Source organism: Camelina sativa, chromosome 10 (assembly GCF_030686135.1).
Source record: "Camelina sativa cultivar CO46 ecotype springtype chromosome 10, ASM3068613v1".
NCBI classification, from domain to species: domain Eukaryota; kingdom Viridiplantae; phylum Streptophyta; class Magnoliopsida; order Brassicales; family Brassicaceae; genus Camelina; species Camelina sativa.
Window position 1 is genome coordinate 14,792,321 of NC_141889.1, and position 70,905 is coordinate 14,863,225.

Sequence of the window (70,905 nt, forward strand, 5' to 3'; positions counted from 1 at the left end):
AGTTTCAAATGTAAGCTTTTGTCAACCTGAACTCAACTAAGTCCAATAGTGTCAAACTTAAGCTCTTATTCCCTATATACTGTTTGCTGTCAATTAAGTAGTACTATATTTTGTAGATTTTGTACCATCGAGACACTTTCGGCTTATTTCTTGAACATCTAGAGCTATGTACATACTCAAAGACGCTCCAAGACTTCGAGTTCTCAAGCTTAAGTCGGTATGTAATTAAATTACTCAGTTTCCTTATATTTAATTATGTGCTTTTTTTGAAGAAAGAAATCCAACGCTAACACGTACGTTGTGCATCTCAGATACCTTAAGGATTGATTTCACTAGTTCATCAGTGTCTGCGTGATTTGGATTGATTTTCTTACACGCGTTACGTGGAGTATCTGCCTAATAGCGTGGCTCTAAAATTTAAGAATGGAGTTGGTATTTGCAACATGGTTATGGTATTGACACTAATTTTGGTAGTAACTGCTACTTAACTACTTATTTGAAGTTACATAATTTGGTTCTGTTCATATCAGGATGTGCATGATAGATTTATTTCCGATACAAATGGGAGTCAGTTCTTCATCACTTAAGCACCACAACCGTCCTTGGATGGTAAACACATTCATCTCTGAAATTATATTTTAAGGTTCTGATTTTTCAAACGTTGTAGGTTCTCTTGTGTAAAAACTGCAGGTTTTGGTTATTAAGTTTTCAAGTTATGTTATATTTCAGGTTCTGTTTTTTTTTTAAAACACTGCAGGTTCTGGCTTGAAAAGCAGGTTTAACCAAACAATTTTCAAAATTTAATATTAAAATATTTCTAACCCCACTTAACAATCTTTTTTTTTTTTTAGCTTTCCCCATTGGAGATGCTTTAATGAACTAATGTTTCTTCGCTCTTCGTTTATCTTCCTTCATGGTGTTCCTCTTAAGCTCAAGACCAGACATGTCCTTCGTGTAATGTTTTCTTCCTTTTTTTTATTTTTTTTTATCTCTAAACCTTCCAAATTTGTTAACTCCATTGCTTTAATTTTTGTAATTCTGCTCTTCTTTTTTGTAGAAGACTCTTTGTGAGGTCAGGAGAGCTAGTTATGCTGCTATATCTGTTTCTCTCTCATCTGAGGATGAGTCCTCGTTCCAAGCAAAGGGAATTGATTTCGTGGAGAATCGTGGGATTAGACCTAATCATCAAACTTTGATATGGCTTCTTGAGGGATGTTTGAAGACGAATGGGTCTTTGGATGAAGGGAGAAAGCTTCATTCCCAAATTCTGAAGCTGGGTTTTGATAAAAATGCTTGTCTCTCTCAAAAGCTTCTTGATTTTTATCTATTCAAAGGAGATTTAGATGGTGCTTTGAAAGTGTTTGATGAAATGCCTGAGAGAACGGTTTTTACTTGGAATAAGATGATAAAGGAGTTTTCGATTAGAAATTTGAGTGGGAAAGTGTTTGGTCTTTTTGGAAGGAGAATGGTTGATGAGAATGTTACTCCGAATGAAGGTACCTTCACTGGTGTTCTGGAAGCATGTCGTGGTGGTGGTAGTGTTGCTTTTGATGTTGTTGAGCAGATTCATGCGAGGGTTATATCTCAGGGTTTGGGTGGTAGTACAATTTTGTGTAATCCTTTGATTGATTTGTACTCCAGAAACGGGTTTGTGGATTTAGCTAGAAAGGTTTTTGATGGGTTACATCTGAAAGATCACAGTTCTTGGGTTGCAATGATATCTGGGCTGTCTAAAAATGAACGTGAAGCAAAAGCCATTAGATTGTTCTGCGGTATGTATGTTTTTGGTATCATGCCAACACCTTACGCGTTTTCAAGTGTTTTAAGCGCGTGTAAGAAGATAGAAAATCTTGAGATTGGCGAGCAACTTCATGGGCTCGTATTGAAGTTAGGGTTTTCCTCTGACACTTATGTTTGCAATGCGCTTGTATCCTTGTACTTTCATTTGGGTAGTTTGATATCAGCTGAACTCATCTTCAGCAACATGTCACAACGAGATGCGGTTACTTATAACACTCTTATCAACGGGCTGTCTCAGTGTGGTTACTGTGAGAAAGCTATGGTATTGTTCAAAAGAATGCAGCTTGATGGACTTGAACCAGGCAGCAATACTCTTGCGAGCCTTGTGGTTGCAAGTTCAGCTGATGGAACTCTGTTTAGAGGACAACAGCTACATGCATACACAACTAAACTTGGTTTTGCTTCAAACAACAAGATTGAAGGTGCACTACTTAACCTATATGCAAAATGCTCTGATATTGAAACCGCCGTTGATTATTTTCTTGAGACTGAGGTTGAAAATGTGGTTCTGTGGAATGTTATGCTAGTTGCTTATGGTTTATTAGACGATTTAAGAAATTCTTTTAGGATTTTCAGACAGATGCAAATAGAAGAAATTGTCCCAAATCAATATACCTACCCGAGTATTTTGAAAACTTGCATACGACTTGGGGATCTTGAGCTTGGAGAACAAATCCATAGTCAAATAATAAAAACTAGCTTTCAGCTCAATGCCTATGTCTGTAGTGTGCTCATCGATATGTATGCGAAATTAGGAAAGTTAGATACTGCTTGGGATATCCTCGTAAGGTTTGCTGGGAAAGATGTTGTGTCTTGGACAACAATGACTGCAGGTTACACGCAATACAATTTCAACGACAAAGCTTTAGCAACTTTCAGGCAGATGTTGGATCAAGGGATTCGGTCTGATGAGGTTGGATTGACAAATGCAGTGAGTGCATGTGCTGGTCTTCAAGCCCTAAAGGAAGGACAGCAAATTCATGCTCAAGCTTGTGTATATGGTTTCTCATCTGACCTGCCATTTCAAAATGCACTGGTTACACTTTATTCTAGATGCGGAAAGATAGAGGAAGCATATTTAGCATTTGAACAAACTGAAGCTGGAGATAATATAGCATGGAATGCCTTGGTATCGGGATTTCAGCAGAGCGGAAACAATGAAGAAGCACTTCGTGTCTTTGCTCGAATGAATAGAAAAGCAATTGACAGTAATAATTTCACGTTTGGGTCTGCTGTAAAAGCTGCTTCTGAGACAGCAAACATGAAACAAGGGAAGCAGGTTCATGCAGTTATCACCAAAACCGGATATGATTCAGAAACAGAAGTTTGCAATGCTTTAATCTCTATGTATGCCAAATGTGGGAGCATTTCTGATGCAAAGAAGCAGTTCCTTGAAGTCTCCACAAAAAATGAAGTTTCTTGGAATGCGATAATTAATGCTTTTTCGAAACATGGATTTGGTTCTGAAGCACTAGATTATTTTCACCAGATGATACAGTCTAATATAAGGCCTAATCATGTGACGCTTGTGGGAGTTCTATCAGCATGTAGTCACATAGGACTAGTGGACAAGGGAGTTGAATACTTTGAATCCATGAACACAAAGTATGGTTTAGTTCCTAAACCGGAACACTATGTGTGTGTAGTGGATATGCTAACCCGAGCTGGTCTTTTGAGCCGGGCGAAAGATTTTATCCTGGAGATGCCTATAGAGCCAGATGCCTTGGTCTGGAGAACAGTTTTGAGTGCTTGTGTGGTGCACAAGAACATAGAAATAGGAGAGTTTGCTGCACGTCATCTCCTAGAGTTAGAACCTGAAGACTCGGCAACATATGTACTTCTGTCAAATCTGTATGCGGTGTGCAAGAAATGGGATTCTAGGGATCTTACAAGACAAAAGATGAAAGAGAAGGGTGTGAAGAAAGAACCGGGACAGAGTTGGATTGAAGTTAAAAACTCAATTCACTCTTTCTATGTCGGTGACCAGAATCACCAGTTGGCAGATGAAATACATGAATATTTCCAAGATCTTACCAAACGAGCATCTGAGATCGGGTATGTGCAAGACTGTTTCAGCCTATTGAGTGAACTACAGCAAGAGCAAAAAGATCCAATGATTTTCATTCACAGCGAGAAACTAGCAATTTCATTTGGACTCCTTAGCTTGCCTACAACAATGCCTATAAATGTAATGAAGAACTTACGCGTTTGCAACGATTGCCACGCTTGGATAAAGTTTGTATCCAAGGTATCAAATCGAGAAATCATAGTGAGGGATGCGTATAGGTTTCATCATTTTGAAGGAGGTGCTTGTTCATGTAAAGATTACTGGTAAGAAGACCTAGAGCCTGGCAGCTCACTCGCCTCTTTCGGGAAGGTCAAGTCCCTGTTCCAAATTTTGAGCTCCAAAGTTATTCACATGCTCTAGTGTTCGCCCGAACAAGTAGGTCATGGACCAAAGCTTACGGGTAAGCTGAGTCCATAATGATGATGCGATACATACTTGAGCAATGTTCTCTTACTAAAACTTGCTTATTCAGTACTCATGTTCTCTTTCTGTGTGTTATACAGGAGTCGACCGTAAGCAATGGAGACCATAGATAACTGGAGAAGACGAATGACACCTTTCTTTTTGGTAAAGTAATTCTCACTATTCTTCAAAGCCCATCTCTTTATTTTTTTGGCTTATATAAATGTATATATACGTGCATCTACGGGCTATATATTAATGAATTTTAGATTGAGCGAAAGTGTTTGAAATGATTGTAAAGCTCCTATGTTGTCCAGAAACAGAGTCTCTTCATTCAGATGATTGAATGATGTGCTTCTGAATTATAAATGAGTTATATGGGCTGATATTTGGTAATTCCAGGGGTTTTCAGCTACTATTACACCAATAACTGGCTTATAAAAACAATATTATGTTATGTGAAATGATATTATGATTATCTAAGCAAGATAGAGCTTTGAGCTAATTATTTGACGAACGAATTTGCTTTTTTTGGTTCAGTTTTTATTAACATGACTAGCCGATCATGTGTTCCTCTTTGTAAGATGATTTGTGTTCTCTAGTAAACCTGATCAGTTCCATAAAAGTTTTCGTTATTGCAAACTTACATACATAAAACACAAGAAGAATTGTACAAGTTAGACAAAATTGAACATGGAAGAATTTTATAATTTAAACATGGACGTGTCATTGACTGGTACGAAAGGAACAGTATAAATGGAGAACAAATGAATGAATTGAATAAAAAAAAAAAAAAACAATTCTTGGGTTCACCCCTCTTATTCACCCATCTTTATTAAGGAAATAAATTTTGTAGATCAATAAATTTAAAAATTGTTAATTTTAATATTATATTACAGTTTTCAATAATCACATCTAAACCCTAACCATTTTTTATAAATCCAAACCGACATATAATTTTGTTTAATTGTAAAATCTAAACCCTAAACAACTCTTTTATAAACTTAAACCGATAGGCGACATATAATTTTGTTTAATTGTAAAATTTAAACTCTAACCACTCTTTTGTAAACCCAAACCGACATATAATTTAGTTTAATTGTAAAATCTAAACACTAACCACTCTTTTGTAAACCCAAACCGACATATAATTTGTTTAATTATAAAATCTAAATCATAACCATTCTTTTATAAACCCAAACCGAAATATAATTTTTAAAAATTATATATTTGAACCCTAATATATACTATTAAAGCAAAAGTACCCACTAGACTCAAATTGGACCATGACTTTGTTTTGATACGCTTTTCATCAAAAATGATTAGAGAATCACTTAATTTAGTTAAATTACCCTAGTTTTGATTTCAATAAATGACCATTATACCCCTTAATCGCCCACTTAATTACGACCAGGTCGAGACGCGGATCTTCTTTAACCTGGTAATAGAAGAATTAAAACTCGCGGATCCGTTTGTAATCCAAGATTAAATATTCGGATCCTGTATGTTTTTTGGTTCAAGAATAATTATTCATGTCGCCAAACAGAGGTATAATCCCTATAAATGAGGAAACTGGTATCCGAGTATTTAATGACTTTAGTAATATCAAATATTAACTACTACCATACTTAATCCCTATAATTATTACGAATATTAATAATAATGAGAAATCTTTAATACTTATGGATTGTGATTTTGTTGCTTCCAAAATAATCAATAGATTAAATACGAAATTGTATATATATGTAAACTTAATTGATTTGCTTTTATATTGTGAGATATTTACAGAAACAAAAAATCAACTTAATACAATTAAATAAAAACAAATCATCATTTAGTTTAGATTTTTCAATATTTCTTTAACGAAATTATAGTAATTAATTATGATTAGTATATATGGAAATAATAAAAACGCAGAAATTATATATATGTAAAGTTGTAAACTAATTTACAGAAAATGTGAACTGTATATCCCACATCGACTAAATATTTTGGAATATGATTCATAATCACTATAAATATATGACTAATATATTTTGAGTACAAATGAGAAGGAAGCTTGATTAATCAGATATCCAAATTTAACAGTTTAATTTGGTTCTATTTATGAGCATATTTAAACTTTTAAAAAGTAAACATATTATAATATATTTATGTTTTTTAAAAAAGTTTAAGAGATTATAAATATTTAAATTTTTAAAGAATGTTTAAATTATTATAAATATTTGAAATTCAACGAAAATTTAAAATATTATAATATATTTAAGTCTATAAAATATTTAAGTAATATTAATATTTTTATTCTTAAAATTTTTAAAATCTAAAAACAAGTTTGAGTTAAACCCGTTAAAACATGTATTTTTATCAAACTATAAATTAAATTGGTTTTTTACAATTTTGTTAATAACTTCTAAATGATAACTTAAGTATACATAATCTCACTATAAATACAATGGTTTTCTAACCATTGAAATATCTCACGCTAAAATTTAACAATCAACTTCTCCTCTTTTGACAACAAACCAAAATAAAGAAAAACTCATCCTCTTACAATACTACTATCCGATATTGCGGTGTGTCTATCCTCTTACAAAACTACTATCTGATATTGTGGAGTGTCTATTCTCTTACAAAACTACTATCCAATATTGCGGTGTGTCTGTTTCCAAGAAAAGCTACATTTTACAAACTACTTACTACTCTATTAGAATTTCTAATTTACTGTATAACCCCAAATATACAAATAAACATAAACAAAGAAAATAAGTCAAAATAAAAAACTATATTACAAAAATACAAATTACAAAAAAAAGTAACTAACAAAATATATAATCCGGTGTTGTAGCACGGGGTATCACCTAGTCCTCTTTTATAAACCAAAACCGATATAATTTCCTTAATAGAAGATCTACATAATTTGTTTCCTTAATTTATTTTGTTTTTTTATTTTAATTTTGATTTATTTTTTTATATATGATATGACATGACATATTTTTGTATTTCGATTGGTTAATTAAGAGGGCGTGAATGATGAACCCAAGAATTTTTCATAAAAAAGACGAACTGAAATGAATATGGAGGAACTCAACGAACAATTAAGAAGACAAAAATGCATAGAAAGGATATATAATTAATCTATGTTAAATGAAAAGTTGAAAACTAAAACGGATGCTAACGAAAGGTTTCGAAAACGGGAAATGAACACTTTGGAAGCGTATATACTAGAATACTAAACATCAAAACCATTTTTGATATTTTAACTAAAAGATAAAGATTTCTGTTTTATACAGTAATTGTATTCTTCAGATAATATTTTCATAAAATTGTAAACTATTTTTACTAAACTTTTGAAATTCAAAAAAAAAAATAGCAAAAAACAAATATCTAACAAATCTTAATTTGTTTAAAATAGCAAAAAAACAAATATCTAACAAATCTTAATTTTCCTCAAAGCTCAAAAGTAAACGAGTTAATTAGACAAAAGTAAAATAACAAGAAAGCTATATTTGAGAACTATTGAAAAATGAAAAAGCTTGAGAAGTTCAAATACAAACCAAAGCTAAGAAACATGATTGAGAAACAAAGAGAACACACACATTCTGACTCTAAAAGAACCACAATGACAATTAAAAAAAAAAAGATAGATAAACAAAGAAAACGAGAAGATATTTCCACTATTTTAAAGTATATATCTTTATTTAAAATTAATGTTGGTTTACTCTGGATAAGAAAACAATTTCATTCCATAATCCTAATATAACATTTGATAAGAAAACATTGGGATTCTCTTTTAATTAATGTTTGGTTGACAAAAAAAAAAAAAAAACATCTCAAAAATTTTAAACAAAAAAAAATTAAGAGTCAAAATGTTTGTAAAAATATGGTAAAATATTTAATTTGATTGAAAAATTATTATTAAAATGTTATAATAATGCTTAAATAGAAGGAAATCTATAGTCAACATTTAATTTGTAGAATAATTTTCAAACACCACTAATTAATATGATGCACAATACTGGAAATAATGTGGTCAATAAAATTATTAGTATTAAATAATAGTTAAATCATTAATTCAGTATATGGACAAAAACCACAAATTTTGAAAGAAATATAATTTTTGATGTGCAGATAGTTCAATTCCATGTAATAACACAACTACATAGAGATTTTAACATGTGGTGGTTTAATCTGGGTTTTAGTTTTGCTTTACTAATTTGGTTTTAAAAGAATAATAAAAATTTGGTAAACCAAAACCAAATCTAGTAGAGTTTGGTAGAATTTTAATTTTTGCTTTGAATTAAATCTTAATCAAATTAAGAAGTTATATTTACTACACAGATTTTTTTTTTTAATTCATTTTCATTCAAAATCAGTTATGGTATTATTATATTTGAAAAGTAACTATTTATTCAAATCAAAGGAACATTTCAGCTTTTGGGTTGATATTTTCAATTTAGTTTAGATTAAAAAGATTGGTTTACCTTAGTCAACCCAAGAAACATTCAACACTTTTTTTTAGTAAATAGTAATTAATTTTACATCTTACTAAAAAATCTTATCATCCACCTTTGACTAGTATCAATTTCTAAAATCTTATCTCTTTCATTTCAAGTCTATTTAAATCAATTCGCGCGTTTTTTCATCACATATCAAATAACAATTATACTTCTAAAAGAGAGAGATTGAAATCAAATAGTGACCATGTCAAAGCTAAAACTTGCATGGGTAGAGAATGACAAGGCAAGAGCATTAACTTTGAAGAGAAGGAGAGAAGGATTACTAAGAAAGGTGAAAGAGCTATCCATATTGTGTGATATATGGGTTTGTCTAATCATTTTCAGCCCTAACGAAGTCGAGCCAGTGGTGTGGCCATCTGCTGAGAGGGCTCGTGACCTCTTAAACGATTTCTTTGCCTTACCAAAGTTCGAGCAAAAGAATAAAGAGACGAGTGTCGAATCATTTCTGAAGAAGAAGACAGAGGCCGTTCATAAACAATTGATGAAGAGTAATAAAAAGACGAAGGAGTACGTCACTGATGAGTTAATGTTACATTTACAACACGGTCGTGGAATTGAAGATCTTAACTTGACTGAGATCTATGCATTACTATCTTACTCAAAAGAGAAAATCCTACTTTGTAGGAAGAAGTCAAATTTCATGAAGTTTTCTCCTCTTCGTGATCCACTGGTGCTTCCATCTGAGGTGAAAGTAAAGCAGCTGACGATCACCACAAATGATTCTTTTGTAGGAGGTGTTCAAGATGATGATAAAACTGAGTTCGATCCCAAACCACTTGAACATGTAAGTCATTGTCCATACCAAGGAAGTAGCAGCAATGGAAACGCTAGTTTGGAGATGGAGCCCATTTATCCCTTTGTGACGTGTTTTCATGGTTTGGTTGGGTCTGCCTCTCAACAATTACAACATCGTAATATGACCAATAATCCAATATTGGCTATGAATCAACCAAAACAATACCTTTTCGATTTCATGAGTCGCGAGCAGGAAATTGAAGAGGAAAAAAACAACATTAACACACAAATTTACAGGGGCAACAACACTATGACGACCAATAATAATGCTTGCCAAGAGCCACCTCTTAGTGAAACAACCGTTAGAGAAGATAATGTTAATCTGATGTCGCTCGATATCGATAGGGATTGGCTGAGCTTATAATCATCATTTCTTGAATCATAGTTGATATTATATTCGGTGAAAAAACAAAAACACAAGTTGGTATTTGGTTCTAAGTTTGGTATGAATTTATTTTTAAAGTGTATTTTTTTTTCCATTTATTTTTAGCAATTATGAATTTGTGATATTTTTTCTTTGTTATTTTGAAATTGTGTTCGTGTATTTGTTTTTTTCAGTTTAAATTATACAAATACTAGTATTGGGCTTGTACTACAAAAGAAGGTTTTGTTTCGTTCATACTTTGTTTTTTGATAAGTTTTATTCTTATTTATAATTTTTGTATAAAAAATATATATAAACAAAATGAAAAGTAATATGGATTTCATCAAGTCGGTTGAAATTATAAATGTTATTACTTCACATAACAACTAAATCCTCGGACATTACTTGAGTTAAAGCAATTAAAATATTTAGGAATTGTTAGACCATCATTATCGGTGATAAAATATTTACTTATAGAAGTTAGGAATTGTTAAAACAATTTAGGAATTGTTAAAACAATTAAAATATTTAGGAATTGTTAAAACAATTTACTTATAGAAGTTAGTTTTAGTATTAACGGTTATATTTATAAATAAAATATTACATAGAAAACTTTGATTTCTCACAAATCACAAAACAGTACCATCTTCTTTCCTCTTCACTGATTTTTTTTGCCAACAAACCTAACAACAACATGAAGTAAGTCTTAAGCAAATTGAATCATTGATAATGTGGAATAAGATGATAATGAAATTGAGTACTGTTTAAAGAGTTACGGATAATCTACCCATTGTCAATTAGTTCAAAGTTAAGCATCCATGATAAACCCAAATGTAACATAGTTACATAGCCGAACACATTCTGACATATTAATCCGGTCTGGAAAGTGAATTGATCACCTCCCCTAATTGATGGCCCAAATAAAAACTCAATTCCGTCTATATAAGTAAAAATGATTATCTCTAAAAAAAACATGATAGATTATGTTAAGAAAGACAAAATTAAGATGTTTGACTAGGATTTATCACTATGTTATCATTCACTAAGATATTTTTCATTATAAAATTTATCATTTATTATGATAACGAGATTAATTTTTTATTGTAACAAACGTGTAATAATTTAATAATATATTTTAAACAGTTTTTATAAGTATATTTTTTTTTATATAACAAAGTTAATAACTTAAATTTATTTTTAAATTATTTTTTGATTTTGGAAAAAAACTTTAAATAGTATCGAATGAGTGTTGTCCCAATCAACTGATATCATCAACTCGTCTCTTCGCTGTCTTTGGATATCCAAAAATCTGCATATTCCTCTCTTTGTGTCCCCTTACATTTCTCCTTTACTTTCCCGGGAAAACAGCCGAGAAAATTAAATAATAAAGATTTAGTGGTAGAAGAGAATGTACTCGGCGATTCATTCTTCGCTTCCTCTAGATGGCAGCTTGGGAGACTACTCTGACGGAACTAATCTCCCCATCGATGCCTGTTTGGTCCTCACCACTGACCCCAAGCCCCGCCTTCGTTGGACCTCTGAGCTCCATGAAAGATTCGTTGACGCCGTCACTCAGCTCGGCGGACCCGACAGTGAGTGTCCTCTTCTTTGAATTTTATGGATCTTGGAAATTGAAATGTGGGTTTAGGTCTGTATTGACATGGAGTCTTGGTCGGTTTAGGTTTAGTTCCTCCTTACAGATTTGGAAATATTGAATCCCGAAATAGGAAGTTTTTTCTTGGGTTAATATCAACTCTGAACAATTTTAGGAATTACTTGACTTATTGTTTGCTGCATAGGTCTCTCGTTATACCTTTTGATGTCTGTTGCCTTGTTTGGTTTATGAGTGCCTCTGTGTGTTTTGATTACAGAAGCAACGCCCAAAACTATAATGAGGACAATGGGAGTGAAGGGTCTCACTCTCTACCATCTCAAATCTCATCTTCAGGTCTGATGATGATACTACCAACAACACTACAGTATCAATGATGCCTAATTTATTACTCAGATTACATAAATAGAAACATTTTTCGGTGCTTTTGACTATATATTGTTTCCATGTTTTGCGGTAGAAATTTCGTCTAGGGAGGCAATCCTGCAAAGAATCAATTGACAACTCCAAAGATGGTATTTTTTTCATCGAATCCACCATTTTTTGTTGTTTGCATCATCGGTATTATCAGTTGTTACAAAAGGGGCATCTTATTGTTGTGCTTGTGCATTGATATCTCTATGAACTTATTATATCTCTGCAGTTTCTTGTGTTGGGGAGAGTCAGGACACAGGTTCATCGTCAACATCATCGTTAAGAATAGCTGCTCAGGAACAGAACGAGTACGGTTTACAAGTGGTCTCTTTGTCCCCCAAATTTCTGACTAGTGGTTGTGAATGTGTTTACTGTATGAGCAGTCCTTGTTTTTGGTTTTGTGTGAGCCAGGAGTTACCAGGTCACTGAAGCTTTGCGTGCCCAGATGGAAGTCCAAAGAAGACTACACGAGCAATTAGAGGTTTGTTTTCTTATTCAGATCTACCAAAAAAAACCAGAGAGATTTTGATTAATGAGAGACTCTCCACTCTACCAAATGCCCAACCAAACTTACGAGACATCCTAAACCCTCACTAACTGCTCTTTAACCCAACTCATAAAAGCTCTAATATGTTACATTCAGTAATAGCTAAGATTTGTGCAATTGAAGATAAGCTTATCAGAACAATCCTACTTACGAAATCTGTCAATGAAACATAGAACCATAGAAACTGTCCATTTTTAATGTTAGATTGATATACAGTTCAACAACATTGAGCCATGGTTCCACATTTTTTAACGAGGTCCATCAGTATGCGCAGGTGCAAAGGCGACTCCAGCAAAGGATCGAGACGCAAGGAAAGTACTTGCAATCAATTCTAGAAAAAGCATGCAAGGCTATAGAGGAACAAGCTGTTGCGTTCGCTGGGCTAGAGGCGGCAAGAGAAGAGCTATCAGAGCTAGCCATAAAGGTCTCCATCTCCAATGGATGCCAAGGAGGAACAACAACAAACACCTTCGAGACAACCAAAATAACAATCCCATCTTTATCCGAGCTTGCAGTAGCAATAGAGAACAAGAACAACTGTTCAGCAGAGAGCTCTCTGACTTCCAGCACTGTAGGAAGTCCAGTTTCAGCTGCGTTGATGAAGAAAAGACAACGAGGAGTGTTTGGAAACGGGGATAGTTTGGTTGTGGGTCATGATGAAGCTGGATGGGTTATACCGAGTAGTAGCATTGGATAGAGAGAGAGCGAGAGAAGATTTTAGCCTAATTGTTTGCTTTGTTGTTGTATTTAACTTTAAAACTTCGTAATGAAACCTCTGTGTCTTAGCCTCTTATGTATATAATGTACCTTGTCCTAAAAATTCTTGCCTAGCTTCGATCACTCTCTCATTACTCACTAGTCACTATGTCCCATTCTTGTCCGATTATTTTAAGATTGTAAGTAGAAAACAATTTTTAAAAATCTTAAACATATTTAGATTGAGATTTTTTGATGTTTTATGATAACTTATATTCAAAATTTTAACCAAAATCATAAAATTTTGTTTTAAAAATACGTTTTCATGGCTTCACTACAATTATAAAAACAGCAATACTACAATTTTATATTTCAAATGGTACTTTTTTAATTAACAGAAGTAAAATTTTATATTAATTATCATATATTTTTATTTAACTATTTTACTGAATATTAATACTATAATTATTATAATTTAACTCTAAATATCATATATCAGAAATTAATCTAAATTATAATTTTTACATAAAAACAACAAAACTGTAATTTTATAATTTAACTCTAAATATCATATATAAGAGACTAATCTACATTATACCTTTTTACTATAACTTAAATCAGATATTTTTATTAATGAAATAAATTTAATATTAATCTGATAAGTGATTTGTGAAAAATCTACAAATCATATCTTATTCAATTATAGATTTAAAAAAATCTAATGAAATCCAATGTTATTGAAGTAATGATTTAAAAATATACCTTAAAATCCATTGTTAATTAAAAAAGATTGTGGATTTAATTTTTAATAATTTGAAGCATTTAAGAAAATTTGAAAAAATTTCTTAGTTAAACATAAAATCTAAATCTCATAGTTTTAGCTGATTTGAAAAGATTTTACCATAAATCTTATTAACTTTTCTAAAATCATCAAAATCATATAAAACTACATAAAAACTAAAATAATTTAAAATATTAATTTGAATACAAACCTAGTTTCATATTTTTCATATTTAACACATAAATCTATCAATAATCAATTTACAAATACTACGTGTGTACAAAATAAAAAATATATATTAAAAGGAAAAAACAAAACACAAATCTCTCTCTCTCTCTCTCTCGAGAGAGATAGAGTTATGGGGTCGGTGAGGAAACGGCGGCGTATCGGTTCACTCGATTCGGGTGATTTGCAAATGAAGTTTAAAAAAAATTAGAAAGGTTTTGATTTTTGAACCAAAGAAAGAAAAAATAAAAAACGGCAGAGGAAGAGCCGTTTACGGATTTCTCTTCTTCTTCTTCTTCTTCTTTGTGTGTGTGAGTTATTATTATTATTATTATTATTATTATTAATTCTCTCTAATTTACGGACTTAAATCCAAATCGCAAGCAGTTTCTCTGGGCTCACGATTGATTCATCGGTCAGTTACACTCTCCCCCCAATTTTTGTTTTTTTTTGTTAATTGATTTCAAATTGACAAACCAAATTCATCAACTTGTTTGAATTTTGAATAAATTTTGTAGAGTTTGTCTCAAAAATGCGTTGCCGAGAGGTAAGATCATGGACATTTAAGGGTTTAGTCGCTGCGTTTGTTGATCTCTCTGTAGCTTTCTCTTTGCTTTGCGCTTCCTCTCTCGTTTATTTATCCTCCAACTTCCTCGGTTTGTTTGGTTTGGAACTCCCATGTCCTTGTGATGGCTTATTCAGTAACCCAAATAAGAACAAGTGTTTTCAAGAGAGTTTAGTGAACTTTCCTGTGAAAAAGATCTCTTCTGTTCAGAGATCTGTTAGAAATAGAACACCATTTGATTCAGTTCTGTGTAAAGAAGCTCATAGTAGTGGTGGAAAGAAGAGAAAAGGGGAGAGGAGACGCGTTGAGTTGGAAGAAGAGGTGTCTAGTACTCCTTCTGTGAAAAGGGTTGATTCTTGGGTTGAGAATAATGCTTCAGGGTTTGATCTTTTAACCGCGCAGAGTTTGAAAAAGGGAAGTTTTAAAGTTAAGAGTAAGCGTCTCAGCTTTCATAGGTCGCCTTATGGTGTCAAGAACCATTTTCAAGGTAGTTTTGGGTATAAGAACTTTCAGCAATCTCCTTCAAGCGTCGATGTTGACGAAAATGATCCTCTTCTTGTCAACTCCCAAGGTCAGTAGCTTTTAGCTCAGTGTTTCCTTTGTGTAAAATTATTACTTTTGATAGTAAAACTTTGATTATGACTATGTAGATAGTGGAAAATGTTTGGAGGATGTGTCCTTGAGGAAAAGTGTTTCACTATGTTCAGTTGGGTGTGAAGCTGATGCTCATAACAAACAACCGGAAAGGACATTTTCATGGGCGGGTGAAGGTACATGCAGTTCCCCTGTGGATCTAACTTATAGTGGTATGACACAAAAGACTATTGAGATTTTAGAGCGAGTGGTTGCTGAAGAACGAGCTGCACGTGCTGCGTTAGCTCTTGAACTCGAGAAAGAGAGAAATGCTGCTGCATCTGCTGCGGATGAGGCTTTGGGTATGATATTGCGGTTACAAGAGGAGAAAGCGTCGATAGAGATGGAAGCTAGGCAGTATCAGCGGATGATAGAGGAAAAGTCTGTTTTTGATGCGGAAGAGATGAGCATTCTTAAAGAAATTTTGCTGAGGAGGGAGAGGGAAAAACATTTTCTTGAGAAGGAAGTTGACACTTACAGGCAAATGTTTCTTGAGACTGAGCAACCTCTGCCTAACACGCCAGATTCGAAACCAGCTCTAATCAGAAGGTTGCAAACGCCACAACAGAATACTGAACCATGGGATGATGATATGGAGACTGCTGATGTCTCTTCTGGATTTGAGATCTTCACTAATCAGATGGACAGTCGTTTACTTGCTTTTGGAAACAAATCAGTGCTTACTGGAGATTATGATGATGTCAGTTCTCCAAAGCCAGGGGAGGTTGACAATGGAGTAGACCAAAATCTTGAGTGTGATCAGTCAAGAAGTGAGGCATTTGATGTGGAACTGAAAGAAAGAGAAGAGTGTGGCACTTCATTTCCAGAACTAGTAACAAGAACTAGCGACATCGCTGATACTAAGCTTGGTGAGGACTCCCATGACATTGATTGCCGTGTACATGATATCCATGTAGTGACTGATGGAGATAACAAAGTCCAACTAAATGTTCCTTCTGACCATGCCACCAAACTGGACAGATCACAAATTGTTTCAGATACAAGTTATGGACTTCCTCCAGCATTTCCACCGGGGAAAAGGAACATATCTCCAACTATGCGCAGAAATTCAATGTCGGCTGTTGACTATGAAAGACTGAAAATAGAGAGTGAAGTTGGTGTGCTGAGAGGAAGGTTGAGAGCTGTACAAAAGGGAAGAGAGAAGATTAGTTTCTCTTCCAAAGAACAGAGCAAATCGCAGGTGCATCTTCATGGAGATAAAACAAGCCGGTTTTGGGAGGCCAGAAGATCTGGACCTCTCGACTCCTCTTCTAGCCCTTCAACCACAATGGTGAGTTGAATCGTTGTTTGATTTGATTCGTTGGGAAAAAAATTGCAAATAGTACTCTCTTTGTATCACTTAATAATGTATATACACAGTTCTTGCTAGTAATCTTTTTTTGATTAGCAAGTGGCTGATTCTATTTCGGTTTCAAATGTTCTTTTTGCAGGTAAAGGCGAAGTCTATGACACTGGACCTTCATAGTGCTTGAACTGCAAGGTATGTACTTACTCGAATAAACCACGACACAAATATATATCTAGTGAATACATGAGCAACTGTAGTTTGTACAATCTCTCTGCCAAAACTCTAGTGTTGAGGGTTTGAGATTTACTTTCTTGTGCCTGTCACAAACATTGTACTCCAAACGGCGACGTTGTCAAATAATAGTGATGCTTTTGTGGCTGTCTTTATTATAATAACATTTGTCGGGTGAGAAAAGTTTTTGTTTCTCTTTTCTATTTCTCTGCTAACACCTAGATCTTTCTCTTTAATTGCCTATTCGCTAAAACACCATTTAAAATAGACATTATTGTATATACAGTTTTATTTTTGTTGTGGTAAAAATTCATACTCTATACAAAAACAGAACTCCAAACTCATCATATTTGCCCTTTTAACACTTCTCTGCCCTACTATTCACAATCTCTATTGACCTTTGAGCTTAAGTCATTTATATAGAGTAGGAAGCATTCTAACATATTAGACTTTTGAAGTTGGAGTTGGTGCAACCGAATTATAATTTTTTCTCATTAAAAAAACACACTTTTTCTATTTTATGGTTACTAGTAACCGCAAAGAAAAAAACAATTAATTAGCAGACAAAAAAGAGAGAACCACTTGATTATGTGGTTGTAAAGAAGGAATACAATGTGTTCAACTCCAAATGTGAATCAAAATATGAATTTCTTTCTTTTTATGGAAAATGAAAAATGACAAGAAGTAATAATTAAGCTTGTGACATTAACTTTGAAGTTAAGAAGGATGAGGAAGGGAGAGAGCATCCCAAATGAGATCCATATCCAAAGAAGGCATCCTACTCAATTGTACACCATCTCCTTCAATCACTTCCTTATGACTTTTTTGTTTCTTCATCATCACTACTTCTCCTGATGGCTCCATCTTTATGTGATTCTTCGGCTCCAATGATTCCACTTTTGTTGGAGGAGGAGGAGGAGAGTTACTTACTTGGGCGGCCGAAATCTGTTGAATCTTGGACTCCAAAAGCGAGGCGATCATGCATCGCAAGGAACCGGACTTGAGCTGGTGTTTAAGGTCAGGAAAGTTGAGGTGTGCGAATTCGCCTCGCAGGATATAAGCTGCTGTGTCGTAAGCCATCGCGGCTTGCTCAGCGGTTTCAAAAGTGCCTAACCAAACACGGGTTCTGTTCCTTGGTAGCCTAATCTCTGCGACCCATTTGCCCCAGTGTCTCTGTCTCACTCCTCTATACAGCTTTGTTGGTGTCGTCGTCTGAACAACCTTTCTTGTTTTTGACTTCATGGGCTGAGTCTTGGTGGTACTTAACCAATAGTTTCCAAACCCTTTTGAAGGATAGTTGGTTAGGGTTTTATTGATCTCTACCCACTCGTTTCTGGTTTGATCTGATTGATAAAGAGAGTTTGGGATGTATTTGTGGTAAGGGATCATGTTGCTATCGGAATGAGAAAGTTCTAGAAGCTTTGGTTCTTTGAGGAACAAGGTAAGGTTTGGGGGTTTAGAAGGATGATCAGGACGTTGATCAAACTGAGGAAAAGATTCTAGAAAGTTCCAAGGAACAGAAGCTACCGGAGATTGATGACTAGAAGAAGTGAGCTCATGATGAGGCGATACAAAGTAACTCGGAGTCGAAGGAGGAGGAAGAAGAGGAGCTTTCATACCTTCCAAGAATATTGGAACACCGAGAAGTTGCGGTTGCGTCGAAGAACTCAAGATCCCATAGATTCCAGAGGACAAGAGCTTGTCGTGCATGAAGCTAGTTTCTATTTTGGGAAACTGATCTTCCATGTTCATTTTTGTTTTTGTTTGTATGTTTTTTTTTTTTTTTGAGGTTTTGCACAGAGAACGAAGGTAGTTCTCTTAATTTTGAAGAAATGGGTGGAGAATAAATGTTTATATATATACGATAATTAAGGAGTGTTGTGTGTGTATTGGTGTGATGATCATGTGGAGATAATATTAGATAATTTAGGGAACCTATAACTTTATTGTCCGGAAAAAACATTATCGTCTGACTCAGATCTACGCTCTGCCAAGCTTAATTTGTTCATATATAACAGAGTCTCACAAACACTTTTAATTAAACAATTATTATGTTAGTATTTTTTTGGTTACAAAATTAATTAATTGACCCTTTAATTTTTCTTATCTTGCGACTTGTTCGTGGCTCCCATTCTACGTTCGCTTTTCATTATCACTTATCAATTAAACGTGACAACTCAGCCCTAACTCATTTAGGTGTCTTATAGCCATATATTGTTTTTTTGGGTATAAATGGTTCATAATTAAATTATACGAATGATGTTGTTGTTGGATACCAACGTTGTTTTCCTTAGGTTATATATATATATATATAGTAGATAAAGATCCGCCGGATGTGCGAGTTTAAAGCTTTATAAATTAAATTAAATTTAATAAAAATATATTAAAATTTGTTGTACGTTATTTCTAAATTTTATTTTTATTATAATACACTGATTTATATATATTTACAAATCTTTTATGTGTGTTACTATTAAAAGTGTATTTTTTACACCTAAATATACTTTATATTACAAATATATTCTTTATCACCACTTAGAAAATGTCTATATAACACATTAAGCCAACTATTTTACTTTCACTTCTGCGTAGTTTTTTAATTACCAAAATTGTTGGCTCAAAAAATATTTTGAATAAAAATATATTACATAATATATTAATCAATGATGTATCATCATAATACTATATGACCACTATGGAGAAAACCTCGGCTCCACCCTCATCCTTTATGGAGAAAACCTTGCGTACAACCTCCTCCACCATAGAGAGAACCTTGGCTCCGCCTTTCTCCCTTAGGGAGATAACCTTGCGTCCAACCTCCTCCACCTTCCTCTCTTGGAGAGATAACCTTGCGTCCAACCTTCTCCACTATAGAGAGAACCTCGGCTCTGCCCTTCTTATGTGTGGAGAGAACATGTTCACATCTTTTTGCTATCTCAAAATGGCTTGCTCCGACAACTAATGAAAGTAAAAAACTTTTTCTAACGTCACAAAATCTTTTGATAGTAACTAATGTTAAATTTTCCAATGTATTCTTAGAAGTATCTTTGACACCATGATGTAGGCTCTGTCTCTGTAATGCCCCAACCGCCACCTTGCTTAGTGAGCCCATGTCCACTCTCAGTCCATAGGCCCACCTTCCTAAGTGAGTCCTACATCTATTTCTGGTCCGTGGACCCACCCATATTCGATGGCCGGTTTGTTACGTTTGGGAGGCTTTAAAAACTTGTTTACCGATCCTACAAATCAACAAATGATATTTTCCTGTTATTGTCCTCACTTGCACAGTTTCGAAAATCACTTCCATGAATGTCACCCATCATGAAGTTCTCTCGGGACCCTTGACCAGAAAAATAAGTGCATTTTGGTGATATATGTGGCCAAATCAATTCTTTTAAACCTTTTGCAAACCAGGGTGTCACAGTCTTTGAGCTCCTATGGATCTATCAACAACGATATTTATGTTTTTCTAATCTATCGATCTATGTTTGTTGTAAGCTTGTGTTTGATTAGCCTATTTTATCAATCCATTAGGTTGATGAGCTTCTAATTGTTATCTCCCTTTGAGATTGAATGAATAATGGTAACAATTATGTTTGCAAAATAAAAGAAGGGTTTATTACCAACCATTGAAAAATTAGAAGAAAATTAACGTACATAATTAAAGAAACAATAGAAGATTATAAGCACAGTAATATATAAATCTCAAATAATTCAAAGATAAAATATAAATTAAATAAAATAATTTAAAATATAGTATTAGGAAAAGAAAATGCATATATTATTTTTTTTGGATCAACATATTAATATTACCTATTCTCTACTGAAAACCTAAAAAGTAGGAAAAAATTTTGGTTTAATAAATAAGAAAAATTTATCTTCCCATTAAAAAAGATTTCCCAATTAAACAAAGTTGAAAGCAGTGTTTTTGAATAAATTATTTAAATATGAAACGATCTATGTTTATATAAAAGTGGGTATTTACAAAATTTAAAATTAATAATTAACTCTATATTTTCTTTAATCCATTTTTCTATTTTTTTGTAGAATTAATAACTTAAAATTAAAAATAAGTAAATAATATTATAATTTCGAATTTTATGATATATATATAATCTCCTTATAATTATTTCAAAAAAAAAAATTTGTATTTATAATAAATTCTGTAATTTTTATCATTATCTTTTTACAATATTAATATCTTTTGAAACAAAATATTTTATTTTTCTTATAATTAAATTTCTCCTTTTAAATATTAACTTTTACACTTGTCAAAATCTGAAATTGATAACTTGACACAAGTCAAAATCTTGTTAATGACTAACTTTCAAAACCCAACTTTATATAATAAGATATTTTCTTTTTCTTGTCCACATCATTTCAAATCTATTCACATATATACATATATATATATATATATATAAATAATTAAAAATTAAATGATCAGTGCTAGTTTATATATATATATATATATAGATATGTGCAAATATTTTAATTATACATATATTGTTATGTATATACACAGTATATATAGAGGGGTATGTATGTATTTACCAATTAACGTCTTGTTATAAAATCTGAGTTTATTCAATGTGATACCAAAACAATTTATTCAAAAGATATACTTTTATTTTAGTTGTCCTCGCTAAGATATATATAGTTCATGTAAGAACCTTTATCTTCAAGCATCCCTTAGTTAAGCCTCTTTACAATAAACAAATACTTCCCACTGTGTTTAATTTATTATCCTCGTCTATTTAGTTGTCCTTGGTGCTCTAAGGCGAAACCTAGGAATAAGACTTTGGACCACAACTACAAGGTATATATAAAAAATACAGATGACACTTTTATGTTATATACAAATGTGTTTATTTAGTATGCTAATCTTTCATATCCGATGTGTGATCTAACTTCCGGTATATAAATGCCATTGACGTGGTTGGAAGGGATGTTAAATCCTCTCCTTCCCCTAAATTACCAGGCAATTTCAGTAGATCTTTTAATTAAAAAGCTTATAAGTCATAACTAAGCATACATTAGTTTGTTTTAGAGATTGTATATCTATTTCTTGCTTTAATTGAAATCATTTTATGAGGGTCATATTTGAAATCCAAATTACTACATATCGAGTTTTCGACAAATATTGTATTATAATTATTAAACTTGTGAATTAGAGTTTTACAGTTGTATGGATATCTAATAATTGGAACGATGTGACAACAAGAAAACATTATTGAAACGATATTGATGATAACATATATATAATTGGAGAATAAATTTTTAATTTAGTAACCACGTATAGTATAGAGCAGATAATCACCACAAATGCTTATAATTAGTGAGCCCATAATTATTAATATTATCATCAAAATACAATGATTAGCTTCAAGTTTTAGTCTCTAATTAAATCTTTAATTGAATCCAATTAATGCGGAAGTCATGGGTTGTCCTCTTTTTCTCTCTAAGAACATCAATTTATGTCGTCTGCCTCTTAATTAGACAATACTATATTATAATGATGATTTCACCCTCTTAACTTTGTACATCAAATTATTCTCGTGCATGTAAAACATTAATGACTATTACAATTGCTTGCAAGAACATTTTTTTTTTAATACCGTCAATACTCAATAGTCAATATGTTTGGACTAAATTTAATTACTGTTCAAGATATAAGTTTCTTAGTAATGACAGGAGCTCATTATGTTTAAAACATGGGGTTGTCTTTTGAAACAAACATGTCAGATATACTATAAGGCCATAAGGGTCGATTCGGAAGTTTTGTTATTCTAATTTGAGATGATACGCATTTTGCCCTTTGAGATGACTATTGGGACGTTTATGAACAAAAATATTATTTTGATTTATGGAAACGAAATGTTTAAGACAATATAATATAAAATCGAAGAGGTAAGGCTTAATTAAGAAGGAAAAAGTAGTTGACCAAATTTACAAGAAAAAAGAGTATCTTAAAAATCAAAATAAAATAATAAATCTTAAGAAAGTAGAAATAATTACAATTTTTTTTTACCTATTTGGTTTCATCTAAATTTATTTGATTTTACTTGATATTTGAATTCTAACATATTTTACATTGCAAATAAACTAGACATTGCGTGTTAACTCTCATACGAAAATATGGTTTTGGGGAATTCAAAAATATCCTTTTTACAATACAATTTTTCAAAAGTATTCTCTCTTTCGAACTTTATCAAGAAAACTACTAAAATTTGCAAATTTTCAAAATTTATATGTAAGTTTATAAATATATATACAAACTATCTTTATGTGTGTAAACTTTTTTATGTATTTTATAAATATAGTATAAATACTTTTAAAAAACTTTTTAAAAACTGTTTAAAAATCTTGAAAAACCTTATAAACTTTTTAAAATCCTTGTAAAAACCTTTTCAAATATTTTAAAACTTTATAAATATTTCGACCGAGTCTAGAGGTAGTAGTTATTAGCTAAAAGTACGTTGTGAACCATATAAAACTTTATAATTTTCATATTTAAAAAGGAATATTTTTGAAAATAGATAGATGAAAAAAGTATTATAGAAAAGGGGTACACGAAAAAGAGATATTTCTAAAAATATTGTCTTATAAATTTACAATATTAAGTTTTATAAACAACTAAAAAATTTGTTTGGATAAAAACAATAAACATTATTTCTAAATATTGATTTGATAGGCCTTTTGTTTTGAGAAATATGGTAGCATCTACTTTTTTTTTTTCTTAGATCGCGACACCGAAACGAGACATAACGATTTATAGTTAACATGTAACTCTCAAAGTATTTTTGTGTATGCATTTCAAAGTATAGGACCATCGGTGATCGGTTTCACCAACTAACAAAAACATTGAATTACAACTTTGTAAAATAATAAAAGCGTTACATGTCATAGTATCGACTTTAACGAGTAAAGGTCACCGAGAAGAATTTTTTTAACCATTTATAACTAAATTAATAAAAATGTCTAGCTATTATATTAGAACTTTTCGAAAATAAAAACATTATTTGTCATTGTCTCATCGTTTAAAAATTAATTGTCGATATCAAACAGCAAGTTGGCGCTAGCATACGCCATTCCTATACATCATGATAAAAATTCATAATTTAGGAAGGGTTTAATCATCAAATAATATAGCTAGTTTCTATCATTTGTATATGGTTATAAAAAGATCAAAAACATAATATAAGATGACGAGAACATATACATTAACTTAACCTTCATATGACATTATCTAGTTATAATGAACTAATTCATTTTGCTATTTTTTATTATTCTTTTTGAAACATTCTCGATCTTAGAACATTTTGTTTACAAAAAAATAAGTTTATATTTTACTTTTGTTAATAAACATAAATAAACATGATGAATAAATAGAAATATTTTTGCAATTTAGTTTTAATGAATTTGCTTTTAATAAATAAATTACACGTTTTACTTTTTATAGTGTTGTTATATTCCAATACTTATATTTATATCTTTTTTATTTTATTTAACTCATAAAATAATTAATATATTTACTGCTACATGTTCAAAGTAAAAATAATTTGTTGATGGAAGAGGCATATCCCTTTGAGCTCTATTTCAAATTTTCAATTGCTGACTTTTCTTGGTTGTGTCTTTTTTTTCTTTCTCAGTAGGTCATTATCGTAACTAATGCATTTTCTCAGTAGGTTATTTACGCAACTTTGAAATATATTTCTTATAGGAATCTTGTAAGAAGAGTTTTCGTATATCTAGCTTTTCTGTTCTAATAGTTTTAAATCTAGCTTAACAAAGACTTTAAGGGCAAGTTGATTCACTAAAGATATATAATCTCTTTTGTACCTTAATTAGAATCTCTTTAGAAACATATATCATGTGCCTTTCTATTTTTGAAAACGTTGATCGATTCCAATCATTTTACTATCTTAAAGTTGATAGCATATCAAAAATCTTAGACATCGTCCATTTATCGAGGAATTATGATCATTATTTAAGTTGATTTATTGAGATTACATATATTTTTTCTTCTAAAAATAACGTGTTTCACTATGTTTTTCATATTCAAATATTTTTAGTGCCTAAATTAGCGATAAAAATAAAATCATTTTTTTTTTGGACAAATAAAATCATTTGTAAAAAAAGAAGATTATCACATATACGGCAAGCTTCGACACTACTAGCTCATGAGTCATGACTAAATGCATCTTTGTTATATTTTAAAATGATTTAGAAGAAATTAATTGATTATTAATTTTATTTATTGATAATAAATTGACTTATTATTCATAAGAGAATTAGTGTAAAAGATTATTGTTTTGGTTTAAGTAAACTTATCTGACTATCTGAGGTTGCCATGTGAGTAAATGGATACTCTGAAATCTAATTTCGGATTCGAATATGAACTCTTTAAATTAGGTGAACTATGCTCGATCGTAAGATTCTTCTCTATTAGTTTATTTAAATCTCCAAATATTCTTTTACCATTGCTTAAGACAACTACAGAACAAAACTTAAAATGCTTTTATTTTGTGAAATGACAAACACGTCATATTACCTATTTAGGGAATCATTCGTATTAGTTAGGATAAACATAAAGTTCAGAAAAAAGAAGTTGAATTAATAAGCAAAGGCAACTAAGTAGCATGTGAGGCTGACTTCGAAAAGCAGTGCTAGTAGAGGAGAGCCAGAAGGCAAATGTATTGTGGAATATCTCATCATGCACTGATGCACATGAGAGTGAGCTAATTCATTATTTATTACCATTGTTAACAATTAAATAACCATGTTTGTAAAGTTATACATCTATACATGTTGTCTTACTCCTTGTCTAGATGTATTTTGATTAATAACGTAAAAAAAAGAACATCTTAATTTTTTTTTTTTGGGCAAATAACATCTTAATTATGTCTATATATATATATATATATATCCTCATAATTGTGTACTACAATTTTATGGTGAATGAATATATTGAAATTTTAAGAGTCCGGTACTGTATATTCCGTAAAATTGTACGTATGTATCTATATGTTTTTGTTGTTATATATATATATATGTCTCTATCCGTTTTCGTTACTGTTAGAAGAACCGTATCGCCTTTTTTCCGCAATTGTTTCATATGTTTCGTTACTATTGTATCTCTAAAATTTATGGTGAAAACATCACATCTAGAGAAAGGTTCAAAACGAGAAGACAACCACATATACCACTTATAGTATTGAATTTATGATGCATAAACATTGCTTGTGAGCCCTTAGATTGTGTTCTTCCTATTTAGGTAAAATGCCTAGATTTGAGACAACATTTCTATAAAAGCATTGAGCTGAAACAAAGCACAAAGACGAAAGAGAATAAAACTATATCATGTGCGCAATGCATCATGAACATCTGATTTTTATGTGTAAATTTTTATTTTGTCCCATAGAATAAAGAGTTTTCTTTTATTTAATTCCTGTGGCAGATAGAGAAGATGAGAGGAGGTATAAGCCAAAATAACCAAAAAGCAAATTATTTTGGGAACAAAAAAGAAGACACACGTGTCTTTTGTCTTATGACCAACTTAATATCCTGGGGTTTTCTTTTTTTGCATTATATATATAATATTCGTAATTATGTTTGATTTAGTGCTGTATAGTTCAGTTGGTTTATTTTCTTAATCTGTAAATGGAGTTCGTAATACGGTATTTTGTAATCATACTGAAGTTAATTAAGTAGATAGCCAAATTGTGAGAGCTAATTAGGTGAATAACTATTTTCTTTGGTTTAATCTCAAGAAAATCAAAATATGAACAATCAAAAGTTCAAGATAAGATTGCTGTATTAACACCTGAATGTGGTAATATATATCGACGAATGAATGGTTTAACAAAAAGAATAAGGGATTATTAGAATTCAGAATACAATCAATGCACTTTCCAAATTTGTTTTAGAATAATTTCGATAGATAAAAACAAAATATTCTAAAGAAAAAGGGTTAATAAAGAATTTAAATTAGAGTGGGACAGCATACACTTGTCAGACAGGAATCTAAAGACAACCAATAACGTAAATTGAAAGTGACACGTGTCTCCAGCAAACGGTACCACGTGTCATTCTTTTGTTGTTACTTCCTCTATGTTATTTGATGGTACCTCCTCTCTAGCATTCTAAAATTCTCACATAAATCTTTAATTTGCATATGATAAAATATAATGATAATTATTAAACAATATTTGATTTTTGAAACAATATGAGTGTTCTTAATTGTGATTAGACAGTACTAAAACTTTTTAGTTAACTATATTGGCTCTGATTGGCAACACGACATAATTGCTTAATCACATAAGTTGCTGTGACATTCCGGTTTTAGAGATTTACGGAGAGGTTTAAAAAAAATTGATTTGGCCACCTATATCACCAAAGTGTAATTATCTTTTCGGTCAACGGTCCTGAGAGAACTCCACAATTAAGCGTGTTTATGCTGGAGTAGTTTCAGGATGGGTGACCTTCCTGAAAGTGACTCTCGAAACTGTGAGGAAAAAACACAGGGAAAGATCATGTGGTGTGATTTGTAGGGACGATAACTATTCTTTAAAGCCTCCCGGACGTAGCAAACCGGCCGTCTGATATGGATGGGCTCACGGGCCTAGTGAGAGGACATGAGACACATTAAGAAAGGTGGGCCCATAGACTGAAAATTTGTCGAATGAAAACTTACAGAATGAAACTTCAAAATGAAAAATCGCAGAAAAAAAATGTTGATTGGATACATTTTGGGGGATAACAAAATATAGTATTATATGACTAATATTTACTTATTTTTAATAAACAAAATAATGTTTTAAATAATTTTTAGTATATTTGAAGTAATATTTGATAATGAAATATAGAATTATTAAAAATATACTAAAATTATTAAAAAGTTGTGAAAGTTTTAAATACTATTCAAAAAATGGTAAAATTTTTATTGTAAACAATGATTTTCTTACTTTTACAATTGCTAATATTTTGTATGAGTAAAATAATTAATTCAAAATCTCATTAACATCACAAATTATGTGTAATTATAGTGTTGTTTGTTTAAAAAAATAATAATAAAAAATCTTAAATCTTCCTTTGTGTTCATCATATTTTTTTTTACCTATTTCTTAAACTAGTTTTAGTATTTTGATTTCAAAATGCACCAAAAATCATGAAGAGCTCTAGAGATGATACTTCTTTCATATGTGTGACTAAAAATAACGTAGAATCGGTTCACATTTCTCCGTCACCATTCAAAATAATACTCACAATTTCTTATAAAGTTCAAAGTTATCAATACATGCATTCGCTTATGATATATCATGGTTTTTGTGGTTTTTAACCATGATATAAGGAGTCTTTTAGAGTCTTTTGATTTGTTTTTTAGGATGTTTTTGAGTTTTTGCAGGTTTCTAGGACTTTGACAAAGAAGGAGCAAAGTGGAGCAATTTGGATCATTTTGGAGCATAAATCTCGAAGAATCAATTTGGACTCGGATCAAAACAAGGGCATCGATTGACACCACTTAGGAGCATCGGTCGACACCCTCTTCAACCGATGAAGAATCACAAATTTGGAAGTTTTACAAAGTTGCCCGAAGTTTTCCATATTTGCAACACAAGTCCCTGACGTGTTTTAGGACATATAAATAGTATTTTTAGGTTTTACAAACCCTTAAGTTTTATTCTAGCATGTTTTATTTTTCTGTAACCCTATGAGATTTTGAGAGCTTTTGGGAGAGAGATCTGAACTGCTTTGAGACTTTGAGCTGAAGTCTGCATACTTCCAGCTAGTTGGACAAAGACCTTTCTCTAACCTACCAAATGAGAAGGCTTTGGACCATATTGAGCACTTTGAAGACATGGTGACTAGTATCAAAGCCAATGGAGTGACTGAAGACTACATCTACTGCAAGCTTTTCCCATATTCACTTGCAGGAGAAGCATCTCAATGGTTGAAACAAGTAAAGGTGGTTTTCCTCAATTACTTTTATGATGATGCAATGTCAGATGAGCTGAGAGTCAAGCTGTCCTCCTTCAAACAAAGACCAGATGAAGCTTTCAAGGCAGCTTGGGTGAGATTCAAGGCTTATCAAAGGGACTGTCCACACCATGGATTTTCAAGAGTGCAACTGCTAAGCATCTTTTTCAGAGGAATTGACTGGGAATATCAGCTACCTTTGGATGTTATAGCCATGGAAACTTCAAGACAAGATACCCAGAAGATGCTGAAGCTTTGATTGAGAATTTGGCTTCCAGCAATAGCACTAAGAGAGCAAATACTGAAAGGAAGAGATTACATGGAGGATTTGATTCAAAACAGATAGCTTATGTTAATGCCAAACTGGATTCAGTTCACAATCTTCAAGTGGGTAAGAAGTCAGTTCAATTTGCTGCTGAAATTGAGACATTTGAGCCAGAGCCAGAGAATACAGAGGAGAATGTCAACTATGTGTATGGAGCTGGGTATCAAGGTCAGAGATTCGGTAATCAACAAAGTAACAAGCCTTACAGTGGGAACTCTTCAGGCTACACTCCTAAGTCTGAGTTCCAGAAGCAGCAACAGAACGATGGTTATACTAGAACCTATGGGAACTCTTCTTATCAGTCTCCTCCTCCACAGACTTCTTCTGAGAGTAGAATGAAAGCTATGCTAGAGCAACTTTTGCAAGGTCAGGAACAGTTATCAGTGACATTCAATGGGAAGATTGATAATGTCTACAATGAGCTTACTGGGAGGATTGATGCTTTGAACATTCATGTCAAGAAGCTGGAAAATCAGGTTGCACAAACTGCTGGATCCGTCAAGACGCAAGAGGGATTTCTTCCTGGAAGAACTGAGTCAAACCCCAAGCATGCTTGCAATGCCATATTAGTGAGGGATGAAGAAGATGGTGAAATTGAAACTGCAGAAAAGGAGAGCAATCGGCCAAACCCTAGACGGAGAATTCGACTTCAGACGATGTTGTCGGTCGACACCCCTCTCAAACAGAACCCGAAGTTGCAAAATCTCAGGTTCCAGCAGTTGAGAGGGTATACCAACCTAAGATATCTTTTCCTAAGCCAAGAAAGTCCAAGCAGGAGATGGAGGAAGCTAGATGCAAGGCAATGATGGATAAGGTGATGATTGAGATGCCTTTGATTGATGCAGTTAAGCTTTCACCACCTCTTAAGCGGTATGTGAAGAGAATGGGATCAAATGGTTTGAGCCCTGAGGAAGGAGCACTGCTTACCAAGGATGTCAGTGCGATTCTTTTGAACCAGCCTCCACATAGGAAGAAAAAGAAGAAGCAAGAGGTAGTTGTCTCTGAGAAAGTGAGTGCAATGATCTAGAGTAGGATTGCAAAGAAGCTACCAGATCCTGGAAGTTTTGTGTTACATTGTTCTATCTCCACAGGAAGGTTTGCTCACTCACTTTGCGATCTTGGATCTAGCATCAACTTGATCCCACATTCTGTTGCTCTAAGACTTGGGATGACAGATTTTAAGCCAACTCATATATCTTTTATCTTAGCTGATCGATCCCGAAGAATTTCTGAAGGTGTTTTAGAGGATATTCCAATTAAGGTTGGAAACTTCATGATTCCCACTGACTTTGTGGTGCTGAAGTATGATAAAGAGCCTAGTGATCCTCTCATCTTAGGAAGATCTTTCTTGGCAACAGCTGGTGCAATCATAGATGTGCAGAAATGACACATAACACTAAATCTGGAAGGTTTGAGTCTGAACTTTGAGATAGATAAGCTGAGGAGAGCTCCTACTATTGATGGACAAACTTTTTCTGTTGAAAAAGTTTCTAATATTCGAGCATCAGGCTCAGTGTCGATCGACACTGCTGCAGCATCCGTCGACACCCCTCCGCAACCGAGCCCACACTTGACCAGAATTGAGAACTCGCAGGACATTCTCTATGCTTCAAGTCAGAAAGCTGTTCTAAGACAGAAACCTCCCAACTCCACACTCCAGAGTCCACATGTAAGGCTAAGGTACACATCTTCTTCACCTAATCCCCCTCCTATCATCAACAAGACCTTCAAAGATACAAAAACTGTTTTGCAGTTAACCAAGCCACGAGATTATCGTAGAGTGCTTGTTTCTTCTGTTGATGATTTTGCAGAACATAAGAGAAGCAAAACCATCCCCAAATCCCACACTGGTCCTGCTCCTCATGTCCTTGGCAGACCTCACTCTTTAACTGCTTATACACCACCTTGGATGAAGAGGACATTCTCTCGGAAGCATGCATAGCCATGTTCTGCTCCACCTTATGCATGAGCTTCAACGCAGTCCAGCTAATGACTGAAAACAAGCGCTTAGTGGGAAGCAACCCACTTTTAGGTTTTTCTTTTCCTTTTGAGTCATTTTTCTTTTTATATTGAGTCAGTTTTTGTTTGAAATTTGTTTGAAATCATGAACTATCTATCTATTATGTTGCTTTTAACTTGTGTTTGAGTGTCTCTTAACAGAATAATCATCCAAGGATTGATCCATCAACACAACTATCTGCAACTAACAAGGACTTACGGCCAAAAACACCATTCGTGATGAGTGTCGATTCGACACTGAAATGGTATCGGTCGACGCCCCATGGTAACCCAAAAACAGTTCATCTTTTCCTTACAATTTTCAATACGTTTTGTTTCTTTTAGCTTTCCTCTTACTTGAAAACACTGGGGACAATGTCGTTTAAGTCTGGAGGAGGTTAGTACTAACTACTAACTTAGTTTTGGTTTTTAGTGTGTCAAAACCGATTTTTGAGTCAAATTTTTCAAAATTGTGTTGGGGACTATGATTTTTCTTTTTAGCTGTATTGCCTTGGTTGATTAATGATGCAGATTGAATCCACTAATCCGACTAATGAAAAATCCAATGGCTGACCAGTAAACCAGAGACATCCAAATTTCCAACAGAATCCATAAAAGCATGAGGTAACTTCTGCACTTTTCTTTTACCTCATCAAGGAGATTGATGTTCATAGAGCTTGACTCCTTATTCATGCCTGACAATTAAGATCTTCAAAAGAAAATGGTACTCCTCTCCCTTATTTAAGTTGAAAAAATTATTCCTGAGAGCTTTGTTTAGAAAAAAAAAAGAGAATAAAAGATGAGATGATTTTGATCAGTTTAGAGAGGTAGGTAAATTACCTGTGACCTCATTATTCTACTCTTGAGTCAAATGATCACACAAAGCTTGGAAGCGAGGGGTAGGTAAATTACCGATGATCCCATTATTCGCCAACAACTTTGAGAAAAAGAATTAAAAAAAAACAGCAAAGCAAAGCTCAAAGGAGGATAAGAATAGAATAAGTCTGGGGGAGAGGAAGAATACCACATGTTGTAAAAAAATATATCTTACTTGTTATGGTATAGTACGGGAATGAGTCTAGAAGGTTCTTGACATTGATCAAATTGATGAGACCCACTGATGAAGGCTTAATGGAGGAAGTAGTGGAATTTGATTTGAATTTGGGATGCTATGAATGTCAATGGAGAAGTACATGGTGGTTCGATTTGGATTTGTCTGCTAAGCATATGGATTATGGTTTGGATGATCATGGCATTACCTTAGAGAGAAAATGAGTTTATGTGTTTTCAAACCTCTTTCACAGGTCTAAGTTTCTGTTTTGCTTGAGGGCAAGCAAAGGCTAAGTTTGAGGGAGTTGATATATCATGGTGTTTGTGGTTTTTAACCATGATATAAGGAGTCTTTTTGAGTCTGTTGATTTGTTTTCTAGGATGTTTTTGAGTCTTTGCAGGTTTTCTAGGACTTTGGTACATAAAGAGCAAAGTGGAGCAATTTGGATCATTTTGGAGCATAAATCTTGAAGAATCAATTTGGACTCGGATCAAAACAAGGGCATCGATCGACACCTCTTAGGAGCATCGGTCGACACCCTCTTCAACCGATGAAGAATCACAAATTTGAAAGTTTTACAAAGTTGCCCGAAGTTTTCCATATTTGCAACACAAGTCCCAGACGTGTTTTAGGACATATAAATAGTATTTTTAGGTTTTACAAACCCTTAAGTTTTATTCTAGCAAGTTTTATTTTTCTGCAACCCTGTGAGATTTTGAGAGCTTTTGGGAGAGAGATCTGAACTGCTTTGAGAGAAGAATTCTTGAACTTCCTCTTTACTCTTTTAATTTCTATTGCATATTATTCAGAATGATGTCTTCTGCTTCACTGATTATGTCTGAGTAGTTTGCTTGTTAGGTTCAGGGTTTTTTACTGGGATTTTATGATTTATTAGATATGTTTATTTAGGATTCTTTATCTTTCTAGATCTTCATCATAGGTTGTTCTTAATGCTAGATCTTTGATTAGCCATCTGGATTTAGATCTTAGGATTATTGATTGATATGAGAATATAATTGATTTTCCTGAAAAAACCTTTTGATGAGCAAAATTACTTCTTGCAAAGAGATTTGATTTAGTAATTTTGTGAACAATCTAAACCTGTTTTTAAAGCTGATTTTTAACCTAGAATTTACAAAGAGATTTGGATTTTTTGGTTTTAAATTTAGATAATATTTGTAGTGAAAACTTATTTATTTTACAAAAGAGTTTAGAGTTCCAGATCTGATTTTTAATTGCTTGAATTCTAATTAATTTATTGATTTAATGTTTCATAATTTCATGAGAAATTCCCTGGACTTAGCTTTTTGATCTCTTGAATTTACAACAGTTTATTTTAATATTTTGTATTGCCTTTTTAATTTAAATCATCTTGTTTAGCGTAATAATAAAACTCTATCATTTATTGTGTAAACTTGAGTACTTGTGGAATTCGACCCCTAAGTATTACAATGATTTCTTAATTTGAGAGAGTAGCTCTAGGATAAATTTGAGCATATCACCTTCTTTTCTACAAATTATTAAACTAGGAACATTTGTATTATTGTAATACATGAGATCACTAATCATAACATCAAGTTCATGACTAACGCTTTCATATGAATTTATCTAAATTTATGTAATCTTGCATTTATTCAATGAGTTTTGCACCATTAGGACTATAGATTGATCATATCCTCTGAACTGATTTCACCTAAATCATTTGTTCTCACTCATATTATTCAATAACGTTAAGAAAGTGTTATCTTACTTCGTGGTAACTTCCTCTCAGCTGGTGTTTGATGGTTTCATGGTACATTCTTCCCCAAAATTCTTAGGTACTTATAGAAAGAGTTGCATATAATACTCAATAACTTGGCAAATATTTAAACCTAGCTTTTTTTGTTGGGTTCGATATGAACCAATGCGAATTTTCAAGATTTGATTAAGATAGTACTAGAATACAACTGAGCATGTGGTATAGCTGGAATTTCAGAATGATAGATCGGACTATAAGCATTGGAAGTTGATGTTAAATTACGTGTTTATCGTGGTGTGATTGTAATTGCTTGGATGTTTTAGCTTCAAGTGATTGGTTGCGTGTGTGAGAACTTAGAATGCGGCTAGATAGATAATTGTGAGAACGTAAACTCACCAAGCAAGTAAACTTATGTAATACGAAAGCAAGGATTTGTAATTTAAAGGAGAGTTCTTTTAAACCATTTCAGAAAAGATTCTGTATGAAACATGCATAAAAACCAAAGCTTAAAAAACCAGTACCAAAATTGACGGTCTTCAACACTTTATTGTTGAAAGCTTTAAAAGCCAGTACCAAAATTGAAGTATGATACAAAGGTCAAGTAACAGCAAACTCCTTAGAACCATCAAAGAGATCTGATTCATTGAGCAAAACATGCATCAATCTTAGTCACTCAGACAACAGTAACCGGTAAACAAAACAGAGTTTAGCCGACAATGCTTCCTAGAGCAGAATCTTGAATTTCGAGTTTTCTTGAGTAAAGTTTTCCTAAAACAATTAAGCGACCTACACTACTAAGCACACACACGATTGTTATAAAGATCAAAGACCACATAAGTACCACAAGCATCAAATTGCATTTTTATATCAGAGACAGCATCACATCATTCAGACAGTCTAACTGAACGTCCGCGGAGTTAAACATCAAGTCAGAGTAACAAGAACTGTAGTGTCCCCATAAGATACCGTATAATTGCAAGCATACATCATATTAACAGATCAAAGACCAATTACGAGTAACACAAGAACTACAATATCTTCAAACGAGCAAAGATCGTATACTTCATCCAAACACATCAAAGACCAAATAAGATTTCACCACAAACATCAAAAATTGCAATTTCAACATAGAAACAAGCATAACGTGATTCAGACACGGGTAAAGCTCAGTCTCCAACTAAATGGCCCGATTTCAAATATTCTAAGACAAAGAGACGGTATAGTTAGTTGCAAGTATACTTCATAATAACAGATCAAATAAGATTTCACCATAAGCATCATCAACTTGCAATTTCAACACAAAGAGACATCATAAATGGGAACTCAGACAAGAGTCAAAGCTCAAATCTAAATGACCCAAATTTCAAAACATAAAAAAAAGTCTACAATATGGCTCAAAAGACAAACCAAAGGATTATAAATCACTTCTTAGCAGCTCCTTTGCCTCCAGCTCCACCACCAGAACTCGCACCTGCAGCTTGAGCAGCTTTCTTAGCCGCCTTCTCTTGCAATGCTTTCCCATCTCTGAATCATTTTCATTACACAACAACCACACAGATCACATCATTACACAACAACCATACAGATTAGAGCAACTCAATTAGAAACAAACAAAACCCCTTTCCTCAGAGATTCATTATTATTACCTTTCACGACGTTGCTCAGGGGTCAGACCATCGTCAGCGTTCTTACCCTTACCTCCAGCACGAGCCGCGGCTCTTTCACGGTCACGCTCTCTCTGACTTCCACGTGACGATTCCGCATCAAAAGCTTGAAATTAAAGAAAACAACAAAACTAACTTTGCTCTAATCAAATTCAGAATCTTAATAAGACCCATAAGCAAGATTCGAGGAAAGAGTCAACAAGATCTAGTCTTTATACAAAACAGAGAATCAAAAGGGGGCAATCTAGAAACCCTAAAACTGAGAACTTATTTTTAATCCCTAACCCTACTACAAAAGATTCGTAGATCGAGCGAGAAACAGAGAAACTAAAAACAGATAAGAGGAAACGAAAGGATATGAGTCATGGTTGAAACAGCGGCGATCCGGAGAGAGTTGTAAATGGGTTCTCTGTAAAGTCAACAATGCCCGAAGAAACGCAATGCAGAGGCAGAGAGGATTTGAGAAAGAAAAAAAGATTGGATTCTCTTTTATATTTTTGCGCGGATTTGTGTTAAAAGTCGACTTTAACATATTCTCTAATTTCTCGATTATATAAATACCTTTTTTTTTTTAATATTCTTCTCAAGTTATTTAATAAGTATCATATTTTTTTACTAACTTGAGATTTCTAATTATAATTTTCAATACACATTTCAAATTTTTTTTTAGATTTTTCTTTTAAATAAAATGTCAAATCACATTTCAAAGAAATATAATTATATTCCGAACTTTTTAGATTTAAGATGAAAGTAAAGTAAAAAAACAAAACATACATATTTAAAATGTAATTTTTTTAATACACATTCTCTAATTTCTCGATTATATAAATACTTTTTTTTTAAATATTCTTTTCAAGTTATTTAATAAGTATAATATTTTTTTTACTAAGGGCATTTTCATTGAGGAACATTTTTGGGTGTTCTTAGAGTAAAACTATAATGAAAATAATGTAAGATCATTAGTTTAGATCTTTTGTTAAGAAGTTGGTTATTGGAGAACATGTTTAAGAAGTTGGTTATTGGTTATATCATAAGATATAATAATATTAAACATATTACAATTATAAAAACTTTAAAAATAACATTTAAATTGCAAATTTAAATAACTTATACTACAATTCAAAATACAATACCAAATTTTTATGAAACAAAAAAACATTTTAAATAGAAAAAAAAACCAAACAAACATATTATTTAATTAATTAAAGCACACAAACATTTTATTTAATTAATACATAGTTTAATGTCCAAATTTATTCCATATATTCTCAATCAAATCCTCCTTAATTTATGATGTGCTTGTCTATCACGAATTCTTGTATGACCATCACCTAAATCCTCTAGATTTGAAGCATATTTACTGAAAACGTATGATCCGCAGAGGATCCGGTTCCATTTTCTTGTTGGAATTCTTGTTCATCATAGAGTGTGTATGAATTTCGTTCATCTTCGACAATCATATTATGGAGTATGAGACATGCTCTCATAATATATGCAATTTTACCCTTCGCCCATAAAAGAGATGAATTTTTAATCATGACGAATCTAGATTGTAGGACTCCAAATGCACACTCAACATCTTTTCGTGCACTTTCTTGACGTTCTACAAACAAACGATGTTTCGGGTGTTGTGGTTGTGGGATGGATTTAACAAATGTCGCCCATTCGGGATAAATACCATCCGTCAAATAGTAAGCCAAATTATACTCACTTTCGTTGACATAGTACGTAACTTCGGGAGCTCGACTGTAAATAATTTCATTAAATACTGGTGATTGATCAAGAACATTTAAATCGTTACAAGTACCTGGAGCTCCAAAAAATGCGTGTCATATCCAGAGATCTTGTGAAGCTACCACCTCCAAAAAAAATTTCGGTTTACAGGTGCCTCGTGAATACATTCCTTTCCAAACGGTTGGGCAATTTTTCCACTTCCAATGCATACAGTCGATGCTTCCAACCATCCCGGGAAAACCCCGCTGTTCTCCATAAAAGAGTAGCCTTTGAAGATCCTCTGTGTGGGTCGACGTAGGTATTCAGTGCCAAACAAGTCAACTATGCCGACGACAAAATGTTCCAAACATTTACAAGCAGTCGATTCAGCAAGACGTATATATTTGTCAACCGAGTCCGACCCAGTTCCATATGCTAATAGTATAATTGCTGCAGTACATTGTTGTAGCGGTGTTAAACCATTCCAGAAGGTTGCATCCTTTTTTGGTTGAAAATATGGAACTTCTTCACTGAGACGATTCACAATACGCAAGAGCAATGACTTGTTCATTCGAAACCGTCTGCGAAATTGCCTCTCTGTGTAATTCGGATTATCAGTAAAATAATCGTTCCACAAACGTTCGTGCCCTTCTTCCCGTTTTCTATCGATATATGTACGTTTATTCCTTTTGGCCGAAGTTTCCTCTTCAGCAACTTCAAATTGATTATTAAATTGCTCTTGAAAAAATTGGTTAAAACTATCATTATTTTGATCATAATGGTAGTGAAAATTGTTGGAAGAAGATGCCATAAGATGAACAAGAGAAAATGAAACAAGAAACAAAACTTGCAATGAGAACTTTGATTGTATGTCTTTGGTGAGAGAAGGAGTTTTTTGATTTTGATGAAATAAAATCTTGTATTACTTCTGATATATATAGAGGGCACATAACTCTTGTGATTCATCAAGTTGTATTTCAGACAAACACATGTGAACTTTGGTCTTCCTTACAAACAAAGACATGTGACTCTCTTTAAAACTACAATCCAAATACCAAAAAGCCTACACTCATACATTAGCTGATCACGGGTTCACTACTAGTTTCCTTCTCAAAAAGCCTAAACAAATTTACTTAGTAATCATGAGAAGTACCACTACCATAACCATCATACCAAACAAACAACAACTACCAATTCCATAGTCGTTTGAAACAATGGTCTCTTCTCTCGTGCCTCAGTAACAAGCCGCTCCAGGTTCACCAACCTCTGATCTGAATGGTTTTGATGGTCCTTGAGCTGGATCAGTTGGTCCTTGAGCTGGATCAGTTGGTCCTTGAGCTGGATCAGTTGTGTCTCATAATCAGGTAGTGGTTCAGCTTCGCGGCTCCACAGACTTGTATATCCAATCTCAGTTGATGGTTGCGGAGAATAGTAACAGGTCTCAGCCTCCTCTTCGGAACTATAGTCTAATGGGCTGTTTATTCCATAATCGTATATAGAGTCAAGTCCCATGTCTTCTTCAACCTGAAACGGAAAACACATATATAAGTTTCCAACTAATATATAACAATGAAAACAAAAACAAGTTTGTAACCAAACACCCGAGATTCATTAAAAACATAAGAGAACAAGTTGAACAATGTCACATATCTGATTCATAAACACACTAAGACAAACATAGTTAAAACAAACATAGTTAAAACATAGTTAAAACAAACATAGTTAAGTTAAAAAAAGTTCAGCCATTAGCTTCTTCTTTAGAGCTTTTTCATCTTCGTCTAGAGTTTCTTTTTTGGCAATGAGAGTTTCAAGAATGGACATCTTTTGGAGTTCTTTCATGCTCTCCAATCTTTCTGTTTTATCTCCCACATATGACTAAACTCTGCAGATGGTGCAGCCTTCTCTTTACCTTTGTTCCTTAATTTTTTCATTGCCTTTATGCCCGGAGGCCTGCTCTCGTGCTCACCAACGATAGAACCTGTAGATGGTGCAGCATCATCAGCTTTTCTTTTGTTAGAGCTGGTTGTCTTTGGAGTGGGGTTCATAGCCTCCAGGTTTACCCATTTCTGTTCATAGCGTAGCACATTCCAAGCATACTCCAAACCAAACTTCTTCTTGTACAAGTTAGTGTAGATTTGGTGAGCATTCTGCAGAATATCTAAATCGTTCATGCCACTAGCTTTCTCACTCTCTGCCTCTGCAAAAGCTCCACAGAACCTGCTCACTTCCTTACTGATTTTTTGCCATCTTTGTCTACAATGGTCAGGGTGCCTTGGCTCAGCACCACCAAGTAAATGACTACTTGATGCATAATAGTCTCCTATACGGATCCAAAAGGACCCTGCCTTTTGGCCAATCCCAACTATTGCATCCTTCGATGTGTTTAACCAACCGCTTATTAAGACTAAGTCATCTTGTGTGGACCATATCCTTCTCTTCCTACGCTGTTCTGCTGTCTCTTCTGATTGACTAGGAGCTTGACTCGGCTGTGAACTAGTTTGTGAACTAAAAGCAGGGATTTGAGAGGAACCAATGTTTGCATTGGGAGCAAAGCTGTCATATGGGAAGTTAAGAAGGCTAAAGTAGGATTGAGATTGACTGTTAATGGTATTGTTTGATTTCATAGCAATCAGATTTAAACAAGGAAGAAGCTGAGGCAGAGATATTATTGGAAAGTTATTAGAGATTGGTTAAGAAAGAAGCAAATAAGATAGATGATAGAAGAGAAGTAAAAGATATGAGAGATTGAGTATTTGGGTCGGATGTAATATAGAGAAGTTAAGAAGATCATTAAATCAAAAGTTTGGTGTTGTTAGAGACTTTTAATTCTAAATAACCATTACCTACTTCAGTCAAATCAGACGTAAATAAAGGTCATTGAGTGTTTTTTATATGTAAACCAAGACATTCATATTATTCAGTTTTAAAAGTTTTGTTATGTAAACCAAGACATTCATATTATTCATTACCTACTCAACTAGTTTTGTTAAAGCATTCATATTATTCAGTTTTAAAAGTTTTAAAAGTTTCAAAGCTTTCATAGAAATTAGTTTTAAAGTTTTAAGACAACTCAAACATAAAAAGCAAGACTACAATCAAAACTTATCCGTGAATAACCACTTATACGAGAACATGACCAGATGATATCAAGTTAGATACTGAGACATAGAAAGCAAAACTAAGTGACACTAAATTCACAACAACTCAATTATATTATACAAGACATAAACCAATCAAACATCCGAGACCATCACAAAACAATTCTGAGAAACTCATTACACAATCAAACAACAAACAACACTTAACAAGCCACTACAATCAAATAAAATCTGTGAATAAACACTTATACACTACTACACAAACCACAACACCACTCAAATCAGGAAACCAACCTTGCATTACATATAGTGACTGTGACTTACCTTTTAGTTTCGAGAAAATGCAGGTTTGTTGATGGTTATCCGATTTAATTTTCCCTGGTTAATCTCACCTACAAGCCTCAGAAACAAAGCAAAATCGATTAATGTTCATCAGTGTTAAGGTTGATTTCAAATACAACATACAACACTCGGAATTCAGTCATACATCCTGGAAGCTCACTCAAAAACCTATATTGATTAATCAAAACCTTTAATTGACAGATGAGACGAAACCCTATACCATGTTACTAAACCCAAACCTAATTCACAGATTTCAATTTAACCCTAAATCAATGAAACATCGAAGAAACATTGACTAACAGAGGAAACGACGGGTCTACCTTGTCTATATTGCCTTCAAATCACCGGACATATGAATCGACAAAAGAAGAGAATTTTAACAGATTTATCGGAAAATCTATGTAAAGATCAATTTCTACATGGAAGAGCTCTCGATTTTGGTGTTTTAATGGCCGGAATACAAACCTTAGTCGGCGAAGATGGTGACCACGAAGCTTTCGCCGTTTTGGAGAGAAACTTCGAAAACCTAGATGCGATTTCGAACAGAAGGAAAAATGAAAAAATTTCTCCTTTGCAAAAAAAAATCAACCAATAGCGGACTGCCACGTCGTAATAGAACTGGGCCAAAATCTGTTCCAATTGAAGATCCAAAAACATGTTCTATTGGCACTTTTCAATATATTTTTCATTTTATTGGGCTAAGAACACCCAAACTGTTCTGCCAATGCAGATGGCCTAACTTGAGATTTCTAAATATAATTTTTAATACACATTTCTAATTTTTTTTTAGGTTTTTTCTTTAAATAAAATGTCAAATCACATTTCAAAAAAAAAATTATATTAGGAGTTTTTTAGATTAAGATGAAAGTAAAGTAAAAAGGCAAAGCATACTGATTTAAAATAGAATTTTTGTTTTTGTCAAACCCTTTGTTTTCATTCATTCAAGAACACAAATACAAGTAAAATGTTCTTGATTTAACTTGAGTTTTTTTAGATGTAAAATGGAATTTAACTTTTAGATTTAATCGGGAATTTTAGATTTAAGTAAAGTGTGAAGAGGACAAGGGTTCTGAATCTTACCTTTTTCACAATAAGTGAATCTTACCTTCCCCAATTTTTTTTAGAAACCCTACGGCGCAGATCTTCGCTCTTCAACCATTTTTTTTTTTAAATTCTCGTTCATTTTCCCACCATAATTTTGTTAAAATAAGTATATTGGTCCAATATTTACCCAAATACAGTACAATCTAAAACTCGAAGATATTATCAGATTATTATAAGGTCGACCAAATTTGAAAACATTGATTGATTATACGTAGTGTGTCTTTAATAAATGAAAATCTGATAGAGAAAGAAAAAAAACAAAAAAAGAGTTTCAGAGGTACTTTTTTTTCCTGTTTTTGTGAAACCTTTATTAATCTTCTCACAACTTCTTTTACAAAAATGTAACAAAATTTGGTCTATTATTACGAGGAAAGGAAATGTATTTGGGAGGTAAGGGGACCTCTCTCTCTTATAAGTTATAACAACTGAGGTAAAGGGGGACCTCTCTCTCTCTCCAACTCTGCTGCCATCAAATTAGATTAGTGTTTTAGTGTGGAAACACGTCCTATTTCCCCCTCATAACTATGACATCAAATTACTTTTACGCAGAACTTAAACCTCGTCCTATGGATCCTCCTGGAAACTATTGTAAACCTATATCCCCGCAATTTTGTAGTTTTCATGCCATTTCTCCTCTAAAGTATTAGATATCATCTATTCGCCCATGAGCGTGGGTTAATACGGTTTACTGTTGGTTTATTATTTGCTCGACCAACTAATAATCCCGTTTAACCGGCTAAACCCAATTTCAATCCGATTACAACCCTATTAAAAGACTAAACCAGTAATAACCAAAGACAAAAACCCCAAATCGATCTTTCCTCTCATTTAACCCTAGTTTCAAAACCCCCAAATTGATTTATCTCTCTCTCGAAGAACCCTAAAAACAAAACCCCCAATTCGATTTCTCATTTCGTTTCTCTTATTCATTCGCTCGACAATGGATTTAATCCTCTCAGAAGATAATCCTCCTGTAGAAAGAGATCACGATTCAGAGGCTGAAGATCGAGATGAATCTTTTGTCGACATGCTTGCGAAAAACTTTACCGAAGACGAACAATCGATCCGTCACGATGTGTACCCAGAAACCAACGACAACGCTGAAGGTCGTGAAGATGATGGTCAAGTGAGAATGCGAACACCCATTATTCGTGGTGATGGGATTATGTACAAAGGCCAAAAATTCTACAATGGAATCTCGCTCAAGGAGTGTGTCACCGACTATGCACTGCTAACAGGTTACAATTTGAAGCAGTACAGGTATGATAGAGATGCAATTGGGTTTAAATGTGTTGGTGCTAAGGGAAAATGTGGGTTTCAAGTGTATGCTGCATCTCTCGGTGATGATCCTTTCTGGAGGATTACGGTGTACAAGGATAAACATATATGTATCCCTAATGGAGAGTGTGAGATGTTTACGGTCCCAGTGATAGCTATCATATTTCTTGATAAGATTAGGGAAGAATCATAATATTACATGCATGCGAAGATGGAAAAGATTGTTATGGAGAAGTGGAAGATATCAATTACTAGGCCTCAATGTCAAGCTGCTAGGAGGAAGGCATTGGGATGGATCTCGTCGGAGTATGATACTCAGTTTGCACGTCTCCGAGATTATGGTGCTGAGATTATGGAATCAAATCCAGGTTCTGTTGTGGATGTTGATACCGTGAAGAATGATGCTGGTGAGGATGTCTTTAACCGGTTTTATGTCTGTTTTGATGTTCTTAAAATAACATGGAAAGCTAGTTGTAGACCAATCATAGGAGTTGATGGATGCTTCTTAAAAGAAAAGAATAAAGGGCAGTTATTGGCGACATTAGGCAGAGATGCATGCAATGCTATATATCCAATAGCATGGAGCGTTGTTCAAGTTGAGAACACTGATAACTGTCAATGGTTTGTGAATAGGTTAGATTGATCTAGACTTAGGTGATGGAGATGGTTACATTATCATGTCCGATTGGCAAAAGGTATGTGTTTTGTATATGTTAAATAATCAACTCGTTTGATAAAGCTCTAGTATAATCATGTTTTTTCTGTTTCATGGGTTGATAAAAGCTGTTGAGTTGGAGCTACCAAAGGTGGAGCATCGAAAATGTGTTAACATTTATGGGAACCTAAAGAAGAGTCATCCTAACAAAAAACTTCTGAAGAAACACCTCTTAGAACACCTAAATGAAGCGATATGGTTTCAACATGTAACTCCTAAATATGCTTTTGTTACATGGCTGGCGGTGAAGAACAGACTCACAACAGGGGAGAGAATGAAAAATTGGAAAGGTCATTGTCAACACCAGCTGTGTGTTCTGCAAACATCCGATGGAGACAAGAGAACACCTATTTTTCCTATGTCCATTTTTAAAACAGGTCTGGGAGGCACTAGTCCATGGGCTCCTCTCTGACAATTTCACCTTCTGCTGGGAGGAGATCATCTCCTTGATCGTTGGCAACAAGTTGGATAAAACAACAAGGTTTTTGTTGGGATACACTTTCCAAAACACAATACACTCTGTTTGGAGAGAGAGAAACGATAGACGTCATGGGGAACAACCTTCAATGGTAGAGAAGCTGGTGAAACTAATAGACAAAAATGTTTGTAATAGATTGAGTACTATGGAAGGAGGGGGACAAGGCTTTAAGCTTGGTTTTGCAGCGAGATTATACTAATTTTTGGTTTTGTTCTAATGTTTAAGAAAGAGTAAACACAAGCATTGTAAAACGTTTATTTTTATTTTAAATATAATTTAATATTAGATTCAAAAAAAAAAAAAAACACCTCTGAGATCTGGCTTGGAGCTACAATACCACAGAGTATGAACAGAACTTGGAGAGGATACACGAATACGACTCAAAGGTGTATGAAGATGTTCTGAAGACAAAACCGAAGACTTGGTGCAAGGCCTTCCACAAGCTTGGAAATTACTGTGAAGATGTTGAGAATAACTCCATAGAGTCCTTCAACAATACCATCAACAAGGCAAGAGAAAAGCCATTTGTGGCTATGTTAGAGATGGTTAGAAAGCTTGCCATGGTGAGGATTGCTAAATGGTATGCCATCTCTCATGATCACAAAGGTTAGTATTTTAATTACTATATGTGGTATGCATATGAATCATTATTATCGATTAACATTTTTTTCATTTCTGTGTTAGGCATCTGTACTCCTTATGTCAAACGGTTCCTTGCTAAAGAACATGAGAAAAATTCTGAGTGCTTTGTGAGTCCTACCACCAATGGGATGTATGAAGTCCAGCTGGGTTATGACAAGTATATAGTTTCTTTAAGAACAATGAGGTGTACCTGCATGAAGTATCAAATCTGTGGAATTTCCTGTGAACATGCATATGGAGTTATTCTTACGAAAACACTGGAACCTGAAGATTATGTGTGCCAATGGTTCAGAACTGCTAAATGGCAGCAGAATTACCAAGACGGCTTGATTCCACAAAGAGGTCCACGCTTTTGGCCTTCCACCGGAGGTAATGATGTGCATGCACCACCTTCTAAGGAGGATAACAACACTAAGGCAGACAAGAAGATGAAGAAGGGGGTTAATAAATCGCCTACCAAGAAGAAACCAAAAGAGAAGAAAAGGATCATGCACTGTGGGATTTGTGGTGCAGCTGACCATAACCGTAGGTTCCACCAGAAGCAAAATGCAACGCAAGTTAGTATTATGTTATGGTTATGATTCGGATTATGGTTTGATTTGTGTTGGGTCGAATTATGGTTTAACACAAGTTGTTGGTTTTACCTGTAGGCTACTCAAGGTGAACCTTCTCAAGGGACTTTGACTCAAAAGAACTAATGGTAGAAGTACAAGGAGGAGTAGGAGTATGAGTAGAAGGAATTATGACAAGAGTTTTTTAATAAATCTACCACATTCCAAAACTTATCTTATGATTTTTACCACATTGTTTACTTCTTTCAAGCAATACCACAAGTTACAAGTATAAAGACGAACATAACCCTTCTGAGTTCTTTTCCCTTTTATTTGTTTTATATTATTTCTTGTCCTGTCTTTTGTCTTTTTATGTTCTTTCCAATTTCAAATTAAATCAACGAACTATTTTTATTCATTAATTGTCCTATATATTTTCATATTCTTATGTTGAAGCTGTGTGATGCACCCTTTGGTGGACAAGTTCTGATGGACCAGATCCAGTAAACTAAAGCTGGTGGACCAATTCCGATTGACCTGGATCCAACTTGTCCACCTTTACTATATAATTATATTTCAAACTAGTACAACACAAGCCATAATAAAACTTTGTATTTAAGTGTAATCAAGTGAAAATTGTCCATAAACAACAAACCAACTTGTCTACCAAAAAACAGATCAACTTGTCTACCGACTCAAACAAGCAGGAACTTGTATACATATTAGTCAATAACAACTTATCCAAAAAATTGGAACTTGTCCATCACAATGAACTTGTCCATCGAACTTGATAACTTGTCTAACAAATTAATATCTTCTCTATAAATTTATCAAAAGTAATTTGTCTATCGGGAATTTGACTTGTCTACCATAAATTGATATTATCTACACACTCAATTAATGCTCTCATTTATGTTATTATTGTATATACAGATCTCTTTTCTTTTGACCAGCGTTTCTTTTTTTTACCACAATAAATATCAATTCAATTATAGTATCACAATAAATGCTAAGTCAGACATCGTACAATCTAACTATTTGTTCAGTTTTGTGCTCATCATATACAGGAGGGTATATTCGACATTTCCAATGCCATTTGTGGTATAATGGAAAAGGGATTTTGGATTGTGGTAGAATTGGAAAGTTTTAAATCCAATGTGGTAGAACTAATTAAATTCCCTTATGACAATGCTATGAAAGAGAATCACAAGGAGGACTGGTCTGTTTTTGTATGAATGGTCTTATTGTGATGGAACCTTATTGATGTATTTTGGTCTCGGTGAACCTAATTGATGTCTTTTGTTACTTTGGAACCTTATTGGTGTCTTCTGTTAATGGTGAACCTATGTAAGTGTCTTAGAACCATAATGTCAGTTATTTTGGATCCTCTTTCTCTCATCCATTACAAACACAAAATACATAACAACCAACCAAACATGACCATACAACCAACCAAATATGATCATAAAACCAACTTTCTCATGATCATTCAACCTTATTAATGTTAGTAGCTCATACTGCTATTTTAAATAGACCAAACATGATCATACAGCCAAAAACTATCACAACTATCATCATTTTCATCCTTGATCTCAATTCTGATTTTGCATCTTCAACCCTCTCAAATAGCTCTTTCTCAAGCTCCATTTTCATCTTCTTCTCAATCTCCATTTCCATTTGTAGTTTTACAGTGTGAAGAGTCACATAATCTACCTCATCCAACAGTGCCTCATCGACCCACTTGAAGATGCGGTCATCATTCATAAGCTATCAACCACCATCACAACAATGAGACAAATTCAACATATCACAAAGGTATATAGTCACATATGTACCTTTTTTGCAGCTGCATACCCACAGCGAAAGTATCGTCGACATGGATTTGTCTCCGATTTCGAATTTTTGGCCACGATCACTTCTCCAATCCAACATCTCTTAGGCACACCAACAACTTTACCTCGTCCTCCCTCTTGGACATTTGATGCACAACTCGAAGCTCCAGAAACATTGCTCATGATTTCCAGAACTTAATTTACGAGAATTTGATTTTTTAGGATTTATACATTCAACATTTGGGGATCTTCGTTTTAAGAAGAAGAACATCAATCGGATCGGGTTGTAATTTTTACTCGGGTTTTAAACTTGTTTCAAACCGGGTTTAGGAGGATTTCTATCTGGTTAATTTCGAAAACCGCTGAAACCCAGATTAGGGGGAAATGACATGAAAACTATAAAACCACGGGGCTATAGGTTTACAATAGTTTCCAGGGGGTCCATAGGACGAAGTTTAAGTTCTGCGTAGAAGTAATATGATGTCATAGTCAGGGCCGGTGATAGGCATGTGCAACAAGTGCATTTGCACTGGGACTATATCAAAATTACATGTATTTTAAGACCAAAAAAAATATTTTCATAAACATTTTATATGTAATTAAGTTCCATTTTTCAAAAATGAACTGGGACTTTAACCATTTTTGCGATTCTTACGCCGGCCCTGGCCATTGTTATGGGGGATATAGGACATGTTTCCGTTTTAGTGTAGGTTGTCATTTTTAAGATGTTTATTATTTATTAGTATTATTTGTAAATCTAATAATCCCATATTTTTAACATCATGTGAGAATTACAGAAGGAAAGGGGGGGGGACCATTTATAACATTAAATTATGGGAAAATTAGAAAAAAGGAGCTTTTTCCAAACATTTGGCCATCTACACCTTTTTTTGAAGATTGTCAATTGTGACGAAAATGCCCCTACTAATAGATATAGTGAAGTTTTTAGGAGTTTAAACTAAAAAACAAACAGTAAACTCATGTTAGAATACAACTGTGCAAAAAAAAAGTTTTGAAAAAAAAATGGTTTGAGTGTCAAAAATCAGTTTGTAAATTGATGATTTCTGGTCTAAATTGTTCAGAAAAGACTTTCTATAATTTTTTTCAAGTTGTGAAACGTTTAGATTATTCATTCTACAGTTTGTACATGTTGTACGAAGTTTAGACAGAAAATTTGTTCTAAAAACTTCAGAAACTGAATTTTGTATGTTCTACCAAATTAAGAATATGTATTCTACATTTTCTTCATTCTACATCAATTCAGAATATATTTTCTACGTTTTACCCTGTATAATAAAAGAAGTAGAAGATATATCATAATCATTTTATAATTTATAATCTGTAAAACTTAGAATACTCTAGAAATAGAAACAAAATAAACTAAATAAGGAAAGTGAATATTTTTTGAATAATCGTAATTTATGGTTACGATTCTGTATTTATTTTTTAGATATGTTCTAATATATTTTAGAATGTGTATTTTAAATTATTTAGAAGAAAGACAAAAACAGGAAAAATTGACATTCGACATAAATTATGATATCATGATCGGTTGTTTACCATCTATTCAACATTCCAGAAAAATTCCACTTAACTGTTTATGATGCAAATCTACGTTACTCCAAACTTCTCCAGACTTGTCTACAGACTTCACCAGACCTCTCCAGACTTCTCCAGACTTGTCTACAAATTTCAGCAGACTTTTCCAGACTTCACCAGACTTGTCTGCAGACTTCACCAGACTACTTCAGACTTCACCATCAATGAATTTCTGAACTGCTTAAGACCCTTTGTGTTGTTTGTTTGTTTCAAAGATAACACCATCAAGAAATTTCAAAACACATGAGTATCTACGTTGTGATTCATGAATTTAAAAATAAATCAGACCTTATGTACTGATCAACCATTATAAACACAAAATTCATTAGAATATCAATAAAAATAAAAGCGATATAACTAATGAAAAATAAAAGTGTAAAGACACTAAAAAATTAGCCAAGGTCTACAAACTCAGAAGTATACTTCTGCTATCCAAAGACCGACTGCCAACTTCAAACGAGCAAACTTGGTGTTTTCATCGTCAATCAAATCAAATGGTAGATTACGTATGTGACACTCAATATACTTCAGGGCATAAACTCCACAATCACAATTTGAGCGATTTAATTTAGATGCCATAAGTCGCTTAGGATAACTAATTTCCATCTCTGCCGAATAAAATAAAAGATGAGTTAGCATGAATTAGCCACAACTGAAATAAATCATAACAAAAATCAACAAAGATATTAGAAAATTAAATACTAAAGATTACTAAAAGTATGATTTAAGAACAAGAAAACTCTGATTATTAATCTTTTAAAGACAAAAATACACTAACAAATTGAGAATTAAACAAAATTAGACTTAAGGATCTTAGTTTAATCTTAGAAAATGATAACTTTCATATAAGATATACACTTGTTTCAGTTTCTTCTACGCATACACAACTACATACTACAATAGTAGGAGGATCCAAGCCTAAGAAAAAAGCTACTAACTTTGATGTAAGATTCTAACATGAACATCAACCGCAGGAATGGTAACCACCTTCCAAACTAAGATTTCAAGATCCAAAATCATAAAATTTATTAACTCCAATACTAATATTCAGCTCTAGAACAACCATTATATACAACGAAGCCTAATAACTTCCAATTCATGCGCATACGAATGGAAGAAGCCATCATAAAAACACTCTGGTTTTAAAAACACATGATTTGTACATAGAAAATAAGAAAAAAAAACAGAGCGACGAAACTAAATGTTGCGATTTGGGCATGTGTTAGTTCAGGTTTGTACATGAACTTAATCTAAGAGTGGGCAAGAAACATCTCTTTTAATCACGAAATCATAATAATCAACATGCAAAAATTGAAATCGAATAAGAAAAAATTGGGTTGAAATTTGGGTTGAAATGGAGTGAACAAATTGACATAATCTCAAGAAACGAACCCAACATAACAATCAACATGAAAAAAAATCCAGAAATCTACATACCTAATTCATGGAGAAATGGATCAATGGTGAAGATGGAGATGTGGTGAGATGGTGAAGACGGTGAAGAAGAGGAGACGGCGGAGGATGGTGATGGAGAGACACGACGGAATACGGTGACGATGGAGAGACGGCGGAAGATGGTGACGATGGAGAGAGACGCTGCTGGCTAAGGAGAAGATGGAGAGAGACGGCGGTAAGATTAAAGATGGAGGAGAGAGACGACGGTGAAAAGTTAAGGGTTTCGTTTTCTTCTATTTTTTTGCCTACCCAAATTTTTTAATATTTTTCATAAACGCCTAATATCCCAATAAAATTGATAGTTTCCTAATTTGATTTATTTAAAATCTACAAATTAAATCTGAATTTGTAATTGATATACAAATTTAATCTGAATATATAATTTAGGATATTATTGACTTTTAATTACATCCTAAAACCTATTTAACCAAACTCTTTTAAAAAAAGTATAGATGGACAAAGTTTTTTAAAAAGCTCCTTTTTCTAATTTTCCCTTAGATTATAGACTAAAACAAAAAAAAATGCGTACCACAAGTCAAAAAGAAAACTGTCACGTAAGTTTTTGCCTGTTTCCTTTCCTTAATCATCAATACAGTAACTTTTAGCCTCAAAGATTATTTATCACAAGTCACGAAATATGAAATATTATTCTTATTGGGGTAAAATAAATATATACGTTGAGATATTTTAAAATAAATATATACGTTGAGAATAATACACAGTCACAGATGCATAAAATTAGCTGAACAGTTCAAAAGTAAAAAATAACCATATGAAGCGATATGTGGCATGTCGAAATTTATGTTCGCATGTGACAATGTTACTTAAATTGTGTATATATTGTCATATAGTTTTGTAAAACGAAACATGTTTTCTTTTTCCTGAAACAAAAATAAAATAAAATTAATGTTATAAGTTATAACCCCTATGTGAAATGTCTGCATGCATTTGTGTAGATTCCATTTAATAATAAATTAGATCGAAAAGACAGAGAATATATATATATAATATGTATACAAACTAGATTTTAATCCGCGGTACACCGCGGAACATTTTTTTTTTAAAATAATAATATTTTAATTCTTTTGTTTTTATATTTTGTTTGTTTTGTTTAATTAAATAATAATTTTGTTTGGATTGTCAATTATTAGAATAATAATAGGGGAAATAAATATATAACTATGTAATGTATAAGCTATTATCGGATTAAATCAAAATTTTATCAATGATTGAATTGTTTTACAAAATTTTAGTTAAATTACTCTGATTTAATATGTCTAATATTCTTATATTAGTGGTATTGACCAAATAATTAAATGAAGATTTAACCCGTGTTTCAAAATCGAATTAATAATATTTTATATTTATACTAATGTTAATTAAAATCGTCATGTTAATAACATGTCCCGCTATATAACAACAAACAATCATATTAGTGGTTTAACCCGTGTTTCAAAACCGTCATATTAGTGGTTTTGGTTGTGTGTTGTGTTTCGTTTGTGAAGTTGATATTTATACATGGAAAATGCTTGATGTGCAAGAAGTTTACGATCCGTAGCAATAAAAGAGAGATTTTAGTCTTTTCCTATTTGAGTTGATAACATTATCGCAGAATAATATTCAGTTTCTTAACACGGTATATACTATATTAAATGTTTTTCATGATGATAAAGTTAAATATACTTGATTATTGAGTTTCTAAAAGTTGGGTTCTCGTTTTTATGAACTTTATTAATGTTATAATAATTATTGCGATTGTAATCATTTGTTACTCAAACTCAGCAGTGTCATTTAAATTTAAGAGATCATACAGTCTCTAAAAATCTATTAAAATAGGTTTGGAGATTTTTATGGGATTAAAAATTTAATGCGTAGAGTTGTGTTTGGAAACATCAGAAAGTATAGATGGTGTCAAGCTTATTATGACAATAAGTGTAAATAAATTTGTTCGATTAAAATAGTTCCATTAAATGAGTTTCCAGAAATTGTTATTTTAGGAAAATAGTTAGAGGTTAATATTGTAAATAAAACAAATTAAATAATCAAAACTTCAAAGGAATAACACAAAATATATTTCAAAAATAATAATATAGATAGAACAAAATGGTAAATTCAATATGTACCAGAACAACATTTAATCAGATTCGTTGTGTATATATAATAAGCCTAACACTAACACACAAATATAAAACCCATATGGCTCTATCCAACTTTTCGCTTCCTCTGATTCCTAAGTCTAGCCTAGAGTATTTCCGAAACTTGTAGCTACCTTAACCCCATCACGCTCTCTTAAGTCCAGCTTAAGCCACGTGAAGCAACTCCACAAGATGCTTCTCTTCTCGGCGTCTCCCACAGTGGCTGGGATCGGGGTCTTGGCACGCTACAATGTAGTTGTTGTAGATTTGGAGCATGGACCCGGTAGCGTTAGTGAGGCTTTGCATTGTATCCGTGCGGTGAAGGCGGCTGATTCTTCTAGTGTAATTCGTGTGCCGGAGGTGACTTCGGCGTGGGCTAAGAAAGCCTTGGACGTTGGACCTGACCGAATCATGTTTCCTAAAATAGAAAATGCAAAAGATAGACTTATTGTCCTTAAAGATAGACTTGAAAAAAACAAAAATGGATATCCCGATTAGTATTAGTATTTTTTTTATTTTTTTTTAAAATTAAATCATTAATTAAATACCAAGAGAGACTTCTCATTATGTAGGTGTCAGGTAATTTTTGTTTTGTTTTCTTGTCTGGTTTCACCAACCAATGTTAGTGCCCTAAGCCAAATTTCAAAACATGCTTTCTATATACAAAAAAAAAAACATATTTTTTATACCCAAAAAGAAAAAAGTTTTCATATACTATTAAAAATCATAAACAACAGTAATTTATACAGTTGATATTCAATAATATTTTTAAATTTAAAAAACAAACGAAAATCCATCTTTCTTTGTTGAAGAAGGAAAAAAAAAGCTCACAAATTGTCTTAAGTACAAAATTGTTTAATGATAAAAATACTTAATAAAATTTAGTGTAAAAACAGTGGATTTTAATAGACTTTTTAAAATCCATGATTGAATAACATATGATTTGTAATTTGCACACAAATCACTTAAAATGTCAAGTTGAATACACCCTCCTAAGTGTTCAAAAAAAAAAAATTCTTTTAATTTTTTCCTTTTAACTCTTTTTAACATTTATCTATTTTATATAATTTGCAAATTATTCTTTGAATATTAATTGGGATGGTAAAATTATTTCCCAGTAAGAATGATATATTATAGTAAACTTTATTTAAATATAATATTCATAATAAATATATATGTATAACTTTAGCCAAAAGTAGACATTTGTACTTTGTATGCACACTTGTTTGGGTTTTGATTCATGCAAATATATTGAGTTACTTAGAGAATGAAAATATTATGCAGAAGTTAGGAAATAGTGTGCAAAGTTTAAGCAAAACTATTGCAATTTATGTGAAGAAGTTCAAAATGATTGTTTTGCAAACTATTGTATATTAATAGAAATAATTAATTTATTATTTGATTGTTTATTCGATGAGAAAAACATTGCCGTAAGTGGAAGTAGAAATAATCAACAGAAATGTTATTTTTCTTACACCAAATTTCAAAATTCATTTGAGTGGATAAAATGAAAGCCAAAACTCAATATTGCAACAGATTTAGATCAAACAAAGAAGAAAAACACATAGATTATACTTGTTAATAAGTAAAACCTACAAATTGTTTAAGTTTAAAATGGTTTGTATAATGACTTTGCCAATCTAGTTCTATAATCTGTCGTTGACAAAAATATTTATAATTTAAAACATATTTTCAGTACACTAATTAGAGGATTTGAGATTTTGTAGATTTGAATTGCCAAATTAGTCTTCAATTATCCATTATTTAAACATATTTCTAAAATAATTGGTATAATGTGGTCATTACATATTTGCTCATATATAGTCTAACAAGAATATGCACTAATCCCCTATATAATAAAACGTAAGCACACAACATTTTCTTGTATACTATATAATTTTAATAAGCTGGTTACAAATATGTTATAGATTAAGTTTTATATTATTTGTATAGTCTGGATTTATTGTTTCCAAAAATCTTAAAGAGAATATTCTAAAGAATTATTTGATATCATCTAACTTACTATATAAATTTATTTTATTAAATTATTCATCAAATAAAATCCTTTGATGTCTAGCTTAACATTTTAATTTGTTAATTATCATTATACTTCACCTCTCATTTTTATATATGAGTCTAATTTTGTGAAACAAATAAATTATCATATCATTTATTATAATAAAAAAATAGTTATATTTCCAGATATACCATAAGTTGAATTTTTAAAACAAATATAAATGATTCAATCTATAAAATATTCAAGTTTTATTATATTATTCTTTAAAAATAATATATATTGAAGTAATTGTTTTTACTAAGTAACGGGTCAAAATTTGAATATTTAAATTCAATTTCATACTTTTTTGAATTTTATAATTTTATATAATATAATAATAATTAAATAATTTATTTTAAAACATTTCTAAAATATTGAAACTTGATATTAAAGTTTAAAACTATAAACACTCTAAATTGGTTTGTTATAGCATTGTCAATAATATGTCACTATAATATGAAAGAATTTCAAAAAACCAAATCTATAAAAACAAAAAGTATAACAATATATTAATTTATTCATAATATAAAAACTCATTTTATGAAAACCAAATTTACAAAATTATGTCTTATAATGACATTCAAGTCATGAGGTAGAATATACATTGTTGAAATAACTTCACATTACATAAACTAATACAACATATTAAAATAGAAAATATACAACATATTAAACTTATCTAGAATCATTAACAATATAAAACTTACAAAATAAGTGTCTTTTTCAAGTCATCATATTTAGCATTTGATTTTAATGTATAATATTTTATCCAAAAAAAACTTTTAAAAACAATTACATAAGTTATATTTTATAAAAAAAATTACAATATAAATAAAATGAATTTCAACCCGTGCTCTACCACGGGTCTTAATCTAGTATGTGCTTTAAAACTAAACACACACAATTATTTTGTCGTATCCAAATTAAACTCTACTAATATAGACTAAATCAAATTTACACTAATAACCATATCATACCAAAATTACAGAATTTACAATTACTAATTAATTAGTATACATCAAATATTAATATATCAATCTATATTAACATTTTTGAAGTATATTTTGTGTTATGCCCTTGAAGTTTAACTTATTTAATTTGTTTTTTTGCAACATTAACCCCTCCAGATTTTCCTAAAATAACTTTTCTACTTAATTAATCTCTACAGATTTTCCTAAACTAACATTTCGAATTAACTCAATTAATGGAACTATAGGAATGGTTCAAATTTATTAATGCTTATTGCCATACACAGCATGACACCATCATTTAAGAGATCAAGAATAAATGCTCAAAACTTATTTAATACATATTTATGATATGTTTAATGTAAATCGACCCACTTTGAGAAACAAAAGATTACAACCTCAAAGATTATTATGACGTAGATAACGTCCTTAAACATGAGAACCAAAATTAAGGAAATTACATTTTAGCAAATATATAACTGTGTAAGCAAGAAATACATTTATTTCTGTACATATCTCCTTTAGAAACTAAATATAGCTCTGCAATATTCTCACAACTTCATTAGACACACAGAAAAATCTCGTGTTTATTGTTAAGGATCGTTTGGCACCTTGCTTTGCAAGCATTTATTCAATTATAAATATCAACTTCAAAAGAGAAACACAACACCCACAACCAAAACCTACATCCGCATAGCTAAACACAAGATGGTAAACCTTTTGCATTAATTCAAAATTGCCATATATATTTTTAGATTTTTTGCTTGCTTACCAATATATTCTCGATCTCATATCACATCTAATTTTACCATCTTCAAAGAACTATATAAATAACGTCTTAATAGCAATACGACAATGCATCAATTCATACACTTAAAGTAACCTTCCCGGTTGAGACACTTGATTTGGTTTTGGCGATAAACAGGTGCACATTTATTCCTTTATTAATTTCTTGGTACAAAATGTTTATGCTTTCTTTATTTCATCTCTAATATCCTTATTTTCTTATTTTAGATGGTTTAAAATCCATTTATTTGAAAAAAAAAGAGTGGTTTCACGTGAACATGCAGCCTTCCAGTTAGTGGATAATCAAAATATTTTTTGTTTGATTTATTTCATATCTACACTAATTTTTTGTTTTGGACTCCATGTAGTTATGTACTTATGTCACAAATGCATGTTGAGAAAGAAAGCAATCTGAGTTTAGCACACGGTGAGTTGCTCACCTTTCTAAGTATCCTCTTTATATTTATTATTGTATATATACTGTCATTTTGCACTTACCAAGCTTTTCGGTTTTTGGTACACCCCAGGATTTTGCTTTGATCCATTTGTATATCTTTTCAAACAATTGGGAGTAAATTAAAGGGGCCTATGTTGAGGCCACAAAGGAGGAAAATATGTTGGAGGAGGAGAGAGGAAAGAGATGAGTTTGGCGAAGTTGTTCAAAGTTTTTGTTGAATGATAATTGTTTAATTGATTCCAAAGTGACTATTAAATGCTCTATGTACTTTGTATTGATTTAAAAGAGTAATATGTGAGCATGATTAATCATGTAATTTATATGATAATTTAGGATTTTTTTCTTGTAACTAGACTAATATTTTATTGTATATGTATTAAAGGGTCGAATCTAAAAATAGTAAATAAAGTTGATTTAATTACGACTGTAAAAAACAAATTATTTTGTGTGGTAAATGGGTGAAATTCTATAATTAACATTCAAAATACAATTATACAATATAAACACAAAAAAAGAAAAAAATAATAAATAAATATAAAAAATTGTCCCGCAGTATACCGCGAGTTAAAATCTAGTAGTAATTAATATATTTGGCTAGTGTATATGTTTTTCTAATTAAAAAATATTGCATGGAGTCATTTAATTGGATCAGATTTCAAATACGTTATCTCTATCATAAATTATACGACTAGATTAAGAATTACATTTAGCAATTTTCTGACTAGAGAGTTATGGAAAGAAAATCATAAGTCAAACATAAATATGACTTTGTAAACGTGGTTGGACAACTTTTGTAAATAATCTCATGACTTCCTTCTTTGTTTTTTATATAGATGCTATGGTTGATTTCTATAGCTTATAATATTATCTTTTCTTTTATTTTTATATATTTATTTCCAATTTATCAATTTACAATATTTGATCTCTTTCTTTTTATGTTCATTTTTTTTTTATGATCTAAACATAGAAATATCTGATCTCTTTCTTTTTATATTATACGTAAACATAAAGAGATGCCATTACCAGAAAAGATAAGACAAAGAAGCTACGTTTAGATCATAGACAAATATTTCTATGTTTGCGTGTATATTATTATTATTATACATGTCACATAAGTTTGTACGTACCATGATGCTCAAAGGAGCTGCGAAAACACAAACGGAAAAGCCGACGCAAATCCCTCCAAGGACTTTCTCACGGTTCGATCCTTTGGTTAAGAGCTCACGAACAAGAATAATAGCAGCAAAACCCAAGAAATTCAAGAGCCCAAGAACCTTCAAAGTTGATATCTGCAAAGTCGTTGTTGATATATATATCATCATTAGAGAAACACCTAAACCTTTTTTTTTTTGTAATATATATAAGTGCATGTTTTTAATAAACGAAAAGAAATGGTAAAGGTTTAAAACGTACTCTAGCTTTCTTGTTAGCATAAGTGATGAAGAGGATGATGTAGATGGTTTCGATTAAGCACCCCACAGCGTTTATGGTTATGAGAAGGAAGCCTGCTCCATCTTTTTGCATAGCGTAGTAAATCCATAGCATCGCGCTAAAGAGCGCTGACACGTAGGGAAGTGATTCAAAACCTTTAATCGTTTTTTTCTTGCAGATTCTTACAAAAGTTGGCCTGAAAATAGTAATATCCAAAACATTTTTTTTTATTATGAGAAAAGAAAAAGAAACAAAGAGTGTTTGAGATAGATGATGCTTACACTGGTGCCATGAAAACAATGAATGATATGATGTTGCCGGCAAAAATACATATTTCAAAGATAGTACAGTTAAATTTTATATGCACTTACTAATAATAGTTACAGGATATATAATAGTTGTATACAATTATAATTTTATATAACTTTGATGTTTGTTTATGAATGCTTGATGATACTTACCTTACCCATGATTCTAAATGTAACTGCCAATACGTTGTGAGTTAGAGCCATTGTAGACTTGTAGGTATTTTGTGAATGAGCGAGCTCTTCAAGTATCTTTATGAGTATCTGAAATGATCTGATCCGTTTTTTTAATAATTAATAATAATAATATAAATAACTATGACTAGTGGTCCCATACCCACTAGCCACCTAACCACAATCACAAACAACAGAGGAATAACAATACCAATTTAATAACCAACTGAACCAATAATCCAATATTAATCCATAATAGAATAACCAACAACCAATCCTAACCATTTCAATGTCAAACAACAGGAAACTAAGGAACCAGCAACCTAATAAGTTCTAAAGACCTAACTCTAGCAACCTAGCAATGCCAGACAACATCCAATCGAGTTCCTAGAACATCTTCCTCTTCATTGCCTTGATTCCACGATCACACTTTGCCTTTACCTGCACCACAAACACAAATTGAGATACATGAGTATTTGATAAATACTATCAAATACTTAGTGAGGCAATCCTCCCATCTACTGGGCTATACATATAAGCAATAAGATCTCTCATGCCACAAACAACAACAATAAAACAAACCAGGAACATGAACAAGTGACCCGACACGATCCGGTTACTGTCAGAATTGTGTCGACCGACAATGGACATCTGGTGTCGACCAACACCACTTGGGTGTCGACCAACACCTGCTCGACACCCCCGAAACCCTAACGGTGTCAACCGACACCTCCACATGGTGTCGACCGACACTCGCTAAGTTTCCGAGCTGTCCTCGCGTTAGTGTCGAGCAGTGATTTCCTTCGAACAGAACCTCCGAATCTCGCCTCCAAACTTCTCCTCTTCGTCCCACACAATCCCAGGAACAAATCCAAGCCTCAGGAGCTACGAAAAACTCACAAACAACCAAACAACACACAATATCACAGAAACAGAGATCTTAGCTTAGATAAGCCATGGTCATGCACTTACCTTAGCCAACAAAGATATCTAAGCCTAAAGGACGAAGCTATCACCACAGAAACCTTCCCACCACGTTCCTAGCCTTGGATCTTCACTCTCACAGCAAGATCTTCCCAAAAATGCCTTCAAATCTCACAAACTCTCACAAGAACTCTTAGAAACTGTTTTCTCCTCTTTCTCTCTCAAAAACAACAAACGGCGACCAAGAAAAAAATAAAACACGACCTAGGTCATTTTCCCATTTAAATATCTCGGTTCACTAGTTTTTTCTAAACCAAACCGGTCCAAATCGATAATTAAATCAATCTGGTCGAAACAGAAATAAGTGGTTTCGACCGACACCACATGAGTGTCGATCGACACCCACCTCAAAACGCAGAGTTTTGGTTCGCGGACGTTACGGTATCGAAAAAAATTAATATGCCAAACCTTGGTTTTTATTATTCGTAAGTCATTTAAGTGACCTTTCTTTTTCCTTTAAACCAAATTAATATAAATAAATGAGCTTTTAATATAGGTTTTAAACTTGTTGGTAATTAATTTATGTTACTTTAGCATGACCAATAAAACAAACCATTGATCGGCTGATAGCTTTCTAGCTAACCATTGAAACATATAATATTAAATCTGATGGTTATCTTTCGTCACTGTATGCATGTTCCAGTATATATTTACCAGGACACAAACTATAGCTAAATTAGTACCTACGTTTTGTGAACTATTCCAAACTTTGCATGGTAATTAAAAGAATACCACAAACACTCCACACCAATTCCCTTCCCCGTCTAGTAGAGCACCTCGAGCTAATCTAAACCTACTAATTAATACCCACTTACTATAAAGTTTGGTGATAAAAATGAAATAAAATAATAATAGTACTAGACATGTTTGTACGATAATACCGTAAATTATTTTACAAATATATGTCTACAATAGAATATCTAAGTGTTATGGTTTCACTTCATATTCATTTTTTGATATCTTACGATACTTGAACTGCATGGTGATCATAATCTCCATCCCCAAATTTTCTGACGCTTCTTCTCACCAAACTATATATATACTAGAAAGAATGAAAAGTTGAATAATTAGGTGGAAGTCGTCTACTAATCAGATATTCAAACTATATCGCCATCATATCAATTCTTTAAGTTACCAAATGTTTTCCCTTAGCTTAGCTATTTTATTTCATGATGTTGAGACTTGAGATCTAGCTATTATTCTTTTGAAATTTAAGAATCTATTCTAAGTTTCTAACATATATTCTTTTACCCTATGTAGTATGTAACATTACATGTCATGGTCCATCCTATCATCTTATAAATTATAATACTCCACTTGCCGAACCACTTGAAATCTACTCTAGAAATATATTTGTAGACCTACAATTGTTAAAATATAAGTAATTGACAATTTGACATAAATACAATTTTGGTGATAAAAACATTAGTACAAATGTGATAGGAGTTTAAACTGTGTTTAAAGATTGTATCATTCGATCGTAATTATAACCTATCTCAGTTATGTTCAAGTTATATGCTCATAAACATATAAAAATTGATCAAATGTTAACTTTGAATTAGTGGCATTTCAAATTCAATACGGCTTTTATAGAGAAGAACTGACTACTAGAAAGAAATCAAAAGAAAACTAAAAGTGTTCGAGAAATTTTGGATAAAGATTCAACTAATTTTATGGACGTGGATGTATCATTCGAAGTTGTTGAGCTACAATCTGAGAGAGAACTTAATTTGACGTCAATTTTTTATAGATATATCAATGTTCTATTCTCCACTAAAACTTATCCGTAAGATCACATCCATACTTGAATACTTCAACACAAGCACACCGAATTTAAAACTTAGTGTAGAAGTATGTTCTTAAGGTCGAGTCATTGTCACTTTCAGACAAAATTATTTAACATTGGTCGGATTCTTTTTCTCTTTCTTTTTATAGTGGCCACCATAACACATCACCTATAAGTCCATTGACCTTGATGTCTATGTTGTTCGATGCCATAATAATCTCATTAACAAATTTGTTAAACTAAAAAGTTTTTATTTTACAATATGGACGATTAAGGGCGGTTGGCTCAGCATTCGGAATAAATTCAACTGATCAGAAACATGACATGTCTTCCTTTTTTCGTTTGTTTTTCTTTTTTTCTCTGTTTTTATTTTGGTATAAATTATATACATTTTACAAACCCACGAATGAATAAAAATTAAATATAAAGAGAAAATTAATTTTCGAAACGAATAATGAGATAATTTTTTAAAATTTTCGTGTATAATTAACTTAAAGTACTTAACTGCTAAAACCAATGCCACAAAACCTCGTTAACTAAGAACTTTTGAGATTATCCAAATTGTTGCTGTATATATAATTGCGCCTTTGATTGTAGATAATTCATAAAGTAAAAAAAAATGTATAGCCATGTTTTTGTTACTAACAATCGTGACTAAAAATTTATTTTTCACGAATTAACCACTACCATAATTAGTAGCAACTTCATGACCATTTAGCCACGAAATAATTACGAATACAACATGTGACAACATTTGTCACAAAATAGCGACGAATGATCGAGTGACTAAATAGACATGATAGTATTAGTGGCTAAACCGTGATGCCCACTAACCATTATTTTTTTTTCGTGTCCCATTCACTGAACTGTCCATCCAATGACCGGAAAAGTGTGATGGCTATACACAGTCACGAAAATCTTTCGTAAGTAAATGGTGACTAAGGCCTTGCCACCAATTTTTTTCTGGTAATTTTGTGGCTATCCCATCAAATTATGTTTATTATATTTTATTATATCAGAAAATTAGTGTTACTAAATCATATAGAAACTGATATTAATAAATCATAAAATTGTTATCAAAAATTCATTAAAATTAAATAATTATTTTTAACCAGGTTTACTTGGTTTGGGTGGACTAACCCAAATAATTTTCCTCCATCCCAGCACAGTACAATGAAAAGCTTAAATTAAATCACTTAAATTGAATCATAAAACTAAATGATACAAATTTAAATTACTTATTTATAATTGATACAAAAATTAAAAATGTAACATCATTTGCAATAACCGATGCCGTTTTAATTTGTGTGGCATCAATTGATTAAAACTGATGTAAATAAAAATTAATTTGTATCACTTTTACATATTGATATATATATATATATATATATATATATATATATATAAATTTACATATTGATATATATGTATAAATTTACATCACTTAAATAATTGATTTATTTATAAATTTATATTAACATCACTTAAGAAAATGATATATGACTTACATCACTATTTAGTGATACTGATAAATATACTAATTACATAAGAAAAAAATTGTATCGGTTCTTATAAAACTGGTAATTTAGCATCATTTTTTATGGTTTGACATCACTTTTTTTATAATTGCTGAACCAAAAAAAAATCCTTTTCTTTATAATTATTTTTAAAAATTTTATCTCCCTAATTTACTATTTTGTTGGAAACAGAATATCCATTTTCCCACGATTAAGTGAATCAAATTACAAATTTTCCTAAAAAATAGAATCCTAACTTTTCCTAAATATCTCTAGAAATCTATGTTACCTTTGCACTATTTAATCCTAACAGTTTTTTATTCCTTTTTAATATAACTTCTTCGTCGGTTCTTCTTCTTCATTTCATCTATTTCTTTCTTTTATCAATATACTGTACTTTATTATAACTTTGTAGTGATTTGTCCTTTGTATGCCATCCAAATGCACCCGAGAAGAACAAAACCCCAAAACAATAGAACATAAAACCATGTCATCAAGTCGCCGTGAGGAATTGTTGGAGGTGAAGAAGTTGGAGTCGCCAGTTCTCGGTTTACCCCTAATTAAGAAGATCGTAGAAAACATCCCAAACAAATGTCAATGGTGTAAAATTCTCAGTCTAAGGTGTTACATTTCACAAAGCTTTTGTTACCATGACGTTGAAGAAGGGTGAGACAGACCGTGAGAAGGATAAAAACATAAAGCACAATGTAAATATCTTTTAGATGATGTCAATTAATATTTCTAGATTATGAGGCTTAGAAGGAGCTGAGCTGGCGTGATGGAGATAGAGACAATGTCTCTTTTTGGATTTTCAACATGAGATTCAAGGCTATGGTGAATTAAGAATAAAATTAGCTTATGATTGTGGGATTTGTTTTTGATTTTCAAACGATGTATCCATGTTTTCTATGAAATTTAATTTTTAATATTATTTTATTTATAATTATTGATTATTGAAAACTGCAAAATTATTATAATTGTTTTGAAACTGACACAAAATTTATCGATTAATTATATTTGATTTAAAATTTTAATTGTAAAATATAGAATTATTTGAATCATTTATTAAAACTGATATTATAATATTAACATCAGCTATATAGAATTGACATAAATATTTAACATCACTTACTCTAACCGAAACAAATACTAAAATCATTTATATTAACTGATGCAAAATTAGTATCATTTTTTGTAATTGATACATAATAACTTCAATTACAATAATCAATACAAATATTTGTTTCAACCGATTCATCAACAAAATGTAAATCATTCATTAAAGTGATGCAGAATATTTTTGCATCATTTAAATATGATGCAAAATATAAAATAAATGATGTAATATCACACTTTTTTGTAGTGGCAGTTAATTTCTCACAATTCCACCAATTAATTTAGTTTCCCGGCTAAATGAAAATTTTGGCTAAATAGTAATTTTAAGAGTATTATTATATAATACTTTTTCTTCTTCTTCATTTATATCACCACCACACTTAAAAAAAGAAGAAGCTAAAATTAAAAACCCTAACGCCTGTTCATGTTCTCTCTTGAAGTTGTTGTCCCTAATCTAAAACCAGCTCCGATCGATCTCTTCCTTGACGAACGACAATGACTCTCTATGGCCGTCGTCCCTCACGGTCCTCCGAGTCAGGTCCAGCAGGTAATTGACGGTGTCTCTTCTCCTTCTTCTTCTTCTTTATCTTCTTCTTCTTTTTTTCTTCCGATTGGAGATGTGTTCCCTAATTACCAGTTATGTCTCTTTCCCACTTTGTCTCCTTGCTCATTTCTCTCTTTCTCTCTTTCTCTAAGGCTGCTTAGATCTTTTGTTTTCGTTTCTGTTTAGGGTTTTCTAGGATTTGATTTGTTCATATTGTTGTTTTTGTTTTGATTTTATCTAGATATGTTTGATTTTGAATTTTAAACATGATTAAGTGTTCGATTTTTGTATTCTAACTTTAGTTATGTATTTGCTTTATTTGAGTGTAACTAATTGTGTAATAGTTTCTGAAATTTTACTCATTTCAATTTCTTAAGAACATGTTTATGTGGGTTAGGATTTGTAGATGTCGATGCTTAACTTGGCTTTGTTCTATGTTTAAATTTTACTCAACTTTGTGGATTTTTTTATTTGTGCTACTAATTGCAAGATCTGCAATGTAGATGGATGCCACCATGAGCCACACACAAGCGCATCAGCAAAAAAAAGAGGACAAATCAGAGACCCATGTACATTGGCGAGGCTGATTGGGACACTCTAATGGAGTAATGGGAAACAAAACCAGCAAAGAAGAAGAGAAAGAATGCTGGAAGCCACTTATCTAATCATGATGGCATACGGGGTTCACAAGCATTGTGTATGTCCTCGACGTTTTTTGCAGATTGAGCATGAGATGGTAAGTGTTATACTTCTCGTATGTTATTATTTACTTTAATAGATTTACTAATGTTTCCTCTTTGTTTTTATAGATGTGTGAGTCTAGTTTGGATGAAGCACCCGTCTTCACTGATCTTATGCGGAGGACACACTCACGCAAAGATGGAATTTTAATGGAAGTGCTGATCTCTGTTTTGGAGACTAACTTCAAGTGACTCAACACCAATGTTGGAGATTTTAATACTAACATGGGAATGGTTATGGACGAGCTGGTTGCATCACGACAAGCTCTTATTCTGGTCATGTAGTCTCTTGGAGTTAGACAACCCTCTGTTGCTGCTACTCCTGCTACAACTTTTGCTGCTGCTCCTGATCCAGCTTCTACAACTGCTGCTCCTGCTCCAGCTTCTACACCTGCTGCACCTACTCCAGGTACAGACCAAGACAACTTAGATGCCTGATGTGCATCATTGGGTCTTTAAATTACAGGCTATGATGTCTTTATTAAGTAAGTCCCTTTGGTAATATGTAAGACAAGATGAACAGTTATTTAGTGTAACATTCGCGAACCAGTTTTTGTATTTTTAGAGTGGGTGTCGACCGACACCAGGGGTGTGTCGATCGACACCAGGGGTGTGTCGATCGACACCACTATTTCTGGGTTCGCCGGGTTTGTTTTTAATTCGCGATTTTGGTTTGGTTTGTTAGGTTTAGTTATCTAAACCGAGTATATAAGTGGAGAAGCGACGAATTAAGGGTTTTAGGGTGTTTTGTCGCCGTTTGCAGAGCAAAAAGAGAGAAAGGAGAGAACCTGTGGTTTTTTGAGTTTTTGGCTTGTTCTTGGTGGTTATTGGTGAGATCTGTAGCTGTAGAAGGGAGAGCTGTTGTTGGGAACGAAGGAGAAGCTTCCTAAGGTGTTGTTTCCACCGTTTCTCAATCAAATCTTCCTACAAAAGTGGTGAGTGCTTGACCATGGCTGATCTAAGCCTGAGATCTCTGTTTTTTGGTTTTTCTTTGTCTATTTGTGGTGTTTACTTACTTGGGTTTGTTGTTTTCGTGTTTCCCATAGGTTCCTGAGGCATTTGGATGAGTTTGGGACGGTTTCGAGATGATTTGAAATGGAGGATCGACGTTCGGGTTCGTGCAGTTCGCGTGCAGAAGCAGTGTCGATCGACACCAGTGTGGTGTCGGTCGACACCATGTTGTGCTAGCGTCGATCGACACCAATCTTAACCGATGATGAGTGTCGCCTTGTTTGATGTGTTTATTTGTTTAGCTTTACAATGGAATCTCAGTTGCTTGTGTGTATAGCCCAGTAGATGGGAGGATGGCCTCACTGAGTGTTTATAATAATACTCATGCATCTCAATATTTGTTTGTGGTGCAGGTAAAGGCAAAGTGTGATCGTGGAATCAAGACGATGAGGAGGAGGATGTTCTAGAGGCTTGTTTTATTGTGGTCTAGCTATTGTTAGGTTGCTAGTATTGAGTTGATAGAACATTGTAGGATGTTGGAACTTGGTTATTTTATTGTTGGTTTTGGATTATTGCATTGTTGGTTATTGGATTGTTATTGATGGAATTCTTATTGGTTTAATGGAATTGTTTTGTTATCCGCTGTTGTTGATTGTTGCTAGGTTGTTAGTGGGTATGAGACCACTAGTAAATTAATATTATTATTAAAAAAAAACGGGAAGGGCTGTTTCATTTAGTAAACTCTTTTGGTAATATGTAAGATAAGATTACTTATGATTATGTTAAAATATTGCTATTTGATTTCATGTTTTTGTGAATTTGGCTTTTCGTTGCAGGTTCTTTTTAGAAATTAATATTTTTTTTTGCAAACAATCAGCCACGACTAGATGATTATTTTTGTAGTTTTGGAGCTACTAACTTTGTCACGAATGTTCATAAAATTAGTGGCTAGACTTAGTCACAAATTAGTTGTGGTTGCTTCGTAGCTATAGTTAGCCACAAAGTAATTGTAATAGTTTCGTAGCTAAGATTAGCCACGAAACATGAGTAACAAATTCGTGACTTCATAGCCACGAAAAGTCACTACAATAATTTAGTTACGAGGCTATCTACGATTTTTTTGGTGACTATTTGTGACTTTTTTGACTTATAGTCACAAATAATTAGGCTCAGCCATGAATGTTTTGGTGGGTATACATGTTTGTTTACTAGTGTATAATGATCGTGTGGTTATCATTGGTCGAATAAACTTAAGCCATGAGTTATCAGAATTGTGAAAAGAATTAGTATAAAATTTGAATTATTCCTTATAACTAGAAGATTTGATAGCACAACACTTAACCTGGAGAGAGGCAGGTTTGCTAGGGTTTGTGTTAAGGTGAATCTGCGGAGGCCCTTAAAAGGGTCTGTGGTTGTGAATGGGGAGAGGTTTTATGTAGCGTATGAGGAATTGTCTACCATATGTTCTGCATGTGGTATGTATGGTCATGTGGTACACCATTGCCTACAGAGTGCGGAGAGGTTGAGTGGGGAGGTGATGACTGCAAGGGTGGGGGGGCTCAGAGCCGGTGAATTCGGGAACTCAGGTGGAGGCAGGTGATAACATCATTATTTTACTCATTTAGCTATAGTTTTAGTATGCATTTAGGAAAATTTTAGTATGATTTCAATTTTTTAATGTCTATTATCAAGTATTTTAGGTTTCAAGAAGGTTTTACAGGTTTTATAGCAAAGAGGACCAAAAGACAAGGAAAACATGTTTCAGAACATATTCAGAGCTTTACAGTACGAGAAACTTTTGAAGAACTTCTACAAATCACATTTAGACGTACTTGGTTTCTATAGAAAGCTGAGAGAGTCATCTTTCACTTCGAAGTGGAATTAAGTCAATCCGTTCACTCATCAGAAATTTATGTCCGATTTACCAAGACGTGTTATAAACCGACGAGAAGATAAGTTTGAAGCCAAATGGACTTTAATGACGGCCCGATTAGCAACCATCACGGTGGCCCGGCCCAGAGGAGTCACGACGGTCCAGAACCTTCTTCAGCCGCCCCTTGTCCTGCACTCAAGAAGAAAAGACGTTACTACCCTTACAAAACCCTACACCTAGACAAAACCCTATAAATACTCTTCTAAGCCCTAGGATTTAGAGTGTGCCGAAAAAGTACCAGAGTGTGCATTCATTGGAGCAGCCAAGAGACACGACCAGAGGAGCAGCCAACGTCCAGAAGCTCTCTCCCTCGTCCCTCTCTTTGAAGCTTTGAGATCCACCAACTCTTTCTATTCTATTAGTTTTGTACTTTGTTTCTAAGGAAGAAGATCCTACAACTTTGTTTGACAATCATTCAAGTAATATCTAAAACACTTTTCTCTATATATTCTTTTATGTTTATGAATTATTTAAACCTTGCTTTGATTCCCTTAAACATGCTAGAGTAGTTTTCTAGTTGGGTTTAAAGGGATAATCAAAGGGGGGAGATGATCTTAGTTTAGGTGGCAATTTTTAGGGGTTGTTAGATTTATATTCTAGTTTATTCTATGCTTTAATTCTAAGTCTTTGCTTAATGATTTAAGTTAGCCTCATGAACTAACTATGATCTAAAGTGTGTGTGATTTGCCAAAAGCTTGCATGTGTGCTTCACCTAGCTTAGATGTGTGAGGAGTCATAGGAAGCACATACCCCTTACCTATGGAATCTCATGGATTAGAATCGAACCTGTTTAAAATGCTTTGATCTATGCGTCGTTGCCTGTGACAGTAGAGTAACAGAGTATAGTGATCTTAGACGGTTAGCTTGTGAACTATAAGTTAACGGTTCATTCGTGTTTCGTAGTCCGATTTTTAGATAAACAAACTAATCCTAAACTTTCCTAGATAGATAGATCGTCAAACCCCTGCAATTTCCCTTGATGCCTAACGCTTGTTTTAATTATTTTTACTTGCTTTTTATTTACGTTTATTGCTTACTACGACCGTGACAACCAAAACCCCATTTTTATTGAGTCCTAGCCTTACATCTCTTCCGACGGATTCTCTAACCAACAACTCTCTCTTTGTGGGATCGATCCTTAAATACTACAACCGATTAGCTGTGCACTTTTAGCGTTGTGTGTTCTTTTTAAAGTAAAAGATTTTGAAGTGAAAAACCACGCACATCATCAGGTTTTACACCGGTTCAGCGACGTGGTCGACGGATGGAACCGAGGATACATGGTACGCCTCAAATTGCAGTAAGGAGCAACAATAGTGGCCAACGTCGAAGTAACAGGGTTGTGGCTGATAATGAAGTCATTGCAGTCTCTAATAGTTTTGGTGGTTTGGAGGTAGATATGGTGGAGAAGGAGTTAAGGACTGATAAGGATATGTTAGAAGGGAATAAGGAGAATGAGAATAGGGAGAATGAGATGGGTCAAACGGAGAGGGTGAAAACTGGAAAAGCAATGGTGTTTGGGGTGTCGGGCAATACAACTCGTAGTGGGACGCGAGAAGGTGTGGTGGAGAAGAAATGGGTTCGAAGAAGAATTCAGGAGCTACTGGGCCACGGCCCAATTTGAAAAAACCTTTGCGTCCCACGATGGGTCTGATCTGTGGTTCAGCTAGAGGGTAGACTGACTTTTCATCTTCGGGGAAAAGATTGAGAGTGGAATGTGAGGCAATTGGGCAACCCGGTGGTCTTTTCACGGCGGATTCCTGTGATGGGGTACAAGAGGGTCAGTTGGGGCAGCTTGGTGTGAATGGAGGGAGTGATAACTCCTCGCCCTCGGGTGTGTTGCCTTTGATAAGTGATAATGGGGATCATGGTGGTACTCCGTGATGCTCATATATTTTACCCTGTTTTCCCTTAATATATTCACATCTTTTGCATCCTTTGCTATCTTTTTGACCATTATTGCATAGTTTTAGGATTGTTCTTGTATTAGAGTGTAGTTGCATTGCATTTGCATCTTTTATTGCATAAACAGGTGATTTTGGAGCCTAAGGAGCATGAAAGCAATGCTGAGGAGAAGTGAAGCAATCATGAGGAGAAAGCAAAGGAGTTAAGGCTGGAGAACCAAGGTCCGGAGTCCCACTCGACTGCCCACCTGACCAGACACTCGACCGTGTGCTGAGAGAGACTCGACCGAGTGGAAGGAGCACAAGAAAACCCAACTCGACCGGTCACTCGACCGAGCACCGGGTCGAGTTGGCCGAGCCGCCTGGCTATTTTGTCCTTTAGCATTTTTAGGGCTTCCCCTCCTTTTTCCTATTTAAGGACCTTGTACGCTGCAGCCACCAGGGGGCAGATTTTTAGATATTCTCAAACCTAGTATTTTACCCTTTTTGGGAATTTATGCTTTTTGCACTTTTATTTTCTTAGATCTTGTACCTCTTTTGAAAGAAAAAACACAAGATTCTTCATACTTGTTTGTTTCATCACTTTCAAAGTATCAA

At 33.0% G+C, this 70,905-nt stretch overlaps 8 protein-coding genes, 2 long non-coding RNA genes, 1 other non-coding gene and 3 pseudogenes across 14 annotated transcripts; 8 read left to right on the top strand and 6 right to left on the bottom strand.

Moving 5' to 3' along the window:
- LOC147936155 (putative FBD-associated F-box protein At5g56560) overlaps positions 1 to 769 on the top strand; it is a 1,579-nt pseudogene extending 810 nt beyond the window's left edge.
- On the top strand, positions 666 to 4,666 carry LOC104719090 (pentatricopeptide repeat-containing protein At4g13650). Its single transcript, XM_010436935.3, has 3 exons — positions 666 to 954; positions 1,058 to 4,268; positions 4,372 to 4,666. The coding sequence occupies exons 1-2, from the start codon at positions 883 to 885 to the stop codon at positions 4,133 to 4,135; spliced, it is 3,150 nt and encodes a 1,049-aa protein (XP_010435237.2). The 5' UTR covers positions 666 to 882; the 3' UTR covers positions 4,136 to 4,268; positions 4,372 to 4,666.
- A 4,297-nt stretch (positions 4,667 to 8,963) lies between these two features.
- On the top strand, positions 8,964 to 9,960 carry LOC104720425 (agamous-like MADS-box protein AGL92). Its single transcript, XM_010438328.2, has one exon. It carries the CDS (start codon positions 8,972 to 8,974, stop codon positions 9,944 to 9,946), a length of 975 nt encoding a protein of 324 aa, XP_010436630.1. The 5' UTR covers positions 8,964 to 8,971; the 3' UTR covers positions 9,947 to 9,960.
- Positions 9,961 to 11,183: 1,223 nt separating this feature from the next.
- On the top strand, positions 11,184 to 13,339 carry LOC104719091 (protein PHR1-LIKE 3). Of its 2 annotated transcripts, none has more exons than XM_087469620.1 (6): positions 11,184 to 11,538; positions 11,818 to 11,894; positions 12,019 to 12,073; positions 12,202 to 12,280; positions 12,384 to 12,453; positions 12,794 to 13,339. In XM_087469620.1, exons 1-6 carry the CDS (start codon positions 11,355 to 11,357, stop codon positions 13,214 to 13,216), a joined length of 888 nt encoding a protein of 295 aa, XP_087325746.1. In that variant the 5' UTR covers positions 11,184 to 11,354; the 3' UTR covers positions 13,217 to 13,339. The 2 variants fall into 2 exon arrangements, with proteins under 2 accessions (XP_087325746.1, XP_087325745.1); XM_087469619.1 differs by having other exon boundaries at positions 11,207 to 11,538; positions 12,785 to 13,339.
- An 808-nt stretch (positions 13,340 to 14,147) lies between these two features.
- Positions 14,148 to 17,142, top strand: LOC104719093 (uncharacterized). Its single transcript, XM_010436937.3, has 4 exons — positions 14,148 to 14,636; positions 14,740 to 15,357; positions 15,437 to 16,710; positions 16,871 to 17,142. The coding sequence occupies exons 2-4, from the start codon at positions 14,754 to 14,756 to the stop codon at positions 16,910 to 16,912; spliced, it is 1,920 nt and encodes a 639-aa protein (XP_010435239.1). The 5' UTR covers positions 14,148 to 14,636; positions 14,740 to 14,753; the 3' UTR covers positions 16,913 to 17,142.
- A 448-nt stretch (positions 17,143 to 17,590) lies between these two features.
- On the bottom strand, positions 17,591 to 18,898 carry LOC104720426 (ethylene-responsive transcription factor ERF062 pseudogene; annotated as a pseudogene). Its single transcript, XR_015568644.1, has one exon. The product of XR_015568644.1 is annotated as an ethylene-responsive transcription factor ERF062 pseudogene (transcript).
- Positions 18,899 to 28,969: 10,071 nt separating this feature from the next.
- LOC147936156 (small nucleolar RNA R71) lies at positions 28,970 to 29,076 on the bottom strand. The gene has a single exon (XR_015569804.1). It is a non-coding gene; the product is annotated as a small nucleolar RNA R71 (small nucleolar RNA).
- Positions 29,077 to 35,273: 6,197 nt separating this feature from the next.
- LOC104719094 (uncharacterized) lies at positions 35,274 to 36,251 on the bottom strand. Its single transcript, XM_019230888.2, has 3 exons — positions 36,074 to 36,251; positions 35,697 to 35,799; positions 35,274 to 35,574 (listed from the first exon to the last, which is right to left on the bottom strand). The coding sequence occupies exons 1-3, from the start codon at positions 36,078 to 36,080 to the stop codon at positions 35,472 to 35,474; spliced, it is 213 nt and encodes a 70-aa protein (XP_019086433.1). The 5' UTR covers positions 36,081 to 36,251; the 3' UTR covers positions 35,274 to 35,471.
- Positions 36,252 to 39,149: 2,898 nt separating this feature from the next.
- On the bottom strand, positions 39,150 to 40,051 carry LOC104720427 (uncharacterized; annotated as a pseudogene).
- A 2,860-nt stretch (positions 40,052 to 42,911) lies between these two features.
- LOC147936157 (uncharacterized) lies at positions 42,912 to 43,442 on the top strand. The gene has a single exon (XM_087468610.1). The coding sequence runs from the start codon at positions 42,912 to 42,914 to the stop codon at positions 43,440 to 43,442; it is 531 nt and encodes a 176-aa protein (XP_087324736.1).
- Positions 43,443 to 43,460: 18 nt separating this feature from the next.
- LOC147936158 (uncharacterized) lies at positions 43,461 to 45,782 on the top strand. The gene is made up of 6 exons (XM_087468611.1): positions 43,461 to 43,844; positions 43,888 to 43,944; positions 44,342 to 44,618; positions 44,785 to 45,048; positions 45,127 to 45,641; positions 45,735 to 45,782. Exons 1-6 carry the CDS (start codon positions 43,461 to 43,463, stop codon positions 45,780 to 45,782), a joined length of 1,545 nt encoding a protein of 514 aa, XP_087324737.1.
- A 1,365-nt stretch (positions 45,783 to 47,147) lies between these two features.
- Positions 47,148 to 47,650, bottom strand: LOC104720428 (uncharacterized). Its single transcript, XM_010438331.1, has 2 exons — positions 47,471 to 47,650; positions 47,148 to 47,402 (listed from the first exon to the last, which is right to left on the bottom strand). Exons 1-2 carry the CDS (start codon positions 47,648 to 47,650, stop codon positions 47,148 to 47,150), a joined length of 435 nt encoding a protein of 144 aa, XP_010436633.1.
- A 1,691-nt stretch (positions 47,651 to 49,341) lies between these two features.
- On the bottom strand, positions 49,342 to 50,694 carry LOC147936159 (uncharacterized). The gene is made up of 2 exons (XR_015568270.1): positions 50,504 to 50,694; positions 49,342 to 49,674 (listed from the first exon to the last, which is right to left on the bottom strand). It is a non-coding gene; the product is annotated as an uncharacterized LOC147936159 (long non-coding RNA).
- Positions 50,695 to 64,603: 13,909 nt separating this feature from the next.
- Positions 64,604 to 68,850, top strand: LOC104719096 (uncharacterized). 2 transcript variants are annotated; one of them, XR_015568195.1, is made up of 6 exons: positions 64,604 to 64,783; positions 65,284 to 65,516; positions 65,590 to 65,929; positions 66,206 to 66,455; positions 66,567 to 68,067; positions 68,192 to 68,850. It is a non-coding gene; the product is annotated as an uncharacterized LOC104719096 (long non-coding RNA). The 2 variants fall into 2 exon arrangements; XR_756509.3 differs by having other exon boundaries at positions 66,284 to 66,455.
- Positions 68,851 to 70,905: the final 2,055 nt, after the last annotated feature.

Coding starts and splice junctions, on each gene's coding strand:
- LOC104719090 (XM_010436935.3), top strand. CDS start 883: ATGTTTCTTCGCTCTTCGTTTATCTTCCTTCATGGTGTTCCTCTTAAG. Junction 955..1,057: donor AGACCAGACATGTCCTTCGT/GTAATGTTTTCT, acceptor TCTTTTTTGTAG/AAGACTCTTTGTGAGGTCAG.
- LOC104720425 (XM_010438328.2), top strand. CDS start 8,972: ATGTCAAAGCTAAAACTTGCATGGGTAGAGAATGACAAGGCAAGAGCA.
- LOC104719091 (XM_087469619.1), top strand. CDS start 11,355: ATGTACTCGGCGATTCATTCTTCGCTTCCTCTAGATGGCAGCTTGGGA. Junction 12,074..12,201: donor AATTGACAACTCCAAAGATG/GTATTTTTTTCA, acceptor ATATCTCTGCAG/TTTCTTGTGTTGGGGAGAGT. Junction 12,454..12,784: donor GACTACACGAGCAATTAGAG/GTTTGTTTTCTT, acceptor GAGGTCCATCAG/TATGCGCAGGTGCAAAGGCG.
- LOC104719093 (XM_010436937.3), top strand. CDS start 14,754: ATGCGTTGCCGAGAGGTAAGATCATGGACATTTAAGGGTTTAGTCGCT. Junction 15,358..15,436: donor TCTTCTTGTCAACTCCCAAG/GTCAGTAGCTTT, acceptor ATGACTATGTAG/ATAGTGGAAAATGTTTGGAG. Junction 16,711..16,870: donor CTAGCCCTTCAACCACAATG/GTGAGTTGAATC, acceptor TTCTTTTTGCAG/GTAAAGGCGAAGTCTATGAC.
- LOC104719094 (XM_019230888.2), bottom strand. Junction 35,575..35,696: donor CCTGAGCAACGTCGTGAAAG/GTAATAATAATG, acceptor AAAATGATTCAG/AGATGGGAAAGCATTGCAAG.
- LOC147936157 (XM_087468610.1), top strand. CDS start 42,912: ATGGATTTAATCCTCTCAGAAGATAATCCTCCTGTAGAAAGAGATCAC.
- LOC147936158 (XM_087468611.1), top strand. CDS start 43,461: ATGGAAAAGATTGTTATGGAGAAGTGGAAGATATCAATTACTAGGCCT. Junction 44,619..44,784: donor GGGACAAGGCTTTAAGCTTG/GTTTTGCAGCGA, acceptor ACAATACCACAG/AGTATGAACAGAACTTGGAG. Junction 45,642..45,734: donor AGAAGCAAAATGCAACGCAA/GTTAGTATTATG, acceptor TTTTACCTGTAG/GCTACTCAAGGTGAACCTTC.
- LOC104720428 (XM_010438331.1), bottom strand. CDS start 47,650: ATGAGCAATGTTTCTGGAGCTTCGAGTTGTGCATCAAATGTCCAAGAG. Junction 47,403..47,470: donor GGTATGCAGCTGCAAAAAAG/GTACATATGTGA, acceptor GGTGGTTGATAG/CTTATGAATGATGACCGCAT.